This window comes from Coccinella septempunctata, chromosome 9 (genome assembly GCF_907165205.1).
Source record: "Coccinella septempunctata chromosome 9, icCocSept1.1, whole genome shotgun sequence".
Lineage (NCBI taxonomy): Eukaryota > Metazoa > Arthropoda > Insecta > Coleoptera > Coccinellidae > Coccinella > Coccinella septempunctata.
This window is the reverse complement of record NC_058197.1, coordinates 2,032,789-2,104,877: the sequence shown is the minus strand read 5'-3', so window position 1 is coordinate 2,104,877 and position 72,089 is coordinate 2,032,789. Positions and strand designations below refer to the sequence as shown.

The window sequence follows — 72,089 nt, the reverse complement described above, 5'->3', positions numbered from 1 at the left end:
TTTAGGTATTTTTAGTGTTAGGCTCAAGTATCACAAAATAACAAAATATTTTATATGTTCTTTTTAGGTATCATAAATAATGAATTGAACACAATAAGTAAAATATCGCAGGAATTTGGACAGGTTGAAAAACAATCTCTTATGAATTCGCCAACGTTTCGGAACTATTTTGTTCCTTTCTCAAGGCTCATCATACAACTAATAAAAGTAACACTTTAAAGTTGGTCATAGGAAGTTAAGGATAAATCAACAAACAGTCCGACGTGTGACAGTTAAATCGAACGAATGTAATACGTTGATTCCATAGAAATTTTAAGTCACAGCAATCTAATATCGAATCAGACGACGGAACGGGCAATTCCGTGGTGGGGTGCTAAGGAGGGATGGTAGAGGGGCTATATAACAGCGGAGTAGATGTACAAAGTATTCAGTTGTGAATGTGCTTCGTGCTGCAAATATTGTGTTGTGGTTTATATTTTTTAACTTTGATACTATCGAATTTTATCGTTTCATACTTAAATATTTTTTTCATTGTGGAAGACGAGATGGACAGAAAGAAGATCTTGAGAATGAGATTGGAAAAATTGAAGTCTAAACAAATTGACTTGAGGAGAACAGTTCAAATCAGGAATTTTCTGAAGTCACATGTAGGAGAACGAAAAAGAGGAAAAGTTCCGCAGAAAAAATCCGACACTCACTCTGCAAGAAGAGAAGGTAATCAAGATGAACATAGCCAAAAAGTCGTGAAGAAAATAAATTCCGATGTTGGAGAAAAAAAGCAGTATGGGTCGAACGGAAATCTGAGAAAACGCTTGACGAGGTCTTTCATTCTGAAGGAGATTCTGAATATGACATCTATTAGAAGAAAAGAAGATCCTAATATCAAACTTTTCAATGTAAATGACTACATTGAGATTTTTAGGAAGAAGGAGAAACCTATAAAATGAAAACTTTTGTAGGATTTGTAACTCCAGCCCGCGCTCTATATTCAAAATGAAATATTAACTTCGAAAAAAATTGAAAATTGTTAGATGTAGAGAAAAGACAACAGTACTGTTTTAAGTACTATGCGTAAAAGACTGAACGCTCCTTGACCTGCGATCAAGAAATAGAAAATTCATAATATTGGAGTGCAAGTCTGATATTTGAATTTACAGCATATTCTTTATGAAACATAAATATCGAAAACAAATAAAAATTGATAGGGGATCATAAAAGTTGACAGTTAGTACTGTTTCAAGTACTATGCAAAAAAAATCCACTGAACGCTTCTTGACCTGCTATCAAGCAATAGGTTGTGTATGAATTCAGAGTGCAAGTCTGCTATAATGAATCATTTATGATATAGAGTGTATTCTAAATGAAACATTAGGATTGAAAAAAAATTAAAAATTGTTAGGTGTACTCAAAAGACAACGTTAGGTCCCGTTCCAAGTACGGTATAAAAAAAATTAAAACTTCAAAATATGACCAGATATACTAATTATCAGTAAAAATTAAGTAGGAGGATATCAAATAAGTGAGCAGTCGACATTTTTCTAGTCCAAACTTCATTTTGATGTCTTCCGAGAATCCTTCCACCATTTTCAGCATCAGTTACATTTGTTTTTGGTAGATGCGAAGAGTTTCAAATCGTCCATGTAAAGGAGATGATTCAGTTTCATCATAGTTCTACTCCCGCTCTTGATGGAAAATCCGTAGTCCGTAGAATTCAATCTATGAGACAAGGGATTCAGGGCCATGCAGAACCACAGAGGGCTCAGCGAGTCTCCTTGGAAAATTCCGCGTCTTATTGGAATAGGTCCTGTTGTAATGGAGCAATCTGCTGCTTTCATTTGGAGACTAGTACGCCAGGTTGACATGGCGTTTTTCAGGAACTTAACAATATTGGGATCCACCTTGTAAATCTTCAAGATCGTCAAGAGCCATTCGTGAGGTATAGAATCGAATGCTTTTTTGTAGTCTATGTACGCAGCGTAAAGATTCCTTCGCTTGGAGAAAGCTTGATTGCAGATAACTGAATCTATAATTAGTTGTTCTTTGCATCCTCGGCTGTCTTTGGTGCATCCTTTCTGTTGCATGGCGATGATGTTATTCCTTTAAAATGGTTGTGAATTCGGTTTGAAATGCACGATGTGATTAATTTGTACATCGTTGGAAGACATGTGATTGGTCGGTACTTGGATGGGTCTTCTGTATTCCTTTGGTCTTTAGGTAACAAGAATGTTGTGCCATGTGTAAGGAATACTGGCATTCTTTCAGGATTTTCAATGACATCATTTATTGCGGAGGTCAATTTGTCATGCATGATCCAAAGTTTCTTGATCCAGAAGTTCTGTAATCCATCAGGCCCAGGTGCTTTCCAGTTGTGCAGTCCTCTGATAGCTGATTTTACTTCTTCAATCGTGATCATGTCATGCTGCATCGGCTCATATTTTATAGCTTCAGATTTTTCATCTTCAATCCATCCGGTATCTCCATTGAACTGAGGTTTTGTTGATAATTGTTCGGTCCAGAATTGTTCAATGGCTTCCTTTGGTGGTAACTTTCCATTTTCTCCATCCGACGATGTGAGTGACCGGTAGAAAGATTCTTCCGACTTTTCGAATGAATTATTGTCTCTTTTCCGGCTATAATTGCTTTTATATCTCCTCAAGCGTTCTGCATACAGACTTAATTTTTGCTTCAGAGTGTCGAGGCAATGGTGAGCTGTAGCATTCTCCGTCTCTCGTTCTGTGTGTGTCCTGTTTCTATCCATGATCTCTTTGGCAGCTTTCACAACCTTTCTTCCTCGATTCCCGTTCAAGTACTCCGTCAGTCGTCCAATGTCTCTTCTTAGCCTTTCTGTTTTGTGTTGAAGACGTTTCTGCCATGCTGGCGCGTGTAATTTGTGTAATTTTGGACCGTCGTTGTTCGTTCGGCGAATTTTTGCCCCCATGGTTTTCGCTGTCGTCAGCGCTGCACAGTGAAAAACTAGATGCAGATATTCCAATGAACTTCCGTTCTGTAGGTATTCAGGTAAAACGTCATTATTCAAGATGTCGATTATAAGTGACAGATTTTTGGATGTATTGAGTCGTGGAGGTGCTACTCGATGAAGAGGATCTGTTCCTTCCAGTTCGGCAAACTATCTCCTCATGTCAGAGTCAACTTGTCGGTGGAGCTCTTCCCTATCGTCCTGGTGTTCAGGCTCATTTGCTTTGCAAGAAGGACTTTCAGTATCAATGTCTTCTGGGTGTTGTTGCCCAGGTATGTGAACTTCATCAGAGGTGTTGGTGTTATTCTCTATTGCTAGCGGACGCTGAAGTTCTCGTTTAATTGCGTCGATTCGGGCCGTTGGTACTAGTTCATTTCTCAGAATTACGCGGTACTGGTCTGCCACTCGTTGTTCAGTGACATTGACATTTGGGTAGGCAATGCAGAATTCCTCATGGAGCCTTTTCCTATAGTTGTTCGTGTTCTGCCCTAGTCCCGTGATGGAGTTATATATGCGCACAATAGTTTCATTCATGGACGTTGTCCACTTCATGCGCTTTCTCACTAACCCCGCTTGGGTGAGCACTGGCTGAATATCCTGCGCAGCACCTTCAGCGGTTCGAGTCGGCAATTGAATTGGACTCGTTGGTTGCTGTTGTTGCTTTGGAGCTGTAGCTTGTTTTGCAGCAGGAGCCCGCTTCCTCAACATCCTGCCACCGACGTCCCGCATGCTGTCATGTCCAGCGCCGGCTCCAGACATGCCCTGACGATCCCCAGGCAGCGACTTGTTTCCGAGGCTTCTCGTAATCACCATTTTCCTGGGTTTGTGCTCCCCTTTCTCGGTTTGGGTGAGGGGTAGAGAAATGAGAGCAGAAAGAGCACCCCTATGAAGGATGTGAAAGAGAGAGAAAGAAGGAATGGGACTGCGGACAGCAGGCGTGGCTGGCTGCACCGTCTACGTCGTTACGATGGCTACCTGGCAGGCCATCTACCAGATAGCTGCCAGGCAGGCCAGACATTATTATTATGACTTTAGCCTTGCGGCTTTCACACTCCTCTCCAGAGGAAAATTCACTTATCCCAGATATCTGAGATATCAAAAGGATTAAGCTCTGTTGGAGCCCTTTCCAGGTTTTCGGGCTCGTGGTGGTGGTGGGGTTCGGGTCGCTCCTCGGCTTCCTGCTGTAGGTTGGATTCCTGCTCCACCCGCACTTCCTGTCGGAGCAGACGGTGTTCCTCTGCATTCCCCATGTACTTGCGTACAGTTCTCGCCGTTCCGAGCAGTACCGCCTTCTGCATGACTTTATAAATATTTTCGTCCAACTGAAGTTTTCTCAAGTTCTCCAGTAGTTTCTTCGGTATCAGGCCTGTAGATGAAATGACAATAGGGATGGTCTTTATATCTTTCAGCTTCCACTGTCTTCTGGTTTGTTCCTCGAGATCTCTGTATTTTGAAATTTTTTCAGTGTGTCTATCTAGAAGATTGTTATTATTTGGAATTGCCACGTCGATGAATAGTGCTGTGTCCTCATCCTTATTGAGCAATATGAGGTCTGGTCTATTGTGGGTTATTTTCCGGTCTGTGAGAACAGTGCGATCCCAGTAGAGCTTGTGATGTTCGTTTTCCAGCACAGCATCTGGATGGTAATTGTAATAAGGAATCCTTTTCGAAGTTAGAAGTTGGTGTTTTAGTGCCAATTCTTGGTGAAGAATCTTGGCAACAGCATCATGTCTATTTTTGTACTCCGTGCCCGCGAACTTCTGACATCCCCCGGTGATGTGCTGGATAGTTTCATGTGTCGCACAGCCATAACGACAGCTATCGTCCGCCACTGAGGCATCCTTGGCGATGTATCTCATGTAATTTCTTGTTGGAATCACCTGATCCTGGATGGCGAGCATGAAGCCCTCTGTCTCAGGAAACAACCTTCCGGAAGTCAGCCAGTAGTTCGACGCAGATATGTCGACGTAATCATGGTTGACCTCATTCTGGTGCCTCCCATGCAAAGGTTTGCCAATCAGTTTCTGCATTTTACTTTCTGCAGAGTGTTCGACGGTTTCCAAGTGATCCTGGTGTAGCTTTAACGGTGTAGATGTATCAGCAACACAAACTACTCGATGGAGTTCTGACGAAGCTGCCTTGCTCAAGAAATAGTTTCGAAGTCCTTCAATTTCCTGGGACATACGGTTGGACAAATCAACAATTCCTCTACCCCCAAGATGTCGTGGCAGCTCTGTCCGTTCTATTGAGCTTTTGGGGTGATGTTTATTGTGTTTAGTCAGCATCGTCCTTATTTTTCTCTGTAAAGCTGCTAAATCGGTGGTCGTCCAAGAGATAATACCAAATGAATAGCTCAGCGCCGAGCAAGCGTAGGTGTTAATCCCTTTTATCAGATTCTTGCTGTTAAGACCAGTTCTCATTATCCTCCTCAATCTTCGGGTAAACTCCTCCGTTAATTCTTTCTTCATCTGAGTCTGATTGATTTTTCTTGCCTGTTTTATGCCTAGATACTTGTATGTGTCTCCTTCCTTTAATGCTTCAATTTCTGCACCTTCCTTGAGTTTGAACGTACCATCTTCTATTTTCCCTCTCGTTATGTTTAGCAGTCGACATTTTTCTAGTCCAAACTTCATTTTGATGTCTTCCGAGAATCCTTCCACCATTTTCAGCATCAGTTGCATTTGTTTTTTGGTAGATGCGAAGAGTTTCAAATCGTCCATGTAAAGGAGATGATTCAGTTTCATCATAGTTCTACTGCCGCTCTTGATGGAAAATCCGTAGTCCGTAGAATTCAATCTATGAGACAAGGGATTCAGGGCCATGCAGAACCACAGAGGGCTCAGCGAGTCTCCTTGGAAAATTCCGCGTCTTATTGGAATAGGTCCTGTTGTAATGGAGCAATCTGCTGCTTTCATTTGGAGACTAGTACGCCAGGTTGACATGGCGTTTTTCAGGAACTTAACAATATTGGGATCCACCTTGTAAATCTTCAAGATCGTCAAGAGCCATTCGTGAGGTATAGAATCGAATGCTTTCTTGTAGTCTATGTAGGCAGCGTAAAGATTCCTTCGCTTGGAGAACGCTTGATTGCAGATAACTGAATCTATTATTAGTTGTTCTTTGCATCCTCGGCTGTCTTTGGTGCATCCTTCCTGTTGCATGGCGATGATGTTATTTCTTTCGCAATGGTTGTGAATTCGGTTTGATATGCACGATGTGATTAATTTGTACATCGTTGGAAGACATGTGATCGGTCGGTACTTGGATGGGTCTTCTGTATTCCTTTGGTCTTTAGGTAACAGGTATGTTGTGCCATGTGTAAGGAATACTGGCATTCTTTCAGGATTTTCAATGACATCATTTATTGCGGAGGTCAATTTGTCATGCATGATCCAAAGTTTCTTGATCCAGAAGTTCTGTAATCCATCAGGCCCAGGTGCTTTCCAGTTGTGCAGTCCTCTGATAGCTGATTTTACTTCTTCAATCGTGATCATGTCATGCTGCATCGGCTCATATTTTATAGCTTCAGATTTTTCATCTTCAATCCATCCGGTATCTCCATTGAACTGAGGTTTTGTTGATAATTGTTCGGTCCAGAATTGTTCAATGGCTTCCTTTGGTGGTAACTTTCCATTTTCTCCATCCGACGATGTGAGTGACCGGTAGAAAGATTCTTCCGACTTTTCGAATGAATTATTGTCTCTTTTCCGGCTATAATTGCTTTTATATCTCCTGAAGCGTTCTGCATACAGACTTAATTTTTGCTTCAGAGTGTCGAGGCAATGGTGAGCTGTAGCATTCTCCGTCTCTCGTTCTGTGTGTGTCCTGTTTCTATCCCTGATCTCTTTGGCAGCTTTCACAACCTTTCTTCCTCGATTCCCGTTCAAGTACTCCGTCAGTCGTCCAATGTCTCTTCTTAGCCTTTCTGTTTTGTGTTGAAGACGTTTCTGCCATGCTGGCGCGTGTAATTTGTGTAATTTTGGACCGTCGTTGTTCGTTCGGCGAATTTTTGCCCCCATGGTTTTCGCTGTCGTCAGCGCTGCACAGTGAAAAACTAGATGCAGATATTCCAATGAACTTCCGTTCTGTAGGTATTCAGGTAAAACGTCCTTATTCAAGATGTCGATTATAAGTGACAGTTTTTTGGATGTATTGAGTCGTGGAGGTGCTACTCGATGAAGAGGATCTGTTCCTTCCAGTTCGGCAAACTATCTCCTCATGTCAGAGTCAACTTGTCGGTGGAGCTCTTCCCTATCGTCCTGGTGTTCAGGCTCATTTGCTTTGCAAGAAGGACTTTCAGTATCAATGTCTTCTGGGTGTTGTTGCCCAGGTATGTGAACTTCATCAGAGGTGTTGGTGTTATTCTCTATTGCTAGCGGACGCTGAAGTTCTCGTTTAATTGCGTCGATTCGGGCCGTTGGTACTAGTTCATTTCTCAGAATTACGCGGTACTGGTCTGCCACTCGTTGTTCAGTGACATTGACATTTGGGTAGGCAATGCAGAATTCCTCATGGAGCCTTTTCCTATAGTTGTTCGTGTTCTGCCCTAGTCCCGTGATGGAGTTATATATGCGCACAATAGTTTCATTCATGGACGTTGTCCACTTCATGCGCTTTCTCACTAACCCCGCTTGGGTGAGCACTGGCTGAATATCCTGCGCAGCACCTTCAGCGGTTCGAGTCGGCAATTGAATTGGACTCGTTGGTTGCTGTTGTTGCTTTGGAGCTGTAGCTTGTTTTGCAGCAGGAGCCCGCTTCCTCAACATCCTGCCACCGACGTCCCGCATGCTGTCATGTCCAGCGCCGGCTCCAGACATGCCCTGACGATCCCCAGGCAGCGACTTGTTTCCGAGGCTTCTCGTAATCACCATTTTCCTGGGTTTGTGCTCCCCTTTCTCGGTTTGGGTGAGGGGTAGAGAAATGAGAGCAGAAAGAGCACCCCTATGAAGGATGTGAAAGAGAGAGAAAGAAGGAATGGGACTGCGGACAGCAGGCGTGGCTGGCTGCACCGTCTACGTCGTTACGATGGCTACCTGGCAGGCCATCTACCAGATAGCTGCCAGGCAGGCCAGACATTATTATTATGACTTTAGCCTTGCGGCTTTCACACTCCTCTCCAGAGGAAAATTCACTTATCCCAGATATCTGAGATATCAAAAGGATTAAGCTCTGTTGGAGCCCTTTCCAGGTTTTCGGGCTCGTGGTGGTGGTGGGGTTCGGGTCGCTCCTCGGCTTCCTGCTGTAGGTTGGATTCCTGCTCCACCCGCACTTCCTGTCGGAGCAGACGGTGTTCCTCTGCATTCCCCATATACTTGCGTACAGTTCTCGCCGTTCCGAGCAGTACCGCCTTCTGCATGACTTTATAAATATTTTCGTCCAACTGAAGTTTTCTCAAGTTCTCCAGTAGTTTCTTCGGTATCAGGCCTGTAGATGAAATGACAATAGGGATGGTCTTTATATCTTTCAGCTTCCACTGTCTTCTGGTTTGTTCCTCGAGATCTCTGTATTTTGAAATTTTTTCAGTGTGTCTATCTAGAAGATTGTTATTATTTGGAATTGCCACGTCGATGAATAGTGCTGTGTCCTCATCCTTATTGAGCAATATGAGGTCTGGTCTATTGTGGGTTATTTTCCGGTCTGTGAGAACAGTGCGATCCCAGTAGAGCTTGTGATGTTCGTTTTCCAGCACAGCATCTGGATGGTAATTGTAATAAGGAATCCTTTTCGAAGTTAGAAGTTGGTGTTTTAGTGCCAATTCTTGGTGAAGAATCTTGGCAACAGCATCATGTCTATTTTTGTACTCCGTGCCCGCGAACTTCTGACATCCCCCGGTGATGTGCTGGATAGTTTCATGTGTCGCACAGCCATAACGACAGCTATCGTCCGCCACTGAGGCATCCTTGGCGATGTATCTCATGTAATTTCTTGTTGGAATCACCTGATCCTGGATGGCGAGCATGAAGCCCTCTGTCTCAGGAAACAACCTTCCGGAAGTCAGCCAGTAGTTCGACGCAGATATGTCGACGTAATCATGGTTGACCTCATTCTGGTGCCTCCCATGCAAAGGTTTGCCAATCAGTTTCTGCATTTTACTTTCTGCAGAGTGTTCGACGGTTTCCAAGTGATCCTGGTGTAGCTTTAACGGTGTAGATGTATCAGCAACACAAACTACTCGATGGAGTTCTGACGAAGCTGCCTTGCTCAAGAAATAGTTTCGAAGTCCTTCAATTTCCTGGGACATACGGTTGGACAAATCAACAATTCCTCTACCCCCAAGATGTCGTGGCAGCTCTGTTCGTTCTATTGAGCTTTTGGGGTGATGTTTATTGTGTTTAGTCAGCATCGTCCTTATTTTTCTCTGTAAAGCTGCTAAATCGGTTGTCGTCCAAGAGATAATACCAAATGAATAGCTCAGCGCCGAGCAAGCGTAGGTGTTAATCCCTTTTATCAGATTCTTGCTGTTAAGACCAGTTCTCATTATCCTCCTCAATCTTCGGGTAAACTCCTCCGTTAATTCTTTCTTCATCTGAGTCTGATTGATTTTTCTTGCCTGTTTTATGCCTAGATACTTGTATGTGTCTCCTTCCTTTAATGCTTCAATTTCTGCACCTTCCTTGAGTTTGAACGTACCATCTTCTATTTTCCCTCTCGTTATGTTTAGCAGTCGACATTTTTCTAGTCCAAACTTCATTTTGATGTCTTCCGAGAATCCTTCCACCATTTTCAGCATCAGTTGCATTTGTTTTTTGGTAGATGCGAAGAGTTTCAAATCGTCCATGTAAAGGAGATGATTCAGTTTCATCATAGTTCTACTGCCGCTCTTGATGGAAAATCCGTAGTCCGTAGAATTCAATCTATGAGACAAGGGATTCAGGGCCATGCAGAACCACAGAGGGCTCAGCGAGTCTCCTTGGAAAATTCCGCGTCTTATTGGAATAGGTCCTGTTGTAATGGAGCAATCTGCTGCTTTCATTTGGAGACTAGTACGCCAGGTTGACATGGCGTTTTTCAGGAACTTAACAATATTGGGATCCACCTTGTAAATCTTCAAGATCGTCAAGAGCCATTCGTGAGGTATAGAATCGAATGCTTTCTTGTAGTCTATGTAGGCAGCGTAAAGATTCCTTCGCTTGGAGAACGCTTGATTGCAGATAACTGAATCTATTATTAGTTGTTCTTTGCATCCTCGGCTGTCTTTGGTGCATCCTTCCTGTTGCATGGCGATGATGTTATTTCTTTCGCAATGGTTGTGAATTCGGTTTGATATGCACGATGTGATTAATTTGTACATCGTTGGAAGACATGTGATCGGTCGGTACTTGGATGGGTCTTCTGTATTCCTTTGGTCTTTAGGTAACAGGTATGTTGTGCCATGTGTAAGGAATACTGGCATTCTTTCAGGATTTTCAATGACATCATTTATTGCGGAGGTCAATTTGTCATGCATGATCCAAAGTTTCTTGATCCAGAAGTTCTGTAATCCATCAGGCCCAGGTGCTTTCCAGTTTTGCAGTCCTCTGATAGCTGATTTTACTTCTTCAATCGTGATCATGTCATGCTGCATCGGCTCATATTTTATAGCTTCAGATTTTTCATCTTCAATCCATCCGGTATCTCCATTGAACTGAGGTTTTGTTGATAATTGTTCGGTCCAGAATTGTTCAATGGCTTCCTTTGGTGGTAACTTTCCATTTTCTCCATCCGACGATGTGAGTGACCGGTAGAAAGATTCTTCCGACTTTTCGAATGAATTATTGTCTCTTTTCCGGCTATAATTGCTTTTATACCTCCTCAAGCGTTCTGCATACAGACTTAATTTTTGCTTCAGAGTGTCGAGACAATGGTGAGCTGTAGCATTCTCCGTCTCTCGTTCTGTGTGTGTCCTGTTTCTATCCATGATCTCTTTGGCAGCTTTCACAACCTTTCTTCCTCGATTCCCGTTCAAGTACTCCGTCAGTCGTCCAATGTCTCTTCTTAGCCTTTCTGTTTTGTGTTGAAGACGTTTCTGCCATGCTGGCGCGTGTAATTTGTGTAATTTTGGACCATCGTTGTTCGTTCGGCGAATTTTTGCCCCCATGGTTTTCGCTGTCGTCAGCGCTGCACAGTGAAAAACTAGATGCAGATATTCCAATGAACTTCCGTTCTGTAGGTATTCAGGTAAAACGTCCTTATTCAAGATGTCGATTATAAGTGACAGTTTTTTGGATGTATTGAGTCGTGGAGGTGCTACTCGATGAAGAGGATCTGTTCCTTCCAGTTCGGCAAAGTATCTCCTCATGTCAGAGTCAACTTGTCGGTGGAGCTCTTCCCTATCGTCCTGGTGTTCAGGCTCATTTGCTTTGCAAGAAGGACTTTCAGTATCAATGTCTTCTGGGTGTTGTTGCCCAGGTATGTGAACTTCATCAGAGGTGTTGGTGTTATTCTCCATTGCTAGCGGACGCTGAAGTTCTCGTTTAATTGCGTCGATTCGGGCCGTTGGTACTAGTTCATTTCTCAGAATTACGCGGTACTGGTCTGCCACTCGTTGTTCAGTGACATTGACATTTGGGTAGGCAATGCAGAATTCCTCATGGAGCCTTTTCCTATAGTTGTTCGTGTTCTGCCCTAGTCCCGTGATGGAGTTATATATGCGCACAATAGTTTCATTCATGGACGTTGTCCACTTCATGCGCTTTCCCACTAACCCCGCTTGGGTGAGCACTGGCTGAATATCCTGCGCAGCACCTTCAGCGGTTCGAGTCGGCAATTGAATTGGACTCGTTGGTTGCTGTTGTTGCTTTGGAGCTGTAGCTTGTTTTGCAGCAGGAGCCCGCTTCCTCAACATCCTGCCACCGACGTCCCGCATGCTGTCATGTCCAGCGCCGGCTCCAGACATGCCCTGACGATCCCCAGGCAGCGACTTGTTTCCGAGGCTTCTCGTAATCACCATTTTCATGGGTTTGTGCTCCCCTTTCTCGGTTTGCGTGAGGGGTAGAGAAATGAGAGCAGAAAGAGCACCCCTATGAAGGATGTGAAAGAGAGAGGAAGAAGGAATGGGACTGCGGACAGCAGGCGTGGCTGGCTGCACCGTCTACGTCGTTACGATGGCTACCTGGCAGGCCATCTACCAGGCAGGCCAGACATTATTATTATTATTATTATTATTATTATTATTATATACTCAAAACTTTTCGGTTTCCCGGTTAAGACCTTGAAAATTAAATTCATGAAGTAGATAGTAGTGCTCCGTATAATTAGGGTGAAAACAAAAAATAACGATTCTGTACTTATATATAGGAACCTACATGGATTTCTGCATATACATCAGAGTCGTTAAATCTATTCAGGGACATTCTTTCTATAGTTTTATTTCCTCAGGAAAAACGTGTATACCATCTACAACGTGAATGTAAATGATGAAAAAGAATTCTCTAGAAATTATTAATTTTGAAATATTGTTTGGAGCAGCGAGATTTGAAACAAACTTAAGAATTGAAATACTAATGCGCTTCAATACTTGCTTATCCAGATAGTCATTATCTGTATCGATAACTTATACTTTTCAATTGTTGATATTTTATCATTTCATAATATCAGAAACGTTTGAAAAAATAAACAGTGATTTAGTATATTCTTTCTGTAAGAAAAATACTCTGGACAATTATCATTTAAATTCTCATATGTTTCATAAGCTCATAATTATATAAAACACTCTATAATTTTAGGTATTTTTAGTGTTAGGCTCAAGTATCACAAAATAACAAAATATTTTATATGTTCTTTTTAGGTATCATAAGTAATGGATTGAACACTATAAGTAAAATATCGCAGGAATTTGGACAGGTTGAAAAACAATCTCTTATGAATTCGCCAACGTTTCGGAACTATTTTGTTCCTTTCTCAAGGCTCATCATACAACTAATAAAAGTAACACTTTGAAATTGGTCATAGGAAGTTAAGGATAAATCAACAAACAGTCCGACGTGTGACAGTTAAATTGAACGAATGTAATACATTTATTCCATAGAAATTTTAAGTCACAGCAATCTAATATCGAATCAGACGACGGAACGGGCAATTGGGTGGTGGGGTGCTAGGGAGGGATGGTAGAGGGGCTATATAACAGCGGAGTAGATGTACAAAGTATTCAGTTTTGAATGTGCTTCGTGCTGCAAATATTGTGTTGTGGTTTACATTTTTTAACTTTGATACTATCGAATTTTATCGTTTCATACTTAAATATTTTTTTCATTGTGGAAGACGAGATGGACAGAAAGAAGATCTTGAGAATGGGATTGGAAAAATTGAAGTCTAAACAAATTGACTTGAGGAGAACAGTTCAAATCAGGAATTTTCTGAAGTCACATGTAGGAGAACGAAAAAGAGGAAAAGTTCCGCAGAAAAAATCCGACACTCACGCTGCAAGAAGAGAAGGTAATCAAGATGAACATAGCCAAAAAGTCGGGAAGAAAATAAATTCCGATGTTGGAGAAAAAAAGCATTATGTGTCGAACGGAAAACTGAGAAAACGCTTGACGAGGTCTTTCATTCTGGAGGAGATTCTGAATATGACATCTATTAGAAGAAAAGAAGATCCTAATATCAAACTTTTCAATGTGAATGACTACATTGAGATTTTTAGGAAGAAGGAGAAACCTATAAAATGAAACTTTTGTAGGATTTGTAACTCCAGCCCGCGCTCTATATTCAAAATGAAATATTAACTTCGAACAAAATTGAAAATTGTTAGATGTAGAGAAAAGACAACAGTACTGTTTTGAGTACTATGCGTAAAAGACTGAACGCTCCTTGAACTGCGATCAAGAAATAGAAAATTCATAATATTGGAGTGCAAGTCTGATATTTGAATTTACAGCATATTCTTAATGAAACATTAATTTTGAAAACAAATAAAAATTGATAGGGGATCATAAAAGTTAACAGTTAGTACTGTTTCAAGTACTATGCAAAAAAAAAATCCACTGAACGCTTCTTGACCTGCAATCAAGCAATAGGTTATGTATGAATTCAGAGTGCAAGTCTGATATAATGAATCATTTATAATATAGAGTGTATTCTAAATGAAACATTAGGTTTGAAAAAAAATTAAAAATTGTTAGGTGTACTCAAAAGACAACGTTAGGTCCCGTTCCAAGTACGGTATAAAAAAAATTAAAACTTCAAAATATGACCAGATATACTAATTATCAGTAAAAATTGAGTAGGAGGATATCAAATAAGTGAGCCTTCGAATAAGAGCGATAAATAAACGAAATCAACTCAGATATAAGAAAACCAACAACTGTTGATTTGTTTGTCCACTTTTATATCAATGTGTATTATGTTTCTGAATTAATTTCGTTTGTTTTGAGTTATTTCATCCTCTCATTTATTGAGACATTGGTTCACTATAACCAGGATAATTTCCAATCCTGCTTTTTTTGTCATACAAGAACATTGTTTTAGGGATTCATCTACTATTTATATCCTACAGATAATTGGAAAAATTTGCTCTTTTCAGTTTCACTAGTTATAATGGCGTCATAGATCTAACGCTACGCTACGCACCGTAATTTTTTATATTGTTTTCTCATTATTCCATATGCCAGCTTCAGTACTCTCGCGAATATTATTATTCCAGTTTCAACCTCAAGAAAAAGGCTACTGCAACCAAAATTTTTCGTTATTTTCTCTAATAAATTTCAGCAATCCATTTTAAGAAATTCATGACGGAAAAAAGTAACTTTTTTATTCGGTTTTTCGAAGTTTTCCATGAGCTATATGGATGTGTAGAGGATGTTTCATTAAAATGAATTAATTTCAAAGAAATTACCTGAGCCTGAAACAAAGAACAGTTTACATTGACGAATATAATAGACAGATAGAATAGAAGTCAACGTTCATACTTAATTATCGAAATCTCATTTCTCTTGACAAATACAAAGGGGATTTATCTGTAAAAAAAACCAGAACAATATCATGGAAACCAAAAAAGTGCCATAACTGATCTACGGGACTACTATTTCTTGATAGGCAAAAAAAACCCTATTCAAAACCATTGACGTATTGAAGTATACAGTAAAATATTTGTTACTTTGACTAGGTGACAGGTACAGAATAGCACAGGTACAGTATAACCAATACAATAAACCATCCCTCAACGTTTCCGCCCGCAACGGACCGATTTGGTCATAATTACTACCTGCGAAAACAAGGAATTGTATAGCATGAACTTTTAAGTATTTTGAAATAAGATATTTGATTGTTGATGCATTTTTCGGAAATATTGCAATTAATTATCGATTTATGTTCTAACCCCAGCATCTCAAAATAAAACTTCTTTCTATAAAACGGCCTTTTCAAAATCATTTTGAATATTTTCGATAGCCGGATCAGAATAGAAATCATAAAATATCTAATCTAAACAGCAAATGAAGTTGGACGGCCAAAAACTTGCATAAGTTTGACTATGTCTAATTTCGACATTATTTTGGCGATATTTTATTTTCACTTTACTGAATGTCACTTGCATTGGTTATTTTTTTTTAATATCTTCTTTTCGTACTGGGCGTGAATATAATTTCCGATTTTCGTCTTAAATTTTGGAGATAGTGAGGCCTTACAAATGTTTTAGTGTGACTTTCGGACTAATATCAAGTTATTTATTTTTTGGTGAGTTGGAGTTTGTATTGGACGAAATTTTTGCTTGTTATTCGGATGTGATCATGATGGGGGACATGAATAATTGCATGATTCAGAATTCTGCCCGTTCGAGGGCGATGAGGAACATATTGGAATCCTATAACCTAAAACTAGTGAATAACAGGCCCACGCATCACAGTGCTACCTGTGATACGTTACTCGACTTGTTTATAACGTCTATACCTAACAGAGTGGTTGCCAGTGGACAACAGCATTATCAATTTTCTCGTCATGACCTGGTGTTTGCTGGATTTAAACTCAAATGCCCTAAACCTAAGCCTCGAGTTATTAAATGTCGGAATTTAGGAGGTGTCGATCTGGCGAGGCTGGTTCAAACTGCGAGGGCTGCTGATTGGGAATCGGTTTATCAAGCTCCTACTTTGGATGCAAAGGTGGCTATTTTTAATGAATTAATATTAAAAATCTACGACGAATTAGCGCCCCTGAAACTCATTAAGGTTAGACATTCTCCATGCCCCTGGTTAACTGAAGAGATCAAGAATGCAATGAAATGTCGTGACAGGTTGAAGGCCTTCTACATCGCGAATCCTACCGAAGTAAATAGGGAACACTATCGTACTGCGAGGAACACTTGCAATCGGATGTGCAGGAGTGCAAAGAGAGATTATCTCCACGAAAATCTTAATCCCGCACCACCAAGGAAGGTCTGGCAGACTTTGCGCTCAGTTGGGGTGGGCGAGAGGCACAGCCCACCTTGTGCAAATTTTGATCCCTCTCTGCTTGCCCGGCATTTTGCGAATTCTGGTACTAGGATTAATGAAAGTATTAAGACAAATACATTGATGAAGTTAAGCTCATGTTCTCCACCAGGTAGTGTGTTCGATTTTGTGCCCATTAATGAAGACGATGTTAAGTCTGCTCTGGGAGAGGTTGGTTCAGGGTCGGTTGGTTCCGATGGTATTGGAGTGGGCCTTCTGAGGCTCATTGCGAATGAGATTCTTCCTGTGCTCTCACATATCTACAATATTTCAATTCAAACTGGCATTTTTCCTAGTGCATGGAAATATGCTAAAATCATTCCCATACCTAAGTGCCAAAATCCCACGAGTCCAGGGGACTTTAGACCCATTTCCATACTCCCTACTCTATCTAAAATTTTTGAAAAGATCATTAAAGGCCAAATTATTAACTATTTGAATAATAATAATCTTCATAATTGCTACCAGTCGGGGTTTCGCCAAAAACGCAGCACGACAACTGCCCTTACTAAAATAACTGATGATATCAGCGTGGCCATGGATAATAAACTACTCACTGTTTTAGTTCTCTTAGACTTTAGTAAGGCCTTCGACTCTCTCGACTTCGATATACTTTTGGCCAGGCTGCGTCTGCTGGGTTTTGCTGAGCATACCATAGCCTTCTTCTACTCTTATCTGAAGGATCGCGAAATATCCGTTGAGATAGATGGCAGCTCCTCTGATTGGGTGACTGTGTTTTCAGGTGTTCCGCAGGGGAGCGTGTTGGGTCCCCTTTTATTCTCTATTTACGTCTCCTCACGGACTGATTCCTTGGACATTAAATTTCACCTTTTCGCAGATGACCTACAAATATATATCCACACTTCCGTTGAAGATTTCTCGGCTAGTATCGAAAATTTAAACAGGAATCTCTTACGACTGTCTGTCGTCGCTGAGAGCTTAGGTCTGACTCTAAATACTACCAAAACTAAGTCGATCATTATCGGTACTAAACGAAACTTGGGTTTGATCGACAAAGTAAATAATAAAATTGTCCTCAACGATGTTGTTGTTCCCTACTCCAATGAGGTTAGAAACCTTGGTATCTTATTGGACGAAACTCTATCCTGGAATAATCAGATTGCTTCTATCAGTTCAAGAGTCTTCTGTATCTTGCATCAACTCCGACTTTTAAACAACTTCTTGCCCTTCGAAACCAGGAAAACATTATTCTTCTCTCTCGTACTTCCTATACTCGATTATGCTGACGTAGCCTAAATGGGTCTCACAAACACACAGCTGATGAAACTGGAGCGGTTACAAAATGCAGGTGTACGATTTGTCTACAACTTAAGGAAATTTGATCATATAAGTCAATTCAGGCAAAATATGGGATTGCTACCCATCAAACAACGTCGAATTTGGCATCTTCTTTTACTGGGGTTCAAGGTGTTGAGGTCCCGCGAGCCTGAATACCTGTATGATGGTCTTAGTCTTCTGGGAGATGGGGTCCGTCAGACAAGGGCACTCTATAACTTGACCTTGAGGATACCACTCCACTCGACTAATGTTTGCTCGAATAGCTTCACAGTTCTGTTTCCCCGGCTCTGGAATCGCCTCCCTCCGGATATCGTTCGGAAGGTAACTTACCTTTCATTTAGGTTTTTCCTCAGGAGATATTTAAGTGCTTCACCCATCACACTTACTTGATACCCATGTTTAATATGGTCCCTTTCTTCGGCGACGTCTATCCTTCTCCCTCCCATTCCCCTTTCTCCCTATTTTGGAGCAGGTTGAACTGAATTTAAGTTAGGTCAGGTATTCTTGTTTTTAGATATAAGTTTCTTTAATAGATTATTTCTGGTTGGCAGGAAGAAATTGCATGGCGATATGTCCACCTTTTGCACAATTCTATAAAAATGTATGAAACTTGTTTTAATGCAATAAAGAGTTCAATAATAATAATAATAATAATAATTTCCGTATAATTCCCCATTTTGAAAAACGATAGCAGAATATTCCGTATCCAGGAATACCTTGTCAATTTTGGGCATAGTAAGGATAAGCTGGATCATAATTCGACTTAAATAGAGGTTTTCATTTAAACAAATTTTTTTCGATGAAAGTACGAAACGAAAGAATTTTTTGGTGGATATGCTGTTAAAAATACATTATGACTTCGACAACAATTCCTGAATGTTGCACCATTCTATCGTGAAAGCATACTGAAAGTTGGAAATCTTGGAAAATTCAATGTCATGTCACCAGAGTCACATGTTACTCGATATGGAATCCATGCCGTTTTTTAAGAAACCAAGTTTTTAGCTCTTATAATATGAGAATATTTCATTTTAATCATTTATTTATTTATTTATTTATTTATTTATTTAATTATTTATTTATTTATTTATTTATTCATTATAATATACGAAAAACTTTTCGGTTTCCTGGTTAAGACCTTGAAAATGAAATTCATGAAGTAGATAGTAGTGCTCCGTATAATTAGGGTGAAAACAAAAAATAACGATTCTGTACTTATATATAGGAACCTACATGGAATTCTGCATATACATCAGAGTCGTTAAATCTATTCAGGGACATTCTTTCTATAGTTTTATTTCCTCAGGAAAAACGTGTATACCATCTACAACGTGAATGTAAATGATGAAAAAGAATTCTCTAGAAATTATTAATTTTGAAATTTTGTTTGGAGCAGCGAGATTTGAAACAAACTTTGAAATACTAATGCGCTTCAATACTTGCTTATCCAGATAGTCATTATCTGTATCGATAACTTATACTTTTCAATTGTTGATATTTTATCATTTCATAATATCAGAAACGTTTGAAAAAATAAATAGTAATATAGTATATTCTTTCTGTAAGAAAAATACTCTGGACAATTATCATTTAAATTCGCATATGTTTCATAAACTCATAATTATATAAAACACTCTATAATTTTAGGTATTTTTAGTGTTAGGCTCAAGTATCACAAAATAACAAAATATTTTATATGTTCTTTTTAGGTATCATAAATAATGGATTGAACACAATAAGTAAAATATCGCAGGAATTTGGACAGGTTGAAAAACAATCTCTTATTAATTCGCCAACGTTTCGGAACTATTTTGTTCCTTTCTGAAGGCTCATCATACAACTAATAAAAGTAACACTTTAAAATTGGTCATAGGAAGTTAAGGATAAATCAACAACAGTCCGACGTGTGACAGTTAAATTGAACGAATGTAATACGTTGATTCCATAGAAATTTTAAGTCACAGCAATCTAATATCGAATCAGACGACGGAACGGGCAATTGGGTGGTGGGGTGTTAGGGAGGGATGGTAGAGGGGCTATATAACAGCGGAGTAGATGTACAAAGTATTCAGTTGTGAATGTGCTTCGTGCTGCAAATATTGTGTTGTGGTTTACATTTTTTAACTTTGATAATATCGAATTTTATCGTTTCATACTTAAATATTTTTTTCATTGTGGAAGACGAGATGGACAGAAAGAAGATCTTGAGAATGGGATTGGAAAAATTGAAGTCTAAACATATTGACTTGAGGAGAACAGTTCAAATCAGGAATTTTCTGAAGTCACATGTAGGAGAACGAAAAAGAGGAAAAGTTCCGCAGAAAAAATCCGACACTCACGCTGCAAGAAGAGAAGGTAATCAAGATGAACATAGCCAAAAAGTCGTGAAGAAAATAAATTCCGATGTTGGAGAAAAAAAGCAGTATGTGTCGAACGGAAATCTGAGAAAACGCTTGACGAGGTCTTTCATTCTGAAGGAGATTCTGAATATGACATCTATTAGAAGAAAAGAAGATCCTACTATCAAACTTTTCAAAGTGAATGACTACATTGAGATTTTTAGGAAGAAGGAGAAACCTATAAAATGAAAACTTTCGTAGGATTTGTAACTCCAGCCCGCGCTCTATATTCAAAATGAAATATTATAATAACTTCGAAAAAAATTGAAAATTGTTAGATGTAGAGAAAAGACAACAGTACTGTTTTAAGTACTATGCGTAAAAGACTGAACGCTCCTTGACCTGCGATCAAGAAATAGAAAATTCATAATATTGGAGTGCGAGTCTGATATTTGAATTTACAGCATATTCTAAATGAAACATTAATTTTGAAAACAAATAAAAATTGATAGGGGATCATAAAAGTTAACAGTTAGTACTGTTTCAAGTACTATGCAAAAAAAAATCCACTGAACGCTTATTGACCTGCAATCAAGCAATAGGTTATGTATGAATTCAGAGTGCAAGTCTGATATAATGAATCATTTATGATATAGAGTGTATTCTAAATGAAATATTAGGTTTGAAAAAAAATTAAAAATTGTTAGGTGTACTCAAAAGACAACGTAAGGTCCCGTTCCAAGTACGGTATAAAAAAAATTAAAACTTCAAAATATGACCAGATATACTAATTATCAGTAAAAATTAAGTAGGAGGATATCAAATAAGTGAGCCTTCGAATAAGGGCGATAAATAAACGAAATCAACTCAGATATATGAAAACCAACAACTGTTGATTTGTTTGTCCACTTTTATATCACTGTGTATTATGTTCCTGAATTAATTTCGTTTGTTTTGAGTTATTTCATCCTCTCATTTATTGAGACATTGGTTCACTATAACCAGGATAATTTCCAATCCTGCTTTTTTTGTCATTCAAGAACATTGTTTAAGGGATTCACCTACTATTTATATCCTACAGATAATTGGAAAAATTTGCTCTTTTCAATTTCACTAGTTATAATTGCGTCATAGATCTAACGCTACGCTACGCAACGTAATTTTTTATATTGTTTTCTCATTATTCCATATGCCAGCTTCAGTACTCTCTCGAATATTATTATTCCAGTTTCAACCTCAAGAAAAAGGCTACTGCAACCAAAATTTTTCGTTATTTTCTCTAATAAATTTCAGCAATTGTAACGGGTTTGGTTCGGAAAAAGGATTAATCTCGAGCGCCAGCTATTCTTTCAATAGGGAGAAATAGCAAACCCACCCAGGTACCTACTAGTCGGAGACAGAGTTGGGTTTATCTAAGGTGGTAGCGATAACAAGTACTTTAAAACCGAATTTATTACAACAATCTAAATTACAGTGAACTATACAGTTATTTCCAAGTCAAGAAATATATTCAGCTGATGACCAAGTTCAAAAATAAGGAAAACAGAAATGTAATAACTTGTCACGGTGATCAGAAAGTGAAATCAATGAATCAAAGAATATTCAAATCAACTATATTCAGTCAAACTATCAGGTATTAAAGAAAGCAAACAATTAATAGCGGTTACTTTGATTCCTTCTGAGACAATGACGGATGTACGGGGTTTATACAAAGTTTACAGCAACCGGGTGTCTCAGAAAGATCCAAGTCTCTGTAATCAGTTAATTTAGTAATGGGTTTGATCCCGAGCACTTCCGGTGATTTTCAGTGTACAGGCCAATCAGAATTTGAAACTATTTAATAAACGGGACGGGGCTGATGCAGGTGAAACACAATGCAACAATTTACAGGATAACGGGGTAGTTTATCGTGGTCTCTCCGTGGCAACCTTGGGTGTACACGCCAAGCATTACCAGCAGAAAAACTTCGAGACTTCTGCCGATTGGTTTCTGTCACCAGATAGCCAGGCGAGAGAAGTCTGCGGTAAACGGGAAATCTACACGGAACACAACAGGGGTAGTACGGTATAGGTTACTGTGGTCTTTCTGTGGCAACCTTGGGTGTCACACGCCAAGCATTACCAGTAGAAAAACTTCGAGACCTCTGCCGATTGGTTTTCGTCACCAGATAGCCAGGCGAGAGAAGTCTGCGTTAAACGGGAAGTCTAAACGGAACACAAATGGGGTAGGACGGGATAGGTTACTGTGGTCTTTCTGTGGCAACCTTGGGTGTCACACGCCAAGCATTACCAGTAGAAAAACTTCGAGATTTCCGTCGACTGGTCTTGGTTCACCAGAGAACCAGGCGACAGAAGTCTGCGTTAAACAGGAGGATTAACAACAAGGATTAACACAATTTAACAAATAAAAGAATGCAACGTTGAATCACGAAGTATGCAGTATCAAGAAAAGACTTACAGTTTGTTCCGGTACGGTCACACCACCACTTAGCAAAAAAATAAAGAAAAGCAAAGGAAAACTTTAATACGAAGACAGACTTAATTAAAGCGGAAATGAATTGAAGAATCACGAAGAAATCAAGAAAAGAATCACTACCGAATCAAGACTGAAAACAGAATCGCAGAATGACTACCGAATGAATAATCATGAATTAATAACGAATGACTACCGAATGAATAATAATGAATTATCACGAATGACTACCGAATGAATAATAATGAATTAATTCTCGTCTGGTGGTGCGGTCCTATTTATTAACTCTCCAACATGTGGACGGTCACGTGATCAAAATTGCACTCAAAATTCGGAATTCTCGAATATTCTCCCCAGAAGAAATATTCTCGGTGGCGGTTATCTCTTTATCGGTAAAAGAAACTGTCGTTATCTGCAATCCACGTTGTTTTATACTGAATTCGGTGTGTTTTTGTGGACGGAAAAACAACGCCGAATGCAGAAAGACACTTTTTCTTTATTTTGGATTCTTACGGCGGATTAATGATGGAAATTTCAATTATATTGAATTTGAATTCATTATTCTGAAAAATATTTCCAAAATGAAACGGAATAACTATATTGAAACTGAAATCTCCATCAGACGGTGTTGCATTGTTTCAACTGGAAAATTCAGGGAAACGGATATTTAAACGAGGCTTGATTTTTATTAAAAACAATCAAGTATCGTTACATCCCCCTCCCCTGGGAAAAATTGAAGTTGCGTTGAAGACACAAGTTCAATTTGATAAGGGGTAACTGGCCCATCAAAAAAAAAAGAAAAATTAATCGGAAATTCAAGTCGGTTAAGTGCTCCTTATCTCACCCTTACAGAGTTCTCATCCTAATCTAAACAGTACAATAGAAGTGATATCCGGATCTGCTCACAGACGTAGTTCAGTAATCGTCCGGTAGGCGCTCTTTCCATGTATAGTGGTTCTCTCCGATCCATGATCCATGATCCATACTCTGCGCTCTGCGTTACGCTCCGTGACCGGTGTCGTCCCTAGCTATGGACCGAAGTGCGTGTGATCTTTGATCCGATTGTTGGTAGACGTTTGACATAACCTTTTTCGTGGCACTCTATGACTGTCGTTGGTTCTGTGGTATCTGTCAGAAACAACGTGCTTTTTGTGAAATGAAATTACTCCAGAATTGGGAAATGAAATCGATGGCAACATATAACGGTGAGTACTCCATATCGATTGTTCCATTTCATATTAACGGTTGGATTTTAGGGAACTATCATTCACGTTGAAATGGGCTGATGAGGCATCTTTGACGTTGACCACTTGTTGGCACTGTTTCCCTACTGGATGCTGGTTCGGTGCATCATTTGATCATGAAGATGGGTCAAGCAGGTGAGTTTCGAATATCCCCTTCATCAAACCAAAGTCCTTTCGATTAGTACTTCAAGTGGGAAGAACCATTCACTAACTTGTGTTCTCGTTGTAGGTGGAAATGTACCCAAGCTTGAAATCACTCGTTGTTGGAGGTGAATTGGACCCTCTCACAACACTGGAGGTGGATGTGGACATTCACTGTGTGCCAGAATATTGTTCGGAGTTGGAACGTAATCCTTGACGGAGGAATGGTGGAGGCTCTCTGATCTGACAGTCCCCGCTAGGTAGGTTAACAGCTGAACTTTCAGTTAAATCTTGTTGGAGTAATTGATATCCTAGAACAGACTTAATTGCCACATAGGTTATGTTTTAACAGTAGAACATTGACAGTATACAGAGCTTTTTCCAGTTTTCTTGGGTAGAATTAAATTTAATTCTACCCATTCTACCCATTCTACCATCTGTTCAATTGAACAGATCACGGATATGCACTTTCACCTGTATCGGTGTTACAATTTCATAGAAAAAGTTACACAGGAGAACAGTAGTAGAGAACTAGATACAATTCAGACTATCAGATTATCTCACCAGTTTTTAATGTAGTACGGTTAGTATTTGTTAATCGTTATTCATCTTAACTACTCTGAATACAATATTTAAAGCAACGGTTTGTCTCGGAACCTTGTGAATTCGCAGAACAATTAATGTAACGGATTTCAAGCTGTGCTTTGCTCTTTCTACAGGATGTACCTTTCAGAAACACAGACAGATGACATCGTTTTGACATGTCGGTGCTGCTGAACGGATTGGCTATATCTAGATGAATTTGACCATTTGATAATGTTTTCCAATTGTAATTGCAAAGCTTGAACGGTATCATGAATCCCTTCAATCCACTGAACAAAATGTAGAAAGAAAGTATTGGTTCTAGTTAGATGACCTGGTAGATACTGATTTGTTCGGTGAACTGAATAGGATATGAAATCTTATACGGTGACGGTTGCTGTAAGGATATTGACAAAGAGTTTGTCAAGTCAACGGTGTGATGGTTAATGGAACGGTAATAAAACGGAATTTCACATGACTGGGGTTCATGTTTAATTATAGGGTAAACTGTAAAAATATCTCTATCCTGAGTGAAACGGTTTTAAATCTTTAACATGGATGTTGGTAACCTTCTTACCCTGTTCATCTTTCAGATCATACACTACAGGAGAGACTACCTTAATAACGGTATACGGTCCGGCGAATTTTGCAGCCAGTTTAGCTGCGAAACTGTCGACAGCGGATGATAACGGATTTGTGCGACGGAGAACTTTGTCACCTACATGGAAGCGAACTTCTCTACGGCGTAGGTTGTAATGATGAGCCTGCTGTTCAAAAGCCCTGTACAAGCGAGCTTGCACAAACTCATGTGCTTCCTGTAGGTGCCGGATTTGTTCTGTATTTTGGGGTTTTGTCGAATAAATCGCCCTAGGGACATTTAGTTCCCTACCAAAATTCAGAAAAGCCGGAGTAAACCCGGTAGACTCTTGTTTAGCGGTGTTAATAGCAAAAACTAATTCCCCTAACTTTTCATCCCAGTTTCTCTGATTGGTTTCGCAAAATTGGGCAATCATAGTTTTTAGTGTTCGATTCGCTCTTTCTACCGGATTACACTGTGGCGAGTACGGTGGGGTAAATCTGTGAGCTATATTCAGTTCCTGAAGGCTGTTTTTAAATAACTTACTATCATACTGTACTCCATTATCGGAGATAACAACGGACGGACATCCATATTTCAGGATGATTTGTTCGTATAACGCAGAATAAACGGTTTTGGCTGTAGCTTTTCGCAACGGGCGGCACTCGATCCACTTCGTGAAGCGATCTTGCATGACCACAATATAAGAATTACCTTTTTTACTTCGGGGTAACGGTCCGACGATATCTGTAGATACTTCCCTGAATGGTGCATCTGCCATCCTGTGTGGTTGCATCTTCCCAGCAGTTTTCTGTTGCGAAACTTTGTAGCGTTGGCACGAAGTGCAGTTTCTAACATATTTCGCAATGTCTCGGAACATACCAGGCCAGTAGTAATTCCGGGCAATCCTGGAACTTGTCTTGGCGATCCCCATATGTCCGGCTAGTTCCGAATCATGATTCTCCTTCAGTACTTCGGAACGCTGTTCGGTGGGTACGCATAATTTCCAGGGTTGTCCAGTTCCAATTTCTGTGAAGTCTGATGCATCCCAAAAATGTCGGAACAGTTTCCCATCGATTATGGCATAATCTGGGAAATTTCCTGGATCCTTCTGAACCTCTTGTAGTTTCCTGTTGTACCATCGGCAGTGAATTTCCACTTCGGCCAGGTATACGGAATCTACGGACGGTAAGGGATTCCGGGACAGACTGTCAGCAAGTTTATTCAGGGATCCCTTACGGTACTGTACTTCAAAATCAAACTGTTGAAGAAAAACGGACCATCGAGCAATTCTTCCCGACGGTGATTTTATAGAATTTAACCATTTTAAACTCATATGATCGGAAATAACCGTGAAATGGAATCCCTCTAGGTACGGACGTAGTTTCTCTATGGAAAATACGATGGCGAGGCATTCTTTCTCGGATACTGAATAGTTTTTCTAGGCGGGGTTTAATGTGCGACTAACATAGGCAATTACCCTTTCTTCTCCATCTATCACTTGTGTTAGAGCTCCACCTAGGCCTGTATCACTGGCGTCTGTTTGTACCACAAATGGTTTGGTGAAATCCGGACAAGCCAATATCGGTGACTCAGTCAACTTGTGTTTCAGGATATCGAAAGCCTTCTGCTGGTCTTCTCCCCATTTCCACCGCTGTTTCTTCTTGAGCAGCAGGGTTAGCGAAGAAACTACATTGGAGAAATTCTCGATGAATCGACGGTACCAGCCAGGAATCGGCGTAACTCTCGGACGGTCTTGGGAGCAGGAAATGACACTATGGATGCCACTTTATCCGGATCCGTACAGATGCCTTCGGAAGTGACGACATGTCCCAGATACTTCAGAGACTTCCGGACAAACTCACATTTGTCGGGATTGAGACGTAAGTTGGCTTCCCTTAGTCGTCTGAATACTTCCCTTAAGTTCTCCATGTGTTCTTCAAAGGTTTCCCCTAGAACGACTATATCGTCTAGATAGGCAAACGCTTTGGGCTCCATTTCGGGACCGATTACGGTATCCAGGAATCTCTGGAACGTGGCTGGGCTTGCATGTAAGCCGAATGGCATGACGGTGAACTGAAATAGTCCTCTTCCCGGGACCGTGAATGCTGTAATAGGCCGGCTATCCTTTTCTAACGGTATTTGCCAGTATCCCTGTTTCAAATCAATCGTCGAAATGTATTTCGCTCTGCGTAATTTGTCCAAGATTCCCGAAATATACGGCAACGGATACGCATCTTTGACGGACACTTCGTTGACTGCTCGAAAATCGATACAAAACCGGTATTTACCGTCCTTCTTTTTGACTAACACAACAGGTGAACTCCACGGCGACTTAGAAGGCTCAATAACTCCCTCAGCCAGCATTCGGTCTACTTCCTGGTTGAAGATTTCCTGCATCTTCGGATTCTGTGGCCGGTATCGCTGTTTAATCGGTTCTGTCCAAGGTTTGAGTTTGATTTTGTGTTCTATCAGTTTCGTGGTGCCGGACAGCTTCTCGAACTCCTTCATTTCTCTGGCGAGAAAAGCATCCAACTTCTTTTTCTGTGCCTTGGTCAGTTCCAGTAAGTGTTCGCCAGTGGCGTGTACCTCCACAGTTTTTCCCACTTTAGGTGTTGGTTTGGAGATAAGTCGGCCTTCCAGATAGCACTCGGCGGTACTAAGGTTAAGGGAAAAATTGTACACTCCCAGTACGTCCATTCCTAGTATGAGGTCTACCGGTAAATCAGACACCAACAAAAACTTTATGTCGGTCAAAGAATAGTCAGCGATGTGTATGGCGGTAGTATAAAGTTTCGGCGTCGCGGTATACTGACCATTGGCAACTACCACAAAACCATCCTCAATGGGTTCTCCCGTTATTCCTTTGCGTTCACACTGTTCTGCCACCTTCTGACTGATGAAACTCCTCGTTGCTCCGGTGTCAATCAGTGCATTGTAGCGCTTCCCGGCTACTTTTACTTCCACCAGCGGACGGTTGTCGTTACACACGGTCGATGCCATAGGAGTCAGCGTCCCCGGAGATATGGTCGACCCCTTCTCCATACCTCCCTTTAGTTTTCCGGGCGGCATGGACAATCGCTTGAGCGAATGTTTTTCCTCTGGCAACGAGAACAGAACAACCTCGGTCGTCCTCGACATTCCCGTCGCATGTGGCCGTATTCACCACATCGGAAGCACTGTGTTTGGAAAGACACTTTCCTCGTCGGTGGATCAGTCCGGTTTCCCTGTGTTTCCTGTCGGTCTCCTTGTTGGTTTGATCGTCGTGTTGGTATAGGTGATGTGGTTCGGTTAGGTGAACCTGTATTTTGCTTGTCGACTCGTGCCGTTGGTCGATCCGGTCTTGGCTGGGTGTTTCTAAGCGGTGACGGCGGTGTTTGTGGTCTGTTGTGACCTACTGGTACTGGTGGTTCTGAGTTTCCTGATATGTTTCCGGTGTCCAAGGAGAAACTGGCCTGCTGCCGGTTTTGTTGGGACGGACGATACGTCAGGTGGGGCTCGTCAAGAAGACCTGGTTTCGACGGTGGCCTGGTGTACTGGCTCATCTGCCACTGTACTAACTCGAAAACCTTTCCTTTTCGCAGGAGCTCATCGTAGGTGTTAGTCTCCTGGAATGCTAAGGCCTGTTGTAGGGTCGGTAACAGCCTCTGCCTGATGATTCGGATTTGTTCCGATTCGGTTGGTCTACTGTATGTTAGCTTCTGGAACAAATTCTGCATTCGAGTGACGTACATCAGCAGCTTTTCATCAGGACCCTGCGTTCTCCTTTTTATTTCCTCCAACAGGTTCTCCTCATAGTTCACCGGTAAAAATGCTTCCTTAAGTTGCTCCTTGAAATCCTGCCAATTCCTGAATGTACCCCTCCTGGGGATGAACCAATCCCTGGCATCCTTCCGCAGTAGTTCATAAACTGACTCGAACACTTGTTCTAGGGGCACCTTACGAGATTCGGCCAATCTCTCCACCTCCTCTATGAAGCCGCTCACACTACCTGTGCCACCAAATGAAATATTCCATTTGTGGACAGGAATGGTTGGCACCGGTGACGGTCGAGGTTCCGGTTCCAATGGTACTCTCTCTCTGGTCATGGTCCTGCCAGAGCTGACACAAGATGTAGGTAAGTGTGGAAAAGACACTCTGCGGGCAGAATTAATCCATCTTCTTGGTGTCTGATCTTCAGGTGATGCTGTCCCACAGTCCTGTGACTGGGTGACAGGTAATGCCGGTAACTGCCGCAGCAATGCTGTACATGTCCGCCTTGTCTCGTTCATGACATGTTCCAATGTTTTATTCCTTACAGGTGCACCAGTATGTGAGACATCAGCAGCTATCGGAAGATTGACCCCATCTCCAAGATCAATCAGGGATGTTTCAGCTCTTTCCGGTTGGATCGGGGACATCCCAGGTGAACTGGGAACCTCCACATCCAAGAGGGACCGTTCCTGCTGACCGGATGGCTGTCCACGGGTGTTGCTACTACTCAGTTGCTCCAGCGTCTCCAAGGCCTTAGTTGTAGTCGCCTTCAGTTGTTCGATCAGTTGTAACTGTGTTTCATCGGAAGTGATAATAAAATTCAGTCTTCCCTGAATGTGTGTTAATCTTGTGAATATTCGCGAAAATTCGTTAGCCGCATTAGCGTGGTTGAAATTCTGAAGTGCTTCTACTAGATCGGTGAGTTTATTTTGGCAAATGTCGATATCCAGTGTGGGGTTCATTGATGTGCAAGGCTGTAGCGGTATGTCTGACTGTAACACTTGTCGTAGTAGACTCCGCTTTGTCATCACAGTGCTTGGTATTGACTGTCCTCTCAGTTCTAGTTCATAAGTCAATTCATCACTGAGCAGCCTGTTCACATCCATGTTCAATGACATATAGTTCAACTATCTTGCCACCCGACTCACGATCCAGTAACACACTCAACAAGTTCGATGCCCGGTATGAAATAATGTAAAGTTAAAGTTCAAAGCTAACACACAGAATAATTCAACACTGGTTATAATGTTTCAGTATCACTAAGTCCGATTAAATATCACTGTCACTAAAGCCCGGATGAACAACTAACTCAATAAAATTCACTGAAGCTCGGATGAATAATCAAATCCAAAAAAAAAAAATTTACTAAAGTCCGGATGGATAATTAATTCAACAAAATTCACCAAGGCCTGGATGAACAATTAACTCAATAAAATTCACTGAAGTCCGGATGAATAATCAATTCAAAAATTTACTGAAGTCCGGATGGATAATTAACTCAAAAAAATTCACTGAAACCCGGATGAATAATTCTCAATAAAATTCACTGAAGTCCGGATGAATACTAAAGTCGGGATGGATAATTAATTCAATAAAATTCACTGAGGCCCGGATGAATGATTAAAAATTCACTGAAACCCGGATTAATAATCAATGTCCAATCGAGGAAGCACCTATTATTCTATCACTCACTATTTATCGGTCACTTGACAGCTCACTGTTAACCTAACACTTGTTCGAAGAAATAGGTTATCTGTCATCAAAATATCTCACACCAAGTCCACTATCGGTTTTAACAGCCAAGAAAATTATTTCGGTTCAAGTTCACTTACAGTTTTACCTTTCTGAAGTAATTTTCGGTTCAAGCTCACCTAATTCAAAGGGAATGATTCACCAACAGTGTATCAACGGTTTCAAATAAAATAAAGTAATCAGAGAAACAACAAGTCCAATGCGGTTATAATCACAATAAACTATCAGAGTTATAATGAACACTTGTCAACCAGCAAATAAATCAAAGGGGGAAGGGAAAAGAAAACACAGTCAGTTTTATTATTCAAGTGAAAATCATAAGCGTGTGAAAATCATAAGCGGTGAAAATCATAAGTCAATTCAATATTGTGCGGTTATCAGAAATAGCTGATTAACTGTTCGGTTCTGTTAAAGGTTACCAGTGATGTTCTATTATAACTCAAGATAGGTTAACTCAACGCAATCAGCAAATCGGTCACTCAACTGATCTAAATAAATTATATTTCAGAAATATAAGCCGGATAAAATATTTCTTGCAAGTCAACAGCTGAATAAATTGGTTTGTATGGTTCACCGTTCAAAACTATTCTCCTCGGTTAGATAAAAAAAAAGAAGTTATTCCAAAACTGAACCCGGTTTTAAGAGTCCCTGCTCGGGCGCCAATTTTGTAACGGGTTTGGTCGGGAAAGAGATTTAATCTCGAGCGCCAGCTATTCTTTCAATAGGGAGAAATAGCAAACCCACCCAGGTACCTACTAGTCGGAGACAGAGTTGGGTTTATCTAAGGTGGTAGCGATAACAAGTACTTTAAAACCGAATTTATTACAACAATCTAAATTACAGTGAACTATACAGTTATTTCCAAGTCAAGAAATATATTCAGCTGATGACCAAGTTCAAAAATAAGGAAAACAGAAATGTAATAACTTGTCACGGTGATCAGAAAGTGAAATCAATGAATCAAAGAATATTCAAATCAACTATATTCAGTCAAACTATCAGGTATTAAAGAAAGCAAACAATTAATAGCGGTTACTTTGATTCCTTCTGAGGCAATGACTGATGTACGGGGTTTATACAAAGTTTACAGCAACCGGGTGTCTCAGAAAGATCCAAGTCTCTGTAATCAGTTAATTTAGTAATGGGTTTGATCCCGAGCACTTCCGGTGATTTTCAGTGTACAGGCCAATCAGAATTTGAAACTATTTAATAAACGGGACGGGGCTGATGCAGGTGAAACACAATGCAACAATTTACAGGATAACGGGGTAGTTTATCGTGGTCTCTCCGTGGCAACCTTGGGTGTACACGCCAAGCATTACCAGCAGAAAAACTTCGAGACTTCTGCCGATTGGTTTCTGTCACCAGATAGCCAGGCGAGAGAAGTCTGCGGTAAACGGGAAATCTACACGGAACACAACAGGGGTAGTACGGTATAGGTTACTGTGGTCTTTCTGTGGCAACCTTGGGTGTCACACGCCAAGCATTACCAGTAGAAAAACTTTGAGACCTCTGCCGATTGGTTTCCGTCACCAGATAGCCAGGCGAGAGAAGTCTGCGTTAAACGGGAAGTCTAAACGGAACACAAATGGGGTAGGACGGGATAGGTTACTGTGGTCTTTCTGTGGCAACCTTGGGTGTCACACGCCAAGCATTACCAGTAGAAAAACTTCGAGATTTCCGTCGACTGGTCTTGGTTCACCAGAGAACCAGGCGACAGAAGTCTGCGTTAAACAGGAGGATTAACAACAAGGATTAACACAATTTAACAAATAAAAGAATGCAACGTTGAATCACGAAGTATGCGGTATCAAGAAAAGACTTACAGTTTGTTCCGGTACGGTCACACCACCACTTAGCAAAAAAATAAAGAAAAGCAAAGGAAAACTTTAATACGAAGACAGACTTAATTGAAGCGGAAATGAATTAAAGAATCACGAAGAAATCAAGAAAAGAATCACTACCGAATCAAGACTGAAAACAGAATCGCAGAATGACTACCGAATGAATAATCATGAATTAATAACGAATGACTACCGAATGAATAATAATGAATTATCACGAATGACTACCGAATGAATAATAATGAATTAATTCAAAAATTAAAGTTATCAGGAATTTGGACAGTTTTTTATTTTCTCAAATGTTCAATGTGCCAACGTTTCGGAGGCGAATTCCTCCTTCTTCAGGGCTAAAAAACGAAAGGACATTCAACAAAACAATCACAAAGACAAAGTTACCGATATTACCTCAAGAATATTAAGCTGTACGAGAAAATATTGAACAGTTACAAAGTTTCATAACACTTGATTAGCTACTTTTGAAAATCCTTTTTATAATCATCTTAGCGTCGTCAGAAAATTAAATCAGAACATATATATAAAGTGGGAAATTTCAAATGTCAAATGTTACAAACACAAAAACACACACAAACTGTCAGATCCTTTTCTTTCTTCTTCTCCTTCTCAAAACAAGTTTCTTCAACGTCATTTCCCCCTTCCCCATGTTATCCGTCACGTTATGTCCAATAAAACATCATAAAAATAACTTAGGTTATTAACATCTTCTCTAAAATTTACGGTGTTATTACTTCTGATGGAAACCATCTCACTGATATTCCTCTTATAACCATTGCTCTCCACATCTAGTATCTCCACCTCTTCGAAGTTAAAATTGTGACCTTCACCGAACACGTGATAGGTTAGGGCAGTCTTTTCCTTGTTGTTTATGTTCTTTGTATCATATTTGTGATAAGATGATTATAAAAAGGATTTTCAAAAGTAGCTAATCAAGTGTTATGAAACTTTGTAACTGTTCAATATTTTCTCGTACAGCTTAATATTCTTGAGGTAATATCGGTAACTTTGTCTTTGTGATTGTTTTGTTGAATGTCCTTTCGTTTTTTAGCCCTGAAGAAGGAGGAATTCGCCTCCGAAACGTTGGCACATTGAACATTTGAGAAAATAAAAAACTGTCCAAATTCCTGATAACTTTAATTTTTGAATTACAATCATGGACGAAAACCAAACTGAATAATGAATTAATTCTCGTCTGGTGGTGCGGTCCTATTTATTAACTCTCCAACATGTGGACGGTCACGTGATCAAAATTGCACTCAAAATTCGGAATTCTCGAATATTCTCCCCAGAAGAAATATTCTCGGTGGCGGTTATCTCTTTATCGGTAAAAGAAACTGTCGTTATCTGCAATCCACGTTGTTTTATACTGAATTCGGTGTGTTTTTGTGGACGGAAAAACAACGCCGAATGCAGAAAGACACTTTTTCTTTATTTTGGATTCTTACGGCGGATTAATGATGGAAATTTCAATTATATGGAATTTGAATTCATTATTCTGAAAAATATTTCCAAAATGAAACGGAATAACTATATTGAAACTGAAATCTCCATCAGACGGTGTTGCATTGTTTCAACTGGAAAATTCAGGGAAACGGATATTTAAACGAGGCTTGATTTTTATTAAAAACAATCAAGTATCGTTACACAATCCATTTTAAGAAATTCATGACGGAAGAAAGTAACTTTTTTATTCGGTTTTTCGAAGTTTTCCATAAGCTATATGGATGTGTAGAGGATGTTTCATTAAAATGAATTAATTTCAAAAGAAATTACCTGAGCCTGAAACAAAGAACAGTTTACATTGACGAATATAATAGACAGATGGAATAGAAGTCAACGTTCATACTTAATTATCGAAATCTCATTTCTCTTGACAAATACAAAGGGGATTTATCTGTAGAAAAAACCAGAACAATATCATGGAAACCAAAAAAGTGCCATAACTGATTTACGGGACTACTATTTCTTGATAAGCAAAAAAACCCTATTCAAAACCATTGACGTATTGAAGTATACAGTAAAATATTTGTTACTTTGACTAGGTGACAGGTACAGAATAACACAGGTACAGTATAACCAATACAATAAACCATCCCTCAACGTTTCCGCCCGCAACGGACCGATTTGGTCATAATTACTACCTGCGAAAACAAGGAATTGTATAGCATGAACTTTGAAGTATTTTGAAATAAGATATTTGATTGTTGATGCATTTTTCGGAAATATTGCAATTAATTATCGATTTATGTTCGAACCCCAGCATCTCAAAATAGAACTTTTTTCTATAAAACGGCCTTTTCAAAATCATTTTGAATATTTTCGATAGCCGGATCAGCATAGAAATCATAAAATATCTAATCTAAACAGCAAATGAAGTTGGACGGCCAAAAACTTGCATAAGTTTGACTATGTCTAATTTCGACATTATTTTGGCGATATTTTATTTTCACTTTACTGAATATCACTTGCATTGGTAATTTTTTTCAATATCTTCTTTTCGTACTGGGCGTGAATATAATTTCCGATTTTCGTCTTAAATTTTGCAGATAGTGAGGCAATGACGGCTCGTCAGGGTATGCAGGGTCGGCCGGGCCGACCCAAAAATAATCGAGAAATAGAATATAATCAAAATTATTTTATTCTTCGCAACTTATTCCAAATGATCAATTTCGATATTCAAATCTCGATTAGTTCCCTAGTATAACGTACTACAACTTGATTCGATCAACATGACGCCCCAGTCGCCCTGAATTACTTTATTTCGAAGTTCTCTGTCCTTACGCTAAACACGCTAGGTCGGCCAGCCGCAGGAGCCTAGCGAAACGCTTCAAGTTATGGTACCGTACAGCACCTACGTCGCACGCAGTTATCACCAAGTTGAACATCGTATTACGTCGCTGCTAGATACATACACGGTCGGCCAGCACGAGTTGGGCCTACATTGCTATGGTTTGGGCGTTTAGTTTTCATATTTCTAGATTTCCTCATTTTCTATTGACTCTATTGCAAGATATTATATCATCAAATGAATAGTTAATCATTAAATATTATGTCTATTTTAGAAAAGAGCGTATTCGTACCGTTTAAGAGTAGTTTAGTCAATGAAAATATATCCCTAATTATAGTGAGTGTAGTGGACTGTATTTGTTTCTCGGGTCGTGGAATCAAAGAACGGTTTCTTATTTACAATATATTTACAACACACTTGGGCAAACGATGACTGGAGACTGCAGACTGTCTCAAACCCTCGCCCTTTATACAATATGCGCCCCTTCTTAGGGTCTCAGATGCACCGTATTGGTGGGGGCGGCTGACCTATAGGTTGACAGTTCTACTATTACATGGGTATATTTACACAATATTTACAATTTTAAAACTTTCTTTCGTCGTCCATCTCGGTAGGTAAGTTGGTTCTTCTTTTTCACTCGCCGTCCGTAACAGTCCTCCCCCCGGCGCAGCTTGCGTAGTCCTCTTCCTTCAAAACGACGGCGAGCTTACTCACTGGTCGTCGGAAAACGCCGGTTCTCGTTCGTACTTCGGCGACCCTGATGCCACCATCTGGTCCGGGATATGTACTCTTCACTAACCCCATCGGCCATGTGTTTCTTGGCAGTGTGCTGTCAACGATCAGGACCACATCTCCGGTGCGCAGGGGACGCGCCTTGTTACTGGAGTCTCCTCGAGGTACTAAAGTGGGTAGGTACTCCCGTACCCAGCGCTTCCAAAAGTGGTCTGCGAGAGCCATACTTGCTCGCCATGTTCGTCGATCGGCTTCATCACAGGGCCCCGTGGCTGGCATGCCGGTCGATGATCCTATCAGGAAGTGGTTGGGTGTGAGTGCTTCGGGATCTGCTGGATTCACGCTCACGTGGGTCAGTCGTCGGGCATTTATCGAGAATTCTGCCTCCGTAAGGAGCGTCCGCAGTACTTCTTCTGTCGGTGCCTTCTCTCGCAGTGTCACCCTGAGTGCCGTCTTCACTGATCGTACCATCCTCTCCCACGCGCCGCCTTGGTTTGGCGCGCCAGGTGGTATAAAACGCCACTCCATGCGATGCAGCAACCCTTCATCTTGTAGTTTTGGGAGCCATTCTTTATATGCAAGACGGAGTTCTTGGTCTGCCCCGCGGAAGTTGGTACCGTTGTCTGAGTACATGAGTCGCGGCCAACCCCTGCGTGCTGCCATCCTTCTCAATGCCATGATTGTTGAGTTCGTTGAGAGTGACGCGACGATCTCGATGTGTACGGCGCGTGACGTGAGGCAAGTGAAAAGTGCACCCCACCTCTTCTCTCGCCGGCGCCCTATCTTGATCATCATTGGCCCGAAGTAGTCCACCCCACAGTTGGTAAAGGGACGGTGAAAAGGGTCCATGCGAGCAAGTGGAAGGTCTCCTGTTGCTGGGGTTGTCGGCATTGCTCGTCTTCTTCGACAAAAGGCGCAGTTCTTTTCTATGGCTCGTACCGTGGGTCGAAGGTGAATGATCCAATAGTGTTGGCGTAGATCGTTGGTCACTCGTTCTCTATTGGCATGTCCCGCAGAGCAATGCTCCCGTAGAACGAGCAGTCTTGTGATTGGGTGACGACCATCAAGTATCACAGGTCTCTTCGTGTCACTTGGTGCGGCGGATGCTCCAATACGGCCTCTTACTCTCAGAATTCCATCCTCCATCACGGGATCTAGTCGGTAGAGCCGGCTCGCCTTTGGTATGGTTCGACCTGACCGGATTCGCTCTACCTCGTCTTGGAAGCTGTCTTCTTGAACACGTCGTATCAGCTCCTTTTCTGCGCGCTCGATGTGTCGATGTTCCAGTTTAATCGCTCGTCGTCGACAGATATCCACGAAGGCTAGGACTCTTGCTATAGTTCTCACCAGAATTTCGTATTTGGAGAAGCGGGCAGGATCAGGTACGCAGCTGGATCTTCTGGGATTCTCACTCACATGTAGGACTTCCTCTTCTGTTTCTTCATATGCCGTCTTCCCGGGCCACTGGTCTTCAGGTAGATAGAGGAAATCTGGTCCCTGGAACCACCGGTCCGTCGAGCTGATGGGCGCATTGGTCAACCGTGTGGCATCGTCAGCCACGTTGTGGTCGGTCGGCAGCCATCTCCATTCTTCCTTTTGGGTGAGCTCAGCAATCTCACCGAGTCTATGTGCAACGAAAGGTGTATATCGTCGCATGTCGTTCCTGACCCAATGGACCACCGTCGACGAGTCCGTCCAGTACGTCGTCTGGTCTACTTCCATGCGATGCTCCCTCTTGATGGTTTCGGCGAGACGAGCACCTATCACCGCTGCCTGGAGCTCCAACCGGGGAATCGTCAGCGCTTTCTTTGGCGCTACCTTCGCCTTTGCCGCTATTAAGACGACTTCGATGGACCCGTCGTTTCTCGTGATGCGCCAGTATGCCGTTGTCGCAAATGCCTGCTCACTTGCGTCACACAGTATATGAAGATCGATCCGTTCATACCCGTTCAACGTGTAGCAGCGTGGCAGTCGTAGCATCGCGATCTCGGGAAGTTGCGCCAGCCAGGATGTAAAGAGCTCGTTTTCTTCTGCCGGGATCGGTTCGTCCCATGTCATCTGAAGTCGCCATAAGCTCTGTAGGATGATCTTAGAGCGGATGGTGTAATGGCTCAATAGCCCCAGCGGGTTGTACACAGACATGACAGCGCTGAGTGCTTCTCTCTTGGTCGGTGCTCGCTTCCCCGCTTTGACATCTTCAGGAACTCGGCTCATGCAGGTGTTGAATCCCAACTCGTCTCGTTGAGCATTCCAATACAACCCAAGTATCTTGCTTCCGGGCTGTTCTCCCCCCAGTTGCGTAGGGGCCGTTGCGTGCAGCTCTGAGGGAATTCCTTCCAAAATGTTTGGGTCACTAGAGTTCCATCCCTTCAAGTTGAAGCCAGCACGAGCATGCACTTCTCTCGTTTCTTCGACAGCCTTTCGTGCTTCCTCCGCATCTTTGAAACTCGCAACCCAGTCATCCATGTAGTGAGCGTTCTTTATGGCTTCCAGTGCACGCGGGAACTCCTTTCCGTGTATGTCTGCATTGTGATTGCGGACATGGTGAGCTATGTACGGAGAGCTAGTTGCGCCGAAGAAGACACTGGTCATCTTGTACTTCTTCGGAGGATTTTCTCGGTCTTCTCCTCTCCACAGGAACTGTTGAGCTGGTTGGTCCTCGGGTCGTACCTTGATTCGCAGGAACATCTCTTGGATATCCGCCGTGATAGCGACGGCCCCTTCTCGAAATCTGAATAATATGCCCGGCAACGACAACAGCATATCAGGTCCTTCTATTAACTCGTCGTTTAGGCTCACCCCATTGTTTCTCGCCGCTGCGTCGAACACCAATCGATAACCCGGTTTGTTTGGATTCGTCACGGCAAAGTGAGGCAGAAACCACTTCACTGGGCTATCGTCTTCCGAACCGTCACATGGCGTCGCGTAACCCTTTTTCAATAGATTTTCAATCTGCTGAGTGTATTCCATCTTGAAAACCGGGTCCGCGTCCATCTGTATTTCCTTCCTTTTGAGCCGACGCAAGGCCTGATTGTAACTTGCCGGCATTGTCATCTTGTCCCTACGCCATGGTAGCCCCACCTCGTAGCCGACGTCAGTCTTCTTGATGGTTCGTTCGACTATAGTGACGGCTCGTTGGTGTGCCTCGCTCATTCTAGGCTTCCCTTGCACGCCCAGTGCTTCGATCTTGAAGTGTGCTTCTACGAGATCGTGCAGTTCCTTCTCGCCTGGGTTAATACTATGGGCCCGTTCGTAAATGTGCAGTACGTCCTCTCCTTCGTAGATGGCGCGGCGAGGCGCAGTCCTTGGTCGTGCCATCTTCTCCAATGTAGCTGCCAAATTTTCGATGCTACTTCTCGTTCTTTTTGAAGTTGGTGACCTTGCTTGTACCGTTTCGACACGCGTCTGTCTTGGTTCCCCTCGTTGTAGCCCCTCCCCCCGTTGGCTGACTGGGTTTTCTATCAGCCACTCGTTATCTCTCTGATGTGGTTCTTCTTTGAGAAGGGGCTCCGCCTGCTGCTCTTCTTCGACACTTTCAGTATCAGCCACTCGTTGACTTTCGTCTTGGATTGCCGCTACTTCTGCGGCCAACCGCATCTTCACGAGATCGGCTTCCATCTTGAGCTCGAGTCTCTTAATTTCGGCCAGTTTCTCCGCTGCCTCTAATTCTGCGAGCCGCCTTCTTGTAGTCACACTGACATTTGATCGATGTGACCTGTTTGTCGATCGATGTGACCTATTTGATTTTGCCGGCGACCTCTCGCGTCTTTTGTCACTAGCCATACTAGGTTCTACCAACCCAGACAATGGTGACGCCGGCTGATCTAGGGGAATGTTCCTCAACCGATCCAGGGAGTCGTTCCTTAGTTGTTCCCTCTCGATCGCTTGGAGACGACGTTTTTCTTCCATCTCTGCTGCGTCCACCTGACTTCTTGTTATTACCATTTCGCAGCGTGTATACGAGTTCCAGTCAATGACCGACGCTTTTTCGTGTTGCGTAGATCTGAAAAGATCCAATTGTTTCTTCAGATCTGAAAAGATCTGTTCGCTTCTTCAGATCTGAGAAGATCTTTTCGTTACTTCAGATCTGAGAGGATCTTTTCGTTCCTTTATCTGAAAAGATCTTATTCGTTCCTTTAGATCTGAAAAGATCTTATTCGTTCCTTTAGATCTGAAAAGATCTTATTCGTTCCTTTAGATCTCAAAAGATCTTTTTCGTTACTTCAGAGTGAATTGATCCGCTCGCGCTCAGCTCTGAAAGATCTTTTCGTTCTTAAAATCTTCGATCTTTTCGTTCTTCAAATCTTCGATGGTTTTCTTGATCCGGCCCGAAGGACCAGACTGTAGTGGACTGTATTTGTTTCTCGGGTCGTGGAATCAAAGAACGGTTTCTTATTTACAATATATTTACAACACACTTGGGCAAACGATGACTGGCGACTGCAGACTTTTTTTTTTTTTTTTGGTGTAGCAGGGGGAAAATCTGCAAACAGACGAACACACCCTCTGCTGAGGGGGAACAGTGTGGGGATTCTCACTCTCTGAGCTCGAGACCCACTAAAAACCCTTAACTGCTTCTTCATAGGTTCCGGGCATTTTGCCTATTAACCAGTTGACTCTTATGGTTTCTGGACTCTCACACGATCATAGTCGTGTTGATAGTTGTATGCTGCCTATAGCTTTTATAGGTTAAGCTCTTCTTTGGTTACATTTAAATCCTTAACTGATCTCTCGGTCTTCGGTGGTAGGTTCTTGACCTTCTAGCTTCTTCTGTTGGATCGTAGTCGACTAATCTTCGTAGTTCCTCATTTGGATGTTGTTTGGCTTTGTCGAATATCCTTTCCGCCTTTCTCTTCATAAATTCTGTAACTGGTTCCCATTCCAAGTCCTTGTAGATTTGTTTGTTCCTAACAAACCAGGGTACGTCCATCGCCATTCTAAGGAGTTTATTCTCAGTGGCCTGTATTCTCTTGATGTGGGTCTTGGCTGCGAAGCCCCATGCCGCCGATCCATATGTGAGTTGTGGTCGCGCAATAGTTTTTATCATCGTCAACTTGATGTTCTTATTCATATGACTTCTTCTGCCTATGAGTGGATAAAGTTTACTCATTGCGGCTTTTGTTTTATCAACAGCACATTTGATGTGGTTTTTCCATGTAAGTCCTCTGTCAAGCGTCACTCCTAGGTATGTTGCTTCATTTTTCCATTCAACCTCTTGTCCATCAACTTCAAGGTTTTCTTCCATCCTCAATCTTCTCTTTTGCAGTAATATTGCTTGAGTCTTTCTTCCATTGATTTGGATTTTCCATTTGATGCACCATTTGAGTAATTCATCTATGGCTTCCTGCAGTCTCCGGTGTATGATCTCTGGGCGTCGATGTCTGAACGCTATTCCTGTGTCATCTGCGTACAAGGTGAGCATATTCCTAGCATTCTTCGGGATATCATAAACGTATATTACGTAAAGCAGAGGTCCAAGTACCGATCCTTGAGGCACTCCCGCTTCCAATTGTCTGGTTTGAGAGGTTGGTCCATCTATCTTCACATAAAAGTTTCTATTCCTCAGATAGTTCCTTATAATCTTGCATAGCTTGGTCGAATATCCTGCTTTTTTCATCTTGTAGATTAGGCCTTCGTGCCATACTCTATCAAAAGCTCTCTCGATATCCATCAGAACTAATCCTGTGGCCTGTTTGGTCTGCATTCCTTCGGTGACGTATTCTATGAGCCGTAGTAATTGGAGTTCAGTCGAGTGTTTTCGTCGAAATCCAAATTGTTCGGGTGGAATTATCTTCAACATTTCTGTTTCCTCATTCAGCCTTTTGGCGATAACCCTCTCGACGACTTTTCCTAGTGCTGATAGTAGGCTGATTGGTCTATAATTTTGAGGAAATTTCCGTTCCTTTCCAGGCTTGTTGAAAACTATCATTTCTGCAGTTTTCCATCTCTTTGGGTAGTATTCGGTCCTCATCACTCCGTTTGTTATATTCGTCAAGGCTGCTATTCCTTTTCTAGGCAATTTCTTCAACATATAATTCGTTATCCTATCTTCTCCCGGTGCTTTCCGGTTTTTCAGTTTCATTATGATCTCTTTGATTTCTGTTGGTGAAGCCGGTTTTGGAATGATTTCGGTTTCCGGTGGTTCCATCATCAGTTCTTCGTTTGCCTCCACTTCTTCTTCTAGATCTTCATTGTCATCATCATTTCTGTAATTTATTCTGGCTTCTCTCTCAATTGTGTCGGCAAGTGCTCCGGCTTTTTCAAGTCTCGTATATACCATTCCGTTTGCTCCATGCAGTGGAGGTATAACTGTCTGTTCTCGTCGTAAGCGTTTTTGCATTTTCCAAGCTGAGTGATCTATCGTATTCAGTTCCCTTAATCTCTGGTGCCATCTGTTATTACGCAGTTCTGTTAAAGCATTTTTCAATATCTGACTATGCTTATTCAGTTTCTTCTTGTCTTCTTCTCTTTTTGTTGTTCTGTAGATTTTTCTGAGTCTTCTGTTCTTTTTTATAAGTTCCTTTATATCCCTTGGCGTATCTCCATGTGAATGTTTCGGAATTGGTTTCCTTATTCTCTTGGTGCTTTCTTCATAGGCTTCTTTTATATGATTTTCCAATTTTTCAACTGCTTCATCTAATTCATCCTGGGTGTTTATTTGGGGAATTTCCCTGATTTTCTCCTGAAGTAAATTCTTATATTTCTCCCAGTCTGTGCGTTCCTTGGTTTGTGTCTCTTCTTCGTTTCTTGGGCCATGTCCCACTATGAATTCTATGGGATTGTGGTCTGAAGTTCCGTCTTCTATTGTATCAATGCTGATTTCTTCAGTGATGTCTTTCATTACGACAATGTCCAGTACATCGGGTAGTCCATTTACTCTTGGTATGTAGGTCGGTATATCAGGTCCTATTACAACTGCATTAAGTTTTTCAGCATAAATCTTCAGTCTTCTCCCGTTTGTATTTTCCACCCTACTGTTCCATTCCTGCGATTTGCAGTTAAGATCACCAATTATGATTTTCGGGTGTCTTCCTTCTAGTAGCATTTTTAGATCCTCTTCCAGCATGTCCTTATCCGGTGATTTATGAGTTGAAATAATCTTCACTTGCCCTCGATTAGTATTCACAATAATCGATATTGCTTCTACTTCTTGTCCATTGAATATTTGGTCGAAATGGTGATCCATATTCCTTCTAGCCAGTATAGCAACGCCACCTGTGCTGTTAGGTCTATCATTTCTGTAAATATCGTAATTGGGAAATGCTATCCGAACGTTGGGGTTAAGTCTCGTTTCTTGAAGAGCTATGACATCCGGTTTCTTCTCTTCAATCAGTTCTTCGAATTCTGATCTGCGGGCTCTCAATCCTTCGACGTTCCAAGAGACGATTATGAGATTGTTCTTTATCGTCGTGTCAGCCATTAAATATTCTTAATAATTTGCTGCATCTTCTTCTCAATCTCTTTCTCCAGATTCTGCATCATCGTGCTGAGGAGGTTTTTCGTGAACTTATCCAGTTCCTCAGTGATTCCAGAAATTCCTTTTCTGGTTTCGGCTTTTTTGACGGTTTTTGCCTTTTCCGTCTTTTTCTCAGGTTTCTTCGTCTCTTTGACTGCTTCGGTTGCAGTTTCCTGGGGTTTCTTCACTTCCGAAGAGTTTGGGGATGGCCTCGGTGTATTTTGTGTTGGCCTCGAGCTGGTCTGGTTCGATCTTGGCGATCTCTTGGTCTTTTTAGTGACCAATTTCCATTCGCTACATCCCTTGTAGCTGGCTGGATGTCCTTGCTCTCCACAGAGAACACAAGAGGCATTTCGCTCCTCGTTCTCCCTGGTGAGCGTACACTCTTTGGAGCTGTGATTACCGGAGCATTTCACGCACCTCCATGGAAAAGTGCACTTACTTTGGGCATGTCTATATCGGTAACATTGTCCAGGCCCGGTCGTCCTTCTCTTAGGTTCAACAACACAGTTCATGTTGTAGAGCCTTCTCACCTCGAAGATACCCTTATTTTGGGTTTTAACCAGCAATAAGGGCATCGGCCTCTTAGTTATATTTGAGGTCATTCTTATGACCTCAGCATCGACGATCCCTTGATCCTTGAGGTCGTCAAGGATCGTCGGAATATCTGCATCCAGCGGTAGATATCTCACTACCGCATAGATTTTCTTTTCTTCCTCCCGTTGAAGAGTGTAAAACTCCCTATTTATTTTATGAAGGAAGTCCGTCATTCTTCTGTGGTCTTCCGCGGTTTGTGGAACGACCCTAATTCCGTCCTTCACAGTAGTCGCTCTGCTGTAATTTATTCCGTTTCGCATTAACGCGTTGGAAATTGACGTCCATTCGGACGTACCTCTCAGGGTAACTGGGGGGATTTTTTCTTTTCTCTCCACTGGAGTGGTTTTCTCTTGGGCTGGGGTTTCCAAGACTATTTTCTTGTTTGTATCTTCATTTGACGAGGAGCTATCCTTTCTCACTCTTTTGGCGGGTGGGGAAATTTTGGTTTGAGGGGTTTTGACCACCTCCATCTTCTGTTTTTGAACCGGTAAGTTCACTTCTTGGACATTTTTCAAAATAATGTTCTTCTTGAGTGCTTTGGAGTAACTTTCCTTATTTCCCTCCTGCAACTCGAGCCTCTCCCTGAGATTTTTAATCTCAGCAACTAAGCTAGATACGCATCTATCTAACTCATTCACCCTCGCTTTCAAACTTGCGTTCTCCTCTCTCAAAATATCGTGTTCGGACACGACATTAGCGATTTCTGGCGCGTCTTCTTCCATTACGGAATCGCAGTCCGAATGGTCAGACATTTTAGAATCTAATTAATAATTACTTTGCTACTCAAAGAAATTGGAAATAAAATTTTTCAAGACAAAAGAAAAATGTATCTCATGCATAAAAACAAAACGGCTCATCAAAAATTCTCTACGCTATGAGAAAAATCAGAAAGAAAGATACGAAAAATAAGCTCACCTGATGTTTTCTGCAGTACCAACGAGAAAATAAAAAAAATTCTCTGGACACTTAGGATGAACACCAACTTTGAAAATTTTAACGAATTAAAATTCCGATAACAAATATAGAACCTACAAAAACTCCACAGACGGAATCAAATATTCCGTAGCTTTGTTAGTGGGCACTTTCACCTCCGCTTTCACTTTTACGGCACTGTGACTTTCTCGTCCGCTTTCTCTTTTATAGCACTAGGAGCACTGTAGCACGTCTTCTCCTGTCAAGCGATTGACTCGGAATAACTGCAGACTGTCTCAAACCCTCGCCCTTTATACAATATGCGCCCCTTCTTAGGGTCTCAGATGCACCGTATTGGTGGGGGCGGCTGACCTATAGGTTGACAGTTCTACTATTACATGGGTATATTTACACAATATTTACAATTTTAAAACTTTCTTTCGTCGTCCATCTCGGTAGGTAAGTTGGTTCTTCTTTTTCACTCGCCGTCCGTAACAGTGAGAGTTAGATTTTTTGTTTATTAAATGAATAGTTGATTTTTGAAAAAGGGTATTCGAACGGAATCAAAATACTTTAGTGATTTTTTGACCACAAAAATTTGTAATTCCTAGTGAATTTATAAGGGCACGGTGATTTCGAAGCCTCTTGAATTGAATACGCGTAGATCGGCCGGCCGAGCCTCGGAGTGGGGATATAAGAATGGCATCCGCATCGCTGTTCCCATATTGAATTGAATTAGGTCAGTGTCGTAGAATAAGAGAAAGGGGTACACGTACGTGTTTATCAGTTTTCTTCGATTCATTTCGTAAATTTTGATAATCTGAGTGGAATCTAAATTTCTTGGATTGTTGAATAATTGGAGTGGTAGCAAATCGAAACAAACTTTGCACCCTGTCACAAGATCATGTGATAGTAGAAGGAGGAATGGTGAAATAGAGAAAGAAAAATTTATTACATTATCACTCAAAATCAAAATTGGAGATGTGTTAAAATTTTGATTCGTATTGACGTTGAAGTTTTGTGTTGTAACGAATTTGTTATCGGTATTCACAGAAAGACCCCGAAGAAGAATAAAACTATTATTGAAAAGCTTGGCAAAAACAAAGAAGTGTAGTACATTCTTTCTCCAAAAACAAGCCTAAACTTTTATACACTGCGGTTGTATAAAGGAAATCAGATTATATCTGCAGGGTGGGACATAAGTCTGGAATAAAATTAATGTTTCTTCAATATCGATCAACCACTCAAAGTGAAGACGCTGAAACCCACCAATTGCTTTTCAATTAACTTCTTCTTCTATCTATTAATAGTTTCTCAACCAATAACTTAACATTAAGATGCTGAAAAACATGTCAATTGAGTTCTGATTGCACTTATTTTTGGGACATAAAATTGAATATTCCGCGTTTTCATTTCCAGTTATTGGTTGAAAAAATTTCCAGGATATTCCCTGTATATTCTGGGTCGGGCCGACCCACACCTTATGGGCAAGAGCCGTCACTGTAGTGAGGCCTTACAAATATTTTAGTGTGACTTTCGGACTAATATCAAGTTATTTCCGTATAATTCCCCATTTTGAAAAACGATAGCAGAATATTCCGTATCCAGGAATACCTTGTCAATTTTGGGCAAAGTAAGAATAGGATGGATCATAATTCGACTAAAATAGAGGTTTTCATTTAAACAAATTTTTTTCGATGAAAGTACGAAACGAAAGAATTTTTTGGTGGATATGCTGTTAAAAATACATTATGACTTCGACAACAATTCCTGAATATTGCACCATTCTATCGTTAAAGCATACTGAAAGCTGGAAATTGTAGCATTACAAAATTATAATCAGGTATTGAAAGAATGAATTTGATGAATTAATTCCTCCAGCATTGTGTTTAGTATATTCTACCATCTGTACAAGGAAACGCAAATCATTTGTAATCCATAAACTGGTATTATAGTTTCCTATGTGTGATTTAATATTGGGGAGATGTTTGTTTGGAGATGGCATGTGTATTCGAGATTGCATAAAAAACTTATCGCGAAGCGTACGGATTTCTTGAAGAATTCAGTCAGATGCTATATGAAGACTAACGTCCACGATCATAATCTCGAAAGAGGATTTGTTTCCGAATAAAAACTAGTGATCTTACTGATTAGTCACATATCGATTAAAAATTAGATTTCGTGCTTTAAGAACCCTTTTTAAAAGGTGAGTTTAACGATCATTTGTTGTATTTTTACTGAATTCTTTTGAATCGTTCATCAGGGTTCTTTCACTGGGTGTAATTTTGTTCATCCAAGAAAAAATTCTCGATTTCGCTGCCGTACTGCCGTCTCGCCAAATATTGGAATCAACAATTGCTGTGAAAACCGAAGCCATCACCATCCCCAAGTTGACATCTCCACCAACCCTTAAGTAAGAACTCAGTGAGTGCCGATACTGTTCTGAACATCAGGAAAAAAAATAAGTACCTGGATTTTAATTATGAATATTTTCTTCATCATTCACCTTTAACATCTTCTTATTTGTCATTTGTGGTTTTATTAGTTTGCCATGAATTCAATCTTTTAAACGGAACTAAAACTAATTGGCGCCCTCCCAAAATTTGTTGAAGATAAGAACCTCACACCCATCAATGTTCTCCGGCGAACAGCTGCCGTTCGCAGTGTAACTATTATAATTTTCATTTATTCTTTAAAAGAAAATTCGTCAAAGTGAAAAGTACGTTACACAAATTTGGCGCCCAACGTGGGGCCAGATTGCCTGATTTATATTGTTATCAATATTACTGAACTCATATGTTGTTTCATATTTTTTTGGAATATTTACAAGATTTTTTTGATACATCTAAATGTGTTTACTACTGATTATTGAACAATTTTGAACTTTTATTATTCATTGTGGATTTCGATATTTTATTACTGCTGACTAGACATATAACTTCAATAAGTATTCTGTATTTGCCATATATTAGCTGAATTGATTATTTTTTTTTGCACTGCAATATTTCGTATTTTTATATCTATCATGAATCCAACTCATCTTTTGCTAAGCGAACTCAATTATGAGCTTCGAATCAGAGGAGTCACTTCAAATAGATCTCAAGATGATAAAAGAAAAATTTTGAAACGTTTGTTAGCTAGACAGAATGCTGGAGAAATTTTGGAATTAATAGACCCTAATTTTGAATTTGAAGTTGAAGTTCAAGAAATTAATACCACTCTTGAATCGATTACATCACTGATTGTCGATTTTGAAGGAACAAGTAATGATTCTGTTTTCAAAAGAGTAAAATCTCGTCTTACACACGTCACAGATCGAATTAATCGTTTACATTTAGATAATGACGATAAAGATGTTGCTTCGCGTAGAGAATTTAAAAACGAATCGTATGCGACATGCCTAGCTCTTGAAGCTGATATTCACGATAAAGTGTCATCAAACACTAGTGAAAATTTACCACCGGTTAATGATACTTCTAGTTACCCCATGAACAATTATACTCTTCAGAATATTCCGTCCTCTTCGAATGTCAAGTCTATACCTGTATATAAGTGGGGAGAAACATTTAATGGTGATAGAGACAAATTAACTATTTTTCTAGAGAATGTAGAAGAATTAAGAAAAGCCCGCCATGTAACCAAATCTGAATTGTTTGATTCAGCTAGAGATTTGTTCGTGGATGATGCTTTGTGTTGGTTCCGTCAAGTGGTTTCAGAGGTTAAAGATTGGGATTCACTTGTCGATTTGCTTAAAAGAGATTTTCAATCACCATTTCATGACGATAATTTATGGGAAACAATAAGAAACCGAAGTCAATTACAAAATGAAAGCGTTACAATATATTTCGCAAAAATTAATGAGTTATTCAACCGTTTGACACGTGCTGCTGTCGAAACTACCAAACTGAAATATATGCGTAAAAACCTACTTCCGGCATACAAAAGGGCCATTGCAACTGTAGAGACAAATACTCTTTCTGATCTTTATAAATTGATAAAACGTCTGGAGGATGATGACTTTTTAAAAATTGAATCAGTTGAAGAATATCATGGAAACGAAAGTATGAAGCGCAAAACTGTTTTTAGCAAGAACGACGCTAGTCAACAAAGAAATTATAAAATGAATTCATGCCAAGTAGCAAAGCCCTTTCGATTGAAACAATATCCTTTGTCTTCATATATGATGATTTTCGCCATAGCTGTATCGATAATTGCTGACATGAGCATGCCCGTAAGAGGTGTTGGGATAAGATTCAGATTTGATGGAGGCCTGTTTAACCTGAAGCGCCTCAGAGCAAAAACCCGTACCAAGTTTATCACGGAACTTCAATATGCAGACGACTGTTCACTCATCGCTAGCAGCTCAGAGGATCTACAGATAATGATGGACACCTATAAACATATATACGAAGCTTTAGGCCTTAGACTCAATATTGACAAGACCAAAATCCTGGTAAGTCCGCCAGAAAGCCTTCAAACAGATATCAGCCTGGACAATGAAACTCTAGAACAGGTCGAGCAGTTCAAATACTTGGGAAGCTTCATAAATGCTAGGGCTAACCTTGACACGGAGGTGCACAGCCGTATCAATTCGGCATCACTGGCATTCTGGAAGCTGAAGGACAGAGTGTTCCAAAATCACGACCTCAATCTGAAGACCAAGACAGCTGTTTACAGAGCAGTGGTCCTCCCAACGCTTCTTTACGGAAGCGAAAGCTGGACTCCCTACAGGCGACATATTAAACAGCTTGAACAGACGCAGCAACGTCATCTAAGACAGATAATGCACATCAGATGGTTCCACAAAGTTTCAAATGCAGAAGTCTTGCAGCGCGCGAGTTGTACAACAATTGAGACTCAAGTAACGAGGGCCCGACTCAGATGGAGCGGCCACATTCTGAGGATGCAAGACACAAGACTCCCCAAAATAGCTCTATACGGCGAACTCACTGAGGGAGCCCGGAAACCAGGAGGCCAGTATAAGCGGTTTAAGGATACACTACATCAATCCCTAAAATCAGTTAATGCTAATCATAACTGGGAACAACTAGCGTTAGACAGGTCACAGTTATAATGGAAAATCGAGAAGGATACAGCGGCGGCCAGATCTGGTTGGAGACTATCCATGCCCTGAGTGTGGAAGGATCTGCAGGTCACGGTTGGGTCTCTTTAGTCACAGGAGGGCATACAGTCGCAACTAGCACTAAGAAGTTACAAGTCTGTTCGATTTTTTTTCCTTCTTCTTTTTGTAGATTTATTCCCGGTAATGGGATACAGCAATGAATTAATGAATGATGAAGATATTGAATGACGAAATGGACGAAATGTTGAAGTTAGGCGTTGTTGAACCTTCAAATTCACCATGGTGTAGTCCGGTGCTATTAGTCAAAAAGAAGAATAACGAATATAGATTTTGTTTCGACGGTCGCAAGCTTAATGAGCTCACCAAACACGATTATTATCCACTTCCTCGTATAGATCGTATTCTCAACGGCCTTACTGGAGCAAAGTTCATTTCAAGCATAGATTTAAGAAAGTCTTTTTGGCAAATTCCTTTAGATCCGGAATCTAGAGAAAAAACCGCTTTCAGTGTTCCTGGAAGAGGCTTGTTTCAATTCACTGTAGTACCTTTTGGTTTGAGAAACAGCGCACAAGCACAACAGCGACTTGTCGATAAACTTTTCGGTCCTAAGTTTGAAAATAAAATTTTTGTTTATATAGACGATATAATCATCATATCGGCCACTTTTGAAGAACATGTTGAACTCCTGAGTGAAGTTCTTAATCGTCTCAAGCAAGCAAATTTGACAGTAAACTTGGATAAATGTCATTTCTTTCGAAATTCTATAAAATACTTAAGATATGTTGTTGACGGTCATGGTCTGAAAACTGATCCTGATAAAATTTCGTGTATGGTAAATTTTCCTCGCCCGAATACCACTACGCAAATCAAAAGATTCATCGGAATGTGTTCTTGGTACCGAAGTTTCATTAGAGATTTTTCCACCTTAATATCTCCAATTAACGATTTGATAAAGGGTAAAAGAAAACGTCAAGCTATCGAATGGACCCCTCAAGCCGAGGAGGCATTTCTTAAGATAAAAGAAGCTTTGGTAGCTTCGCCCATACTAACCTCCTCTGATTTCGATCGTCCTTTCACCATTAGTCGTATTCATGAGTCCAGTGAAGTATGTCTTATATCAATTAGTGAAGAAAACTTGGATAATTGGTATCGTAATATGCGTCTGAAAATCAAAAATGAACCTCAGAAATATCCACAGTGGAAGGTTGAAGATGACATTCTTTATAAACTTGTTCCGGTTCAGTCAAATATTTCCGAGTGGAAAACCGTCATACCAAATAACAAGCGCAGTGAAATAATAAGAACATTTCACGATCCTCCAACCTGCGGACACCTAGGTTTTTATAAAACGTTCGCCAGAATCAGTGAACTTTATTATTGGCCTAAAATGAGGTTCGATATCCTTAAGTTCATTCGTCAGTGTAAAATTTGTGGAGCTCAAAAAGTTTATAACAAACCCGGACTAGGATTGATGGGAAAGGAGAAAAATGTAAATTTTCCATGGCAAGTCATTGCTTTGGATTTAATGGGTCCATTTCCCAGATCTAAACGGGGCAATACATTCTTGCTGGTTATAGCGGATTGGTTCACTAAATATGTTGTACTGCATCCTATGCGAAAAGCGACAGCTGAGAATATAGTTAAATTTTTAGAATCCGACGTGTTTCTGAAGTTTGGAATTCCACAATTCATTATTTCGGATAACGGTGCTCAATTTGCCGGCCGCACTATGAAGAAATTGGCTGAATCTTATAAAGTCCAGAAGATTTGGTATACCGCCGTTTATTCACCTCAATGCGATTTCGTGGAAAGAACGAATCAAACAGTAGGGACAACTATTCGCTGTTACATCGAAGGCTTATCATTGCGACTGGGACAAAGATATTCAAAAAATTGCATTTGCTTTAAACACCGCCAAACATGAAGTGACAGGGTATACCCCGGCTTATTTGAATTTTGGACGAAACGTTCCTACCAGTGGCGATTATTATGGACAAATAAAGTCTACTGACGGTATTCAATTGCTACCTGAAAATAGGGATATTTATGCTGAAAATATTGAACCGTTAGCTAGCATTTTCCATGATATCAAAAAAAGACTTCATAAAGCTTATGATAGAAACGCCCGGATTTATAATTTGCGTCGAAAACAATATTCTTTCAATGTAGGAGAGAAGGTTTGGCGTCGAAACAAAGTTTTATCGGACGCTACAAAGAAATTTTCGTCGAAGTTAGCATCCAAATATGTGTTGCGTAGAGTACATAAGAAAGCTTCGAGTTTGTGTTATTATTTGGAAGATTTAAATGGTATGCATGATGGTAAATGGCATATTAAAGACATGAAACCTTATTTCGGTTCTAATTCCGATATTTCCGTTTCGTGATTTTTTTTGAATTTATTGAATTTGAACTATCGTTTGCATTTTGTTTTTCGTTTATTATGCAAAATACCCTCCCTCATCGTAAAAGGATGACAACTGATCGCGATCAGGATTTGTCTATTAACTCCCCCAACATCTTAGGTAGGTTTAGCTGTAGGTTAAGCGAATAGGTTATGATAGGATAAGATATAGGCTAGCTTGAATAGAAATAGGTTAGAATAGGACAAAAATAGGTTAGACTAGGACAGAAATAGGTTAGAATAGGACAAAAACAGGTTAGAATAGGGCAGAAATAGGTTAAAATAGGACAAAAATAGGTGAGAATAGGACAAAAATAGCTTAGAATAGGTTGAGTTAGGATAGTCAAAATAGATTTAGGTAGAATAGGTTACCGTAGGTTAGTTAGAGTAGGAATAGAGTCAAACAAACTAGTTAGACTGATAGTTATAATAAGGCGTTAGGATTATTTAGGTTAGTTGTCAATATTATCGTTTAGATTATAAGTAGTCTAGTTGGTTGAGTACATATTTTAAAGTACGTTTCTCTAAAATATTCATCATAGACGAATCATTCTTGTCGATAATTAGTCAAAAAAAAAAAATTGCATTTCAAAGACAATTTTTTTTTTTGGTTCGGAGAGGGGTGGTGTAGCATTACAAAATTATAATCAGGTATTGAAAGAATGAATTTGATGAATTAATTCCTCCAGCATTGTGTTTAGTATATTCTACCATCTGTACAAGGAAACGCAAATCATTTGTAATCCATAAACTGGTATTATAGTTTCCTATGTGTGATTTAATATTGGGGAGATGTTTGTTTGGAGATGGCATGTGTATTCGAGATTGCATAAAAAACTTATCGCGAAGCGTACGGATTTCTTGAAGAATTCAGTCAGATGTTATATGAAGACTAACGTCCACGATCATAATCTCGAAAGAGGATTTGTTTCCGAATAAAAACTAGTGATCTTACTGATTAGTCACATATCGATTAAAAATTAGATTTCGTGCTTTAAGAACCCTTTTTAAAAGGTGAGTTTAACGATCATTTGTTGTATTTTTACTGAATTCTTTTGAATCGTTCATCAGGGTTCTTTCACTGGGTGTAATTTTGTTCATCCAAGAAAAAATTCTCGATTTCGCTGCCGTACTGCCGTCTCGCCAAATATTGGAATCAACAATTGCTGTGAAAACCGAAGCCATCACCATCCCCAAGTTGACATCTCCACCAACCCTTAAGTAAGAACTCAGTGAGTGCCGATACTGTTCTGAACATCAGGAAAATAAATAAGTACCTGGATTTTAATTATGAATATTTTCTTCATCATTCACCTTTAACATCTTCTTATTTGTGATTTGTGGTTTTATTAGTTTGCCATGAATTCAATCTTTTAAACGGAACTAAAACTAATTGGCGCCCTCCCAAAATTTGTTGAAGAAAAGAACCTCACACCCATCAATGTTCTCCGGCGAACAGCTGCCGTTCGCAGTGTAACTATTATAATTTTCATTTATTCTTTAAAAGAAAATTCGTCAAAGTGAAAAGTACGTTACAAAATCTTGGAAAATTCAATGTCATGTCACCAGAGTCACATGTTACTCGATGGGGAATCCATGCCGTTTTTTAAGAAACCAAGTTTTTAGCTCTTATAATATGAGAATATTTCATTTTAATTATTTATTTATTTATTTATTTATTTATTTATTCATTATTATATACTCAAAATTTTTCGGTTTCCCGGTTAAGACATTGAAAATGAAATTCATGAAGTAGATAGTAGTGCTCCGTATAATTAGGGTGAAAATAAAAAATAACGATTCTGTACTTATATATAGGAACCTACATGGATTTCTGCATATACATCAGAGTCGTTAAATCTATTCAGGGACATTCTTTCTATAGTTTTTATTTCCTCAGGAAAAACGTGTATACCATCTACAACGTGAATGTAAATGATGAAAAAGAATTCTCTAGAAATTATTAATTTTGAAATATTGTTTGGAGCAGCGAGATTTGAAACAAACTTAAGAATTGAAATACTAATGCGCTTCAATACTTGCTTATCCAGATAGTTATTATCTGTATCGATAACTTATACTTTTCAATTGTTGATATTTTATCATTTCATAATATCAGAAACGTTTGAAAAAATAAACAGTAATATAGTATATTCTTTCTGTAAGAAAAATACTCTGGACAATTATCATTTAAATTCGCATATGTTTCATAAACTCATAATTATATAAAACACTCTATAATTTTAGGTATTTTTAGTGTTTGGCTCAAGTATTACAAAATAACAAAACATTTTATATGTTCTTTTTAGGTATCATAAATAATGGATTGAACACAATAAGTAATATATCGCAGGAATTTGGACAGGTTGAAAAACAATCTTTTATGAATTCGCCAACGTTTCGGAACTATTTTGTTCCTTACTCAAGGCTCATCATACAACTAATAAAAGTAACACTTTAAAATTGGTCATAGGAAGTTAAGGATAAATCAACAAACAGTCCGACGTGTGACAGTTAAATTGAACGAATGTAATACGTTGATTCCATAGAAATTTTAAGTCACAGCAATCTAATATCGAATCAGACGACGGAACGGGCAATTGGGTGGTGGGGTGCTAGGGAGGGATGGTAGAGGGGCTATATAACAGCGGAGTAGATGTACAAAGTATTCAGTTGTGAATGTGCTTCGTGCTGCAAATATTGTGTTGTGGTTTACATTTTTTAACTTTGATACTATCGAATTTTATCGTTTCATACTTAAATATTTTTTTCATTGTGGAAGACGAGATGGACAGAAAGAAGATATTGAGAATGGGATTGGAAAAATTGAAGTCTAAACAAATCGACTCGAGGAGATCAGTTCAAATCAGGAATTTTCTGAAGTCACATGTAGGAGAACGAAAAAGAGGAAAAGTTCCGCAGAAAAAATCCGACACTCACGCTGCAAGAAGAGAAGGTAATACATAACATAACATAACATAGCCAAAAAGTCGTGAAGAAAATAAATTCCGATGTTGGAGAAAAAAAGCAGTATGTGTCGAACGGAAATCTGAGAAAACGCTTGACGAGGTCTTTCATTCTGAAGGAGATTCTGAATATGACATCTATTAGAAGAAAAGAAGATCCTAATATCAAACTTTTCAATGTGAATGACTACATTGAGATTTTTAGGAAGAAGGAGGAACCTATAAAATGAAAACTTTTGTAGGATTTGTAACTCCAGCCCGCGCTCTATATTCAAAATGAAATATTAACTTCGAAAAAAATTGAAAATTGTTAGATGTAGAGAAAAGACAACAGTACTGTTTTAAGTTCTATGCGTAAAAGACTGAACGCTCCTTGACCTGCGATCAAGAAATAGAAAATTCATAATATTGGAGTGCAAGTCTGATATTTGAATTTACAGCATATTCTTAATGAAACATTAATTTTTAAAACAAATAAAAATTGATAGGGAATCATAAAATTAACAGTTAGTACTGTTTCAAGTACTATGCAAAAAAAAATCCACTGAACGCTTCTTGACCTGCGATCAAGCAATAGGTTATGTATGAATTCAGAGTGCAAGTCTGATATAATGAATCATTTATGATATAGAATGTATTCTAAATGAAACATTAGGTTTGAAAAAAAAATTAAAAATTGTTAGGTGTACTCAAAAGACAACGTTAGGTCCCGTTCCAAGTACGGTATAAAAAAAATTAGAACTTCAAAATATGCCCAGATATACTAATTATCAGTAAAAATTAAGTAGGAGGATATCGAATAAGTGAGCCTTCGAATAAGGGCGATAAATAAACGAAATCAACTCAGATATATGAAAACCAACAACTGTTGATTTGTTTGTCCACTCTTATATCAATGTGTATTATGTTCCTGAATTAATTTCGTTTGTTTGGAGTTATTTCATCCTCTCATTTATTGAGACATTGGTTCACTATAACCAGGATAATTTCCAATCCTGCTCTTTTTTGTCATTCAAGAACATTGTTTTAGGTATTCATCTACTATTTATATCCTACAGATAATTGGAAAAATTTGCTCTTTTCAGTTTCACTAGTTATAATGGCGTCATAGATCTAACGCTACGCTACGCACCGAAATTTTTTATATTGTTTTCTCATTATTCCATATGCCAGCTTCAGTACTCTCGCGAATATTATTATTCCAGTTTCAACCTCAAGAAAAAGGCTACTGCAACCAAAATTTTTCGTTATTTTCTCTAATAAATTTCAGCAATCGATTTTAAGAAATTCATGACGGAAGAAAGTAACTTTTTTATTCGTTTTTTCGAAGTTTTCCATGAGCTATATGGATGTGTAGAGGATGTTTCATTAAAATGAATTAATTTCAAAAGAAATTACCTGAGCCTGAAACAAAGAACAGTTTACATTGACGAATATTTGGCGGTATGTGCTGGGGTGAGTTCACGCCATTTGAAGAATGGCGTGCTCTTGGGGTGATTGTTTCGTCCCACTGCTAGGGTCGGACTCATCAGGTAGGTTAATGAACCCTAGCAGCTACCTACGACAATCGCCGAAGCAGCGTAGTTTGTGCCTGCTATAAACGCCGGTTACGTCGAGGGTATAGAGTGTTGCGTCGCCGGTGGCGCCATCGTTTGGCGTATGCTGCACCGCAATAGACGTATAATCTACCCTGTGATCGCAACCGTCGTGCGCAGTGATGCCATCGTTTGGCTACCCTTGGTACCATCATGGTGAGATGAAGTATTCCTCTACCATGGGTACAACTACGCCGCCACAAATATAATAGACAGATAGAATAGAAGTCAACGTTCATACTTAATTATCGAAATCTCATTTCTCTTGACAAATACAAAGTGGATTTATCTGTAAAAAAAACCAGAACAATATCATGGAAACCAAAAAAGTGCCATAACTGATCTACGGGACTACTATTTCTTGATAAGCCAAAAAAACCCCATTTCAAAACCATTGACGTTTTGAAGTATACAGTAAAATATTTGTTACTTTGACTAGGTGACAGGTACAGAATAACACAGGTACAGTATAACCAATACAATAAACCATCCCTCAACGTTTCCGCCCGCAACGGACCGATTTGGTCATAATTACTACCTGCGAAAACAAGGAATTGTATAGCATGAACTTTGAAGTATTTTGAAATAAGATATTTGATTGTTGATGCATTTTTCGGAAATATTGCAATTAATTATCGATTTATGTTCGAACCCCAGCATCTCAAAATAGAACTTTCTTCTATAAAACGGCCTTTTCAAAATCATTTTGAATATTTTCGATAGCCGGATCAGCATAGAAATCATAAAATATCTAATCTAAACAGCAAATGAAGTTGGACGGCCAAAAACTTGCATAAGTTTGACTATGTCTAATTTCGACATTATTTTGGCAATATTTTATTTTCACTTTACTGAATGTCACTTGCATTGGTTTTTTTTTTTAATATCTTCTTTTCGTACTGGGCGTGAATATAATTTCCGAATTTCGTCTTAAATTTTGGAGATAGTGAGGCCTTACAAATGTTTTAGTGTGACTTTCGGACTAATATCAAGTTATTTCCGTATAATTCCCCATTTTGAAAAACTATAGCAGAATATTCCGTATCCAGGAATACCTTCTCAATTTTGGGCATAATAAGGATAGGATGGATCATAATTCGACTAAAATAGAGGTTTTCATTTAAACAAATTTTTTTCGATGAAAGTACGAAACGAAAGAATTTTTTGGTGGATATGCTGTTTGAAATACATTATGACTTCGACAACAATTCCTGAATGTTGGACCATTGTATCGTTAAAGCATACTGAAAGCTGGAAATCTTGGAAAATTCAATGTCATGTCACCAGAGTCACATGTTACTCGATGGGGAATCCATGCCGTTTTTTAAGAAACCACGTTTTTAGCTCTTATAATATGAGAATATTTCATTTTAATTATTGATTTATTTATTTATTTATTTATTTATTTATTTATTCATTATTATATACTCAAAATTTTTCGGTTTCTCGGTTAAGACATTGAAAATGAAATTCATGAAGTAGATAGTAGTGCTCCGTATAATTAGGGTGAAAATAAAAAATAACGATTCTGTACTTATATATAGGAACCTACATGGATTTCTGCATATACATCAGAGTCGTTAAATCTATTCAGGGACATTCTTTCTATAGTTTTTATTTCCTCAGAAAAAACGTGTATACCATCTACAACGTGAATGTAAATGATGAAAAAGAATTCTCTAGAAATTATTAATTTTGAAATATTGTTTGGAGCAGCGAGATTTGAAACAAACTTGAGAATTGAAATACTAATGCGCTTCAATACTTGCTTATCCAGATAGTTATTATCTGTATCGATAACTTATACTTTTCAATTGTTGATATTTTATCATTTCATAATATCAGAAACGTTTGAAAAAATGAACAGTAATATATAATAGTATATTCTTTCTGTAAGAAAAATACTCTGGACAATTATCATTTAAATTCGCATATGTTTCATAAACTCATAATTATATTAAACACTCTATAATTTTAGGTATTTTTAGTGTTAGGCTCAAGTATCACAAAATAACAAAATATTTTATATGTTCTTTTTAGGTATCATAAATAATTAATTGAACACAATAAGTAAAATATCGCAGGAATTTGGGCAGGTTGAAAAACAATCTCTTATGAATTCGCCAACGTTTCGGAACTATTTTGTTCCTTCCTCAAGGCTCATCATACAACTAATAAAAGTAACACTTTAAAATTGGTCATAGGAAGATAAGGATAAATCAACAAACAGTCCGACGTGTGTCAGTTAAATTGAACGAATGTAATACGTTGATTCCATAGAAATTTTAAGTCACAGCAATCTAATATCGAATCAGACGACGGAACGGGCAATTGGGTGGTGGGGTGCTAGGGAGGGATGGTAGAGGGGCTATATAACAGCGGAGTAGATGTACAAAGTATTCACTATTTTTTCACTAACCAAGCTACGGAATATTTGATTCCGTCTGTGAAGTTGTGTAGGTTCTATATTTGTTATCGGAATTTTAATTCGTTAAAATTTTCAAAGTTGGTGTTCATCCTAAGTGTCCAGAGAATTTTCTCGTTGGTACTGCAGAAAACATCAGGTGAGCTTATTTTTCGTATCTTTCTTTCTGATTTTTCTCATAGCGTAGAGAATTTTTGATGAGCCGTTTTGTTTTTATGCATGAGATACATTTTTCTTTTGTCTTGAAAAATTTTATTTCCAATTTCTTCGAGTAGCGAAGTAATTATTAATTAGATTCTAAAATGTCTGACCATTCGGACTGCGAGTCCGTAATGGAAGAAGACGCGCCAGAAATCGCTAATGTCGTGTCCGAACACGATATTTTGAGAGAGGAGAACGCAAGTTTGAAAGCGAGGGTGAATGAGTTAGATAGATGCGTATCTAGCTTAGTTGCTGAGATTAAAAATCTCAGGGAGAGGCTCGAGTTGCAGGAGGGAAATAAGGAAAGTCCTTACTCCAAAGCACTCAAGAAGAACATTATTTTGAAAAATGTCCAAGAAGTGAACTTACCGGTTCAAAAACAGAAGATGGAGGTGGTCAAAACCCCTCAAACCAAAATTTCCCCACCCGCCAAAAGAGTGAGAAAGGATAGCTCCTCGTCAAATGAAGAGGCAAACAAGAAAAGAGTCTTGGAAACCCCAGCCCAAGAGAAAACCTTTCCAGTGGAGAGAAAAGAAAAAATCCCCCCAGTTACCCTGAGGGGTACGTCCGAATGGACGTCAATTTCCAACGCGTTAATGCGAAACGGAATAAATTACAGCAGAGCGACTACTGTGAAGGACGGAATTAGGGTCGTTCCACAAACCGCGGAAGACCACAGAAGAATGACGGACTTCCTTCATAAAATAAATAGGGAGTTTTACACTCTTCAACGGGAGGAAGAAAAGAAAATCTATGCGGTAGTGAGATATCTACCGCTGGATGCAGATATCCCGACGATCCTTGACGACCTCAAGGATCAAGGGATCGTCGATGCTGAGGTCATAAGAATGACCTCAAATATAACTAAGAGGCCGATGCCCTTATTGCTGGTTAAAACCCAGAATAAGGGTATCTTCGAGGTGAGAAGGCTCTACAACATGAACTGTGTTGTTGAACCTAAGAGAAGGACGACCGGGCCTGGACAATGTTACCGCTGTCAGCGATATGGACATGCCCAAAGTAAGTGCACTTTTCCATGGAGGTGCGTGAAATGCTCCGGTAATCACAGCTCCAAGGAGTGTACGCTCACCAGGGAGAACGAGGAGCGAAATGCCTCTTGTGTTCTCTGTGGAGAGCAAGGACATCCAGCCAGCTACAAGGGATGTAGCGAATGGAAATTGGTCACTAAAAAGACCAAGAGATCGCCAAGATCGAACCAGACCAACTCGAGGCCAACACAAAATACACCGAGGCCATCCCCAAACTCTTCGGAAGTGAAGAAACCCCAGGAAACTGCAACCGAAGCAGTCAAAGAGACGAAGAAACCAGAGAAAAAGACGGAAAAGGCAAAAACCGTCAAAAAAGCCGAAACCAGAAAAGGAATTTCTGGAATCACTGAGGAACTGGATAAGTTCACGAAAAACCTCCTCAGCACGATGATGCAGAATCTGGAGAAAGAGATTGAGAAGAAGATGCAGCAAATTATTAAGAATATTTAATGGCTGACACGACGATAAAGAACAATCTCATAATCGTCTCTTGGAACGTCGAAGGATTGAGAGCCCGCAGATCAGAATTCGAAGAACTGATTGAAGAGAAGAGACCGGATGTCATAGCTCTTCAAGAAACGAGACTTAACCCCAACGTTCGGATAGCATTTCCCAATTACGATATTTACAGAAATGATAGACCTAACAGCACAGGTGGCGTTGCTATACTGGCTAGAAGGAATATGGATCACCATTTCGACCAAATATTCAATGGACAAGAAGTAGAAGCAATATCGATTATTGTGAATACTAATCGAGGGCAAGTGAAGATTATTTCAACTTATAAATCACCGGATAAGGACATGCTGGAAGAGGATCTAAAAATGCTACTAGAAGGAAGACACCCGAAAATCATAATTGGTGATCTTAACTGCAAATCGCAGGAATGGAACAGTAGGGTGGAAAATACAAACGGGAGAAGACTGAAGATTTATACTGAAAAACTTAATGCAGTTGTGATAGGACCTGATATACCGACCTACATACCAAGAGTAAATGGACTACCCGATGTACTGGACATTGTCGTAATGAAAGACATCACTGAAGAAATCAGCATTGATACAATAGAAGACGGAACTTCAGACCACAATCCCATAGAATTCATAGTGGGACATGGCCCAAGAAACGAAGAAGAGACACAAACCAAGGAACGCACAGACTGGGAGAAATATAAGAATTTACTTCAGGAGAAAATCAGGGAAATTCCCCAAATAAACACCCAGGATGAATTAGATGAAGCAGTTGAAAAATTGGAAAATCATATAAAAGAAGCCTATGAAGAAAGCACCAAGAGAATAAGGAAACCAATTCCGAAACATTCACATGGAGATACGCCAAGGGATATAAAGGAACTTATAAAAAAGAACAGAAGACTCAGGAAAATCTACAGAACAACAAAAAGAGAAGAAGACAAGAAGAAACTGAATAAGCATAGTCAGATATTGAAAAATGCTTTAACAGAACTGCGTAATAACAGATGGCACCAGAGATTAAGGGAACTGAATACAATAGATCACTCGGCTTGGAAAATGCAAAAACGCTTACGACGAGAACAGACAGTTATACCTCCACTGCATGGAGCAAACGGAATGGTATATACGAGACTTGAAAAAGCCGAAGCACTTGCCGACACAATTGAGAGAGAAGCCAGAATAAATTACAGAAATGATGATGACAATGAAGATCTAGAAGAAGAAGTGGAGGCAAACGAAGAACTGATGATGGAACCACCGGAAACCGAAATCATTCCAAAACCGGCTTCACCAACAGAAATCAAAGAGATCATAATGAAACTGAAAAACCGGAAAGCACCGGGAGAAGATAGGATAACGAATTATATGTTGAAGAAATTGCCTAGAAAAGGAATAGCAGCCTTGACGAATATAACAAACGGAGTGATGAGGACCGAATACTACCCAAAGAGATGGAAAACTGCAGAAATGATAGTTTTCAACAAGCCTGGAAAGGAACGGAAATTTCCTCAAAATTATAGACCAATCAGCCTACTATCAGCACTAGGAAAAGTCGTCGAGAGGGTTATCGCCAAAAGGCTGAATGAGGAAACAGAAATGTTGAAGATAATCCCACCCGAACAATTTGGATTTCGACGAGAACACTCGACTGAACTCCAATTACTACGGCTCATAGAATACGTCACCGAAGGAATACAGACCAAACAGGCCACAGGATTAGTTCTGATGGATATCGAGAGAGCTTTTGATAGAGTATGGCACGAAGGCCTAATCTACAAGATGAAAAGAGCAGGATATTCGACCAAGCTATGCAAGATTATAAGGAATTATCTGAGGAATAGAAACTTTTATGTGAAGATAGATGGAGCAACCTCTCAAACCAGACAATTGGAAGCGGGAGTGCCTCAAGGATCGGTACTTGGACCTCTGCTTTACGTAATATACGTTTATGATATCCCGAAGAATGCTAGGAATATGCTCACCTTGTACGCAGATGACACAGGAATAGCGTTCAGACATCGACGCCCAGAGATCATACACCGGAGACTGCAGGAAGCCATAGATGAATTACTCAAATGGTGCATCAAATGGAAAATCCAAATCAATGGAAGAAAGACTCAAGCAATATTACTGCAAAAGAGAAGATTGAGGATGGAAGAAAACCTTGAAGTTGATGGACAAGAGGTTGAATGGAAAAATGAAGCAACATACCTAGGAGTGACGCTTGACAGAGGACTTACATGGAAAAACCACATCAAATGTGCTGTTGATAAAACAAAAGCCGCAATGAGTAAACTTTATCCACTCATAGGCAGAAGAAGTCATATGAATAAGAACATCAAGTTGACGATGATTAAAACTATTGCGCGACCACAACTCACATATGGATCGGCGGCATGGGGCTTCGCAGCCAAGACCCACATCAAGAGAATACAGGCCACTGAGAATAAACTCCTTAGAATGGCGATGGACGTACCCTGGTTTGTTAGGAACAAACAAATCTACAAGGACTTGGAATGGGAACCAGTTACAGAATTTATGAAGAGAAAGGCGGAAAGGATATTCGACAAAGCCAAACAACATCCAAATGAGGAACTACGAAGATTAGTCGACTACGATCCAACAGAAGAAGCTAGAAGGTCAAGAACCTACCACCGAAGACCGAGAGATCAGTTAAGGATTTAAATGTAACCAAAGAAGAGCTTAACCTATAAAAGCTATAGGCAGCATACAACTATCAACACGACTATGATCGTGTGAGAGTCCAGAAACCATAAGAGTCAACTGGTTAATAGGCAAAATGCCCGGAACCTATGAAGAAGCAGTTAAGGGTTTTTAGTGGGTCTCGAGCTCAGAGAGTGAGAATCCCCACACTGTTCCCCCTCAGCAGAGGGTGTGTTCGTCTGTTTGCAGATTTTCCCCCTGCTACACCAAAAAAAAAAAAAAAAAAAAAAAAAAAAAAAAGTATTCAGTTGTGAATGTGCTTCGTGCTGCAAATATTGTGTTGTGGTTTACATTTTTTAACTTTGATACTATCGAATTTTATCGTTTCATACTTAAATATTTTTTTCATTGTGGAAGACGAGATGGACAGAAAGAAGATCTTGAGAATGGGATTGGAAAAATTGAAGTCTAAACAAATTGACTTGAGGAGAACAGTTCAAATCGGGAATTTTCTGAAGTCACATGTAGGAGAACGAAAAAGAGGAAAAGTTCCGCAGAAAAAATCCGACACTCACGCTGCAAGAAGAGAAGGTAATCAAGATGAACATAGCCAAAAAGTCTTGAAGAAAATAAATTCCGATGTTGGAGAAAAAAAGCAGTATGTGTCGAACGGAAATCTGAGAAAACGCTTGACGAGGTCTTTCATTCTGAAGGAGATTTTGAATATGACATCTATTAGAAGAAAAGAAGATCTTAATATCAAACTTTTCAATGTGAATGACTACATTGAGATTTTTAGGAAGAAGGAGAAACCTATAAAATGAAAACTTTTGTAGGATTTGTAACTCCAGCCCGCGCTCTATATTCAAAATGAAATATTAACTTCGAAAAAAATTGAAAATTGTTAGATGTAGAGAAAAAACAACAGTACTGTTTTAAGTACTATGCGTAAAAGACTGAACGCTCCTTGACCTGCGATCAAGAAATAGAAAATTCATAATATTGGAGTGCAAGTCTGATATTTGAATTTACAGCATATTCTTAATGAAACATTAATTTTGAAAACAAATAAAAATTGATAGGGGATCATAAAAGTTAACAGTTAGTACTGTTTCAAGTACTATGCAAAAACAATCCACTGAACGCTTCTTGACCTGCAATCAAGCAATAGGTTATGTATGAATTCAGAGTGCAAGTCTGATATAATGAATCATTTATGATATAGAGTGTATTCTAAATGAAACATTAGTTTTGAAAAAAAAATTAAAAATTGTAAGGTGTACTCAAAAGACAACGTTAGGTCCCGTTCCAAGTACGGTATAAAAAAAATTTAAACTTCAAAATATGACCAGATATACTAATTATCACCAAAAATTAAGTAGGAGGATATCAAATAAGTGAGCCTTCGAATAAGGGCGATAAATAAACGAAATCAACTCAGATATATGAAAACCAACAACTGTTGATTTGTTTGTCCACTTTTATATCAATGTGTATTATGTTCCTGAATTAATTTCGTTTGTTTTGAGTTATTTCATCCTCTCATTTATTGAGACATTGGTTCACTATAACCAGGATAATTTCCAATCCTGCTTTTTTTTGTCATTCAAGAACATTGTTCTAGGGATTCATCTACTATTTATATCCTACAGATAATTGAAAAAATTTGCTCTTTTCAGTTTCACTAGTTATAATGGCGTCATAGATCTAACGCTACGCTACGCACCGTAATTTTTTATATTGTTTTCTCATTATTCCATATGCCAGCTTCAGTTCTCTCGCGAATATTATTATTCCAGTTTCAACCTCAAGAAAAAGGCTACTACAACCAAAATTTTTCATTATTTTCTCTAATGAATTTCAGCAATCCATTTTAAGAAATACATGACGGAAGAAAGTAACTTTTTTATTCGGTTTTTCGAAGTTTTCCATGAGCTATATGGATGTGTAGAGGATGTTTCATTGAAATGAATTAATTTCAAAAGAAATTACCTGAGCCTGAAACAAAGAACAGTTTACATTGACGAATATAATAGACAGATAGAAAAGAAGTCAACGTTTATACTTAATTATCGAAATCTCATTTCTCTTGACAAATACAAAGGGGATTTATCTGTAAAAAAAACCAGAACAATATCATGGAAACCAAAAAAGTGCCATAACTGATCTACGGGACTACTATTTCTTGATAAGCAAAAAAAAACCCTATTCAAAACCATTGACGTATTGAAGTATACAGTAAAATATTTGTTACTTTGACTAGGTGACAGGTACAGAATAACACAGGTACAGTATAACCAATACAATAAACCATCCCTCAACGTTTCCGCCCGCAACGGACCGATTTGGTCATAATTACTACCTGCGAAAACAAGGAATTGTATAGCAGGAACTTTGAAGTATTTTGAAATAAGATATTTGATTGTTGATGCATTTTTCGGAAATATTGCAATTAATTATCGATTTATGTTCGTACCCCAGCATCTCAAAATAAAACTTTTTTCTATAAAACGGCCTTTTCAAAATCATTTTGAATATTTTCGATAGCCGGATCAGCATAGAAATCATAAAATATCTAATCTAAACAGCAAATGAAGTTGGACGGCCAAAATCTTGCATAAGTATGACTATGTCTAATTTCGACATTATTTTGGCGATATTTTATTTTCACTTTACTGAATGTCACTTGCAATGGTTATTTATTTTTTAATATCTTCTTTTCGTACTGGGCGTGAATATAATTTCCGATTTTCGTCTTAAATTTTGGAGATAGTGAGGCCTTACAAATGTTTTAGTGTGACTTTCGGACTAATATCAAGTTATTTCCGTATAATTCCCCATTTTGAAAAACAATAGCAGAATATTCCGTATCCAGGAATACCTTGTCAATTTTGGGCATAGTAAGGATAGGATGGATCATAATTCGACTAAAATAGAGGCTTTCATTTAAACAAATTTTTTTCGATGAAAGTACGAAACGAAAGAATTTTTTGGTGGATATGCTGTTAAAAATACATTATGACTTCGACAACAATTCCTGAATGTTGCACCATTCCATCGTTAAAGCATACTGAAAGCTGGAAATCTTGGAAAATTCAATGTCATGTCACCAGAGTCACATGTTACTTGATGGGGAATCCATGCCATTTTTCAAGAAACCAAGTTTTTAACTCTTATAATATGAGAATATTTCATTTTTATTATTTATTTATTTATTTATTTATTTATTCATTATTATATACTCAAAATTTTTCGGTTTCCCGGTTAAGACATTGAAAATGAAATTCATGAAGTAGATAGCAGTGCTCCGTATAATTAGGGTGAAAATAAAAAATAACGATTCTGTACTTATATATAGGAACCTACATGGATTTCTGCATATACATCAGAGTCGTTAAATTTATTCAGGGACATTCTTTCTATAGTTTTTATTTCCTCAGGAAAAACGTGTATACAATCTACAACGTGAATGTAAATGATGAAAAAGAATTCTCTAGAAATTATTAATTTTGAAATATTGTTTGGAGCAACGAGATTTGAAACAAACTTAAGAATTGAAATACTAATGCGCTTCAATACTTGCTTATCCAGATAGTTATTATCTGTATCGATAACTTATACTTTTCAATTGTTGATATTTTATCATTTCATAATATCAGAAACGTTTGAAAAAATGAACAGTAATATATAATAGTATATTCTTTCTGTAAGAAAAATACTCTGGACAATTATCATTTAAATTCGCATATGTTTCATAAACTCATAATTATATAAAACACTCTATAATTTCAGGTATTTTTAGTGTTAGGCTCAAGTATCACAAAATAACAAAATATTTTATATGTTCTTTTTAGGTATCATAAATAATGGATTGAACACAATAGGTGAAATATCGCAGGAATTTGGACAGGTTGAAAAACAATCTCTTATGAATTCGCCAACGTTTTGGAACTATTTTGTTCCTTTCTCAAGGCTCGTCATACAACTAATAAAAGTAACACTTTAATATTGGTCATAGGAAGTTAAGGATAAATCAACAAACAGTCCGACGTGTGACAGTTAAATTGAACGAATGTCATACGTTGATTCCATAGAAATTTTAAGTCACAGCAATCTAATATCGAATCAGACGACGGAACGGGCAATTGGGTGGTGGGGTGCTAGGGAGGGATGGTAGAGGGGCTATATAACAGCGGAGTAGATGTACAAAGTATTCAGTTGTGAATGTGCTTCGTGCTGCAAATATTGTGTTGTGGTTTACATTTTTTAACTTTGATACTATCGAATTTTATCGTTTCATACTCAAATATTTTTTTCATTGTGGAAGACGAGATGGACAGAAAGAAGATCTTGAGAATGGGTTTGGAAAAATTGAAGTCTAAACAAATTGACTTGAGGAGAACAGTTCAAATCAGGAATTTTCTGAAGTCACATGTAGGAGAACGAAAAAGAGGAAAAGTTCCGCAGAAAAAATCCGACACTCACGCTGCAAGAAGAGAAAGTAATCAAGATGAACATAGCCAAAAAGTCGTGAAGAAAATAAATTCCGATGTTGGAGAAAAAAAGCAGTATGTGTCGAACGGAAATCTGAGAAAACGCTTGACGAGGTCTTTCATTCTGAAGGAGATTTTGAATATGACATCTATTAGAAGAAAAGAAGATCCTAATATCAAACTTTTCAATGTGAATGACTACATTGAGATTTTTAGGAAGAAGGAGAAACCTATAAAATGAAAACTTTTGTAGGATTTGTAACTCCAGCCCGTGCTCTATATTCAAAATGAAATATTAACTTCGAAAAAAATTGAAAATTGTTAGATGTAGAGAAAAGACAACAGTACTGTTTTAAGTACTATGCGTAAAAGACTGAACGCTCCTTGACCTGCGATCAAGAAACAAATTGACTTGAGGAGAACAGTTCAAATCAGGAATTTTCTGAAGTCACATGTAGGAGAACGAAAAAGAGGAAAAGTTCAGCAGAAAAAATCCGACACTCACTCTGCAAGAAGGGAAGGTAATCAAGATGAACATAGCCAAAAAGTCGTGAAGAAAATAAATTCCGATGCTGGAGAAAAAAAGCAGTATCTGTCGAACGGAAATCTGAGAAAACGCTTGACGAGGTCTTTCATTCTGAAGGAGATTCTGAATATGACATATATTAGAAGAAAAGAAGATCCTAATATCAAACTTTTCAATGTAAATGACTACATTGAGATTTTTAGGAAGAAGGAGAAACCTATAAAATGAAAACTTTCGTAGGAATTGTAACTCCAGCCCGCGCTCTATATTCAAAATGAAATATTAACTTCGAAAAAAATTGAAAATTGTTAGATGTAGAGAAAAGACAACAGTACTGTTTTAAGTACTATGCGTAAAAGACTGAACGCTCCTTGACCTGCGATCAAGAAATAGAAAATTCATAATATTGGAGTGCAAGTCTGATATTTGAATTAACAGCATATTCTTAATGAAACATTAATTTTGAAAACAAATAAAAATTGATAGGGGATCATAAAAGTTAACAGTTAGTACTGTTTCAAGTACTATGCAAAAACAATCCACTGAACGCTTCTTGACCTGCAATCAAGCAATAGGTTATGTATGAATTCAGAGTGCAAGTCTGATATAATGAATCATTTATGATATAGAGTGTATTCTAAATGAAACATTAGATTTGAAAAAAAAATTAAAAATTGTAAGGTGTACTCAAAAGACAACGTTAGGTCCCGTTCCAAGTACGGTATAAAAAAAATTTAAACTTCAAAATATGACCAGATATACTAATTTTCACAAAAATTAAGTAGTAGGATATCAAATAAGTGAGCCTTCGAATAAGGGCGATAAATAAACGAAATCAACTCAGATATATGAAAACCAACAACTGTTGATTTGTTTGTCCACTTTTATATCAATGTGTATTATGTTCCTGAATTAATTTCGTTTGTTTTGAGTTATTTCATCCTCTCATTTATTGAGACATTGGTTCACTATAACCAGGATAATTTCCAATCCTGCTTTTTTTGTCATTCAAGAACATTGTTCTAGGGATTCATCTACTATTTATATCCTACAGATAATTGGAAAAATTTGCTCTTTTCAGTTTCACTAGTTATAGTGGCGTCATAGATCTAACGCTACGCTACGCACCGTAATTTTTTATATTGTTTTCTCATTATTCCATATGCCAGCTTCAGTTCTCTCGCGAATATTATTATTCCAGTTTCAACCTCAAGAAAAAGGCTACTGCAACCAAAATTTTTCATTATTTTCTCTAATGAATTTCAGCAATCCATTTTAAGAAATTCATGACGGAAGAAAGTAACTTTTTTATTCGGTTTTTCGAAGTTTTCCATGAGCTATATGGATGTGTAGAGGATGTTTCATTGAAATGAATTAATTTCAAAAGAAATTACCTGAGCCTGAAACAAAGAACAGTTTACATTGACGAATATAATAGACAGATAGAAAAGAAGTCAACGTTCATACTTAATTATCGAAATCTCATTTCTCTTGACAAATACAAAGGGGATTTATCTGTAAAAAAAACCAGAACAATATCAGGGAAACCAAAAAAGTGCCATAACTGATCTACGGGACTACTATTTCTTGATAAGCAAAAAAAAACCTTATTCAAAACCATTGACGTATTGAAGTATACAGTAAAATATTTGTTACTTTGACTAGGTGACAGGTACAGAATAACACAGGTACAGTATAACCAATACAATAAACCATCCCTCAACGTTTCCGCCCGCAACGGACCGATTTGGTCATAATTACTACCTGCGAAAACAAGGAATTGTATAGCAGGAACTTTGAAGTATTTTGAAATAAGATATTTGATTGTTGATGCATTTTTCGGAAATATTGCAATTAATTATCGATTTATGTTCGAACCCCAGCATCTCAAAATAGAACTTTTTTCTATAAAACGGCCTTTTCAAAATCATTTTGAATATTTTCGATAGCCGGATCAGCATAGAAATCATAAAATATCTAATCTAAACAGCAAATGAAGTTGGACGGCCAAAAACTTGCATAAGTATGACTATGTCTAATTTCGACATTATTTTGGCGATATTTTATTTTCACTTTACTGAATGTCACTTGCAATGGTTATTTTTTTTTTTTAATATCTTCTTTTCGTACTGGGCGTGAATATAATTTCCGATTTTCGTCTTGAATTTTGGAGATAGTGAGGCCTTACAAATGTTTTAGTGTGACTTTCGGACTAATATCAAGTTATTTCCGTATAATTCCCCATTTTGAAAAACGATAGCAGAATATTCCGTATCCAGGAATACCTTGTCAATTTTGGGCATAGTAAGGATAGGATGGATCATAATTCGACTAAAATAGAGGCTTTCATTTAAACAAATTTTTTTCGATGAAAGTACGAAACGAAAGAATTTTTTGGTGGATATGCTGTTAAAAATACATTATGACTTCGACAACAATTCCTGAATGTTGCACCATTCCATCGTTAAAGCATACTGAAAGCTGGAAATCTTGGAAAATTCAATGTCATGTCACCAGAGTCACATGTTACTCGTTGGGGAATCCATGCCGTTTTTCGAGAAACCAAGTTTTTAACTCTTATAATATGAGAATATTTCATTTTTATTATTTATTTATTTATTTATTTATTTATTCATTATTATATACTCAAAATTCTTCGGTTTCCCGGTTAAGACATTGAAAATGAAATTCATGAAGTAGATAGCAGTGCTCCGTATAATTAGGGTGAAAATAAAAAATAACGATTCTGTACTTATATATAGGAACCTACATGGATTTCTGCATATACATCAGAGTCGTTAAATTTATTCAGGGACATTCTTTCTATAGTTTTGATTTCCTCAGGAAAAACGTGTATACCATCTACAACGTGAATGTAAATGATGAAAAAGAATTCTCTAGAAATTATTAATTTTGAAATATTGTTTGGAGCAGCGAGATTTGAAACAAACTTAAGAATTGAAATACTAATTCGCTTCAATACTTGCTTATCCAGATAGTTATTATCTGTATCGATAACTTATACTTTTCAATTGTTGATATTTTATCATTTCATAATATCAGAAACGTTTGAAAAAATGAACAGTAATATATAATAGTATATTCTTTCTGTAAGAAAAATACTCTGGACAATTATCATTTAAATTCGCATATGTTTCATAAACTCATAATTATATAAAACACTCTATAATTTCAGGTATTTTTAGTGTTAGGCTCAAGTATCACAAAATAACAAAATATTTTATATGTTCTTTTTAGGTATCATAAATAATGGATTGAACACAATAGGTGAAATATCGCAGGAATTTGGACAGGTTGAAAAACAATCTCTTA

At 38.9% G+C, this 72,089-nt stretch overlaps 2 protein-coding genes and 2 long non-coding RNA genes across 4 annotated transcripts; 3 read left to right on the top strand and 1 right to left on the bottom strand.

The window, feature by feature from the left end:
* Positions 1 to 26,764: 26,764 nt before the first annotated feature.
* On the top strand, positions 26,765 to 29,619 carry LOC123320777. The gene is made up of 3 exons (XM_044908203.1): positions 26,765 to 26,914; positions 28,964 to 29,148; positions 29,332 to 29,619. The coding sequence occupies exons 1-3, from the start codon at positions 26,859 to 26,861 to the stop codon at positions 29,478 to 29,480; spliced, it is 390 nt and encodes a 129-aa protein (XP_044764138.1). The 5' UTR covers positions 26,765 to 26,858; the 3' UTR covers positions 29,481 to 29,619.
* Positions 29,620 to 35,816: 6,197 nt separating this feature from the next.
* Positions 35,817 to 39,860, bottom strand: LOC123320950. The gene has a single exon (XM_044908447.1). It carries the CDS (start codon positions 39,858 to 39,860, stop codon positions 35,817 to 35,819), a length of 4,044 nt encoding a protein of 1,347 aa, XP_044764382.1.
* Positions 39,861 to 46,704: 6,844 nt separating this feature from the next.
* Positions 46,705 to 47,177, top strand: LOC123320760. The gene is made up of 2 exons (XR_006538794.1): positions 46,705 to 47,086; positions 47,144 to 47,177. It is a non-coding gene; the product is annotated as an uncharacterized LOC123320760 (long non-coding RNA).
* A 5,762-nt stretch (positions 47,178 to 52,939) lies between these two features.
* LOC123320550 lies at positions 52,940 to 53,469 on the top strand. The gene is made up of 2 exons (XR_006538776.1): positions 52,940 to 53,378; positions 53,436 to 53,469. It is a non-coding gene; the product is annotated as an uncharacterized LOC123320550 (long non-coding RNA).
* Positions 53,470 to 72,089: the final 18,620 nt, after the last annotated feature.

What these genes read in the sequence shown, in the direction of transcription:
- LOC123320950 (XM_044908447.1), bottom strand. Translation starts at nt 39,860, where the DNA reads ATGGTAATAACAAGAAGTCAGGTGGACGCAGCAGAGATGGAAGAAAAA.
- LOC123320777 (XM_044908203.1), top strand. Translation starts at nt 26,859, where the DNA reads ATGTCCCAGATACTTCAGAGACTTCCGGACAAACTCACATTTGTCGGG. An exon ending in ACATTTGTCGGGATTGAGAC is followed by an intron (nt 26,915 to 28,963) that starts GTAAGTTGGCTT and finishes CACTTGTTCTAG; the next exon opens with GGGCACCTTACGAGATTCGG. An exon ending in AGAGCTGACACAAGATGTAG is followed by an intron (nt 29,149 to 29,331) that starts GTAAGTGTGGAA and finishes TATTCCTTACAG; the next exon opens with GTGCACCAGTATGTGAGACA.